Genomic DNA, 72,089 nt, shown 5'->3' on the forward strand with positions numbered 1-72,089 from the left:
ATCAAAATTAAAGAGGCCAGCTTGAGCATCCTTTGTAATCAAATGCTTTTCCCATTCCTCCTTAAAATAAATGTGCAGCCTGCACGAGGAGACCACCCGAAGAGTTTACAAGCCGTGACCTTGCAGTGAAATAGTTTTGTGGAAAAGCACAAATTGCAGGAACACACGGAGAAGAGTCGTGGATAAACTAGCCGATTATTTGAGGGGAGGAAGAGTAACTCGGCTTTGAGTCGGAGGGTTTAACTAGCGATAAGAAGGAAGGGGTGAGGTTCTCATTGCTGAGGCGCTGGGATCGCCACTCACTCTTGTTCAGCGGTGCGGGCCGCCCCGGGCCGGGCTGAGCACAGGCTGCGGCCCCGGCCGTGCCCCGACCCCTCTGCCCGGCCCTGACCCAGCAGCCGCCGCGGCGCCGCCCAAGTGGGGTTGGGACCAGTGGGGTCGGGCCGGCAGCGGAGCCAGGCGGGGCCTGCGAGCCCCGAGCTCGGCCAGAGGTGCCCTCTCTGAGTCACTGCCCGAGCCAGGCACCAAGCCAAAGGAGTTCTGCGTATCTTGGAGTGGGAGTACAGGAGGGGAGGGAAGGCCGTCCGAGGGGAAGTCACTCCGGGGAGGGCATGGCTGTTGCAAGGGAATGAATCTAGTGCAACTGGCAGTGCAACTGTGCCAGCTGGCGACAGCCAGCGAGGACCAACCAGGCAAATAAGGGCACCAAAATGAAGAGCCCAAGGCCGAGGGTGAAAATTTGGTCAGGAGTTACCTCAACAGAAGCCTGTTGTTTAAAAAAGGGCTATTTGAGAGCTGCTTTCAGGTCTTGACTTTGCCCTGTCGTTTACTCGATGCTCAAGGCAAGGTTTTTAAAGATAATTGCTTTTTATTGGACTAACTGCACTTCTTGGGAAAAACAACTAAGCTTTGGGGCAAATAAAACCTTCAGACTTGTGCAGCTGTGGAAAGGTGTAATGAGTACATAAATTACAGGATCTCCTCTCTGTGCTGCCAAACACGCTTGGTCTAGGACTTGAAAACTGTTGCTACGTAGGGAATATCCCTGGGGAGCAAGGTGAGGGAGTTCAAGAAATACAGGAGACTTACCGAGAGAGGTTTTGGCTCTGGACTGTCAGTGCAGTGAAAACAGGTCCTCATTCGCTATAACTGAAACAAAAGTAGAACTACTAAGAGAAGACAAAAAATTTATCTCCCTTTGGAAACATCCCAGAACTGTAGCTGGAAGAGCAGCAGGGTATGCTGTGAAAGAAACAGAATAGGAACATATTCCAAAATTCCAGGTAAGATAGTTTGCCTTTTTGCCAGCTAACCTAGGTCCAGGTGATCAGATCACAGCTACATTTCATTTAAGTTTTGTTCCTTTATGTTTGGACTGAAACGTCCATTTTACCTTGTGCTTCCTCCATTGCTTAAGCCTTTTCTTCTGCTTTATTTCTAAACAGAACACAGGATCAGAAAATATTTCATGGATGATGGAGTCTAGTTCCTTCCCTGCAGCAGTTAAATTGGTCATATAACCCCATTTGTAAATTTACCAAACTTTTATCTTAAAACGGGTTTGGGGTTTTTGCCCCCATATTCCTATTGGGAAGCTGTTGCAGTACTTTATGTCCGCAACAATTGGAAACTTTTTGAATATCTGTGATGAATTTTCATGGCAATTTTCTCAGATGGTTTCATGCTGTGGCAAAGTTCTACTTCAAGTATCTTTCCTTTCAGTGTTTCTCTTACTCTTCTTTATCCCCATTATAACTGGAGAGAAATAACAAACATTTTCACAGATTTTCTTTAAATAGCCTACATAATGTAATGAAATGAAGGTAACAAGCTAAATGAAATAGAGTAATAAACTAAATAAGATAAATCCTTTTTAGGGCAGGGTTTCATAGCTTCACCTCCCTTGTAGTATATAGTTTTGCTGCAACAGATTTTTATACTAGGTTTTTTATCTAATTATCTTTTCTAAACTATGAACTATCATCTGGCAATAGAAAATTCCTGTTATTAATTCCAAGTCTCCAACCATGCACTTTGTACACTCTAACCTCTTCTTCTTTCAGTAATTGAAGTTCAATGACCTGTATGATATTCCAGGCCTTTTCTAGTTTGACACTGCCTCTAGACTTTGTCATCAGTAAATGTCATAAGCACACTTATGCTGTACCAAAATTAACTATGATACTATCTGCTATTTTTAGTCTCCAAGCTAATCCTAGAAAATTCTGCTGGTAACTTCCCTCCAAACATACTCTTTCCTTTCAATGCAATATTTGTATTTGTGAAGATAGTAGAGTCAGTCCAGCACTGAGGAATTTGTGGTTTTCTTTATAATTTTGATCTGATTTCAGTTAATTTCCTTCCTCTAAATTATTATTTTCTCTCACAGTGGAACCTTTCTCCCATTGTGGGCTAATTTTTGATGGGCTAATGTAAAAATGGTTTAATAAGGTAAACTGGAAAAAAAAAGGAATTGTTTTTATGTGGTAGAAGGTGACTAGGTAGATTTCTCATAGTCTGTTTGACATAAAATGATTTTTTATCCTTCACTGTTTCAAATTTCCATTTATGTGACTATGTTAATTGTTCTTTCCCATGCTGTTTGTTTTTAAACCTTTCATAATATTAAAGTCATCTTAATAGAGTTGTAGTTTATTTAGCTACTTCCTCTCCTCTTCCATACTCCATTTGCTAATCTTTAGTAATATGTTGCAATATGTGCCTCATTCACTTAGCTAAGCCTCTGCTGTTCAGTTCACCATTTCAGGCAAAGGAACGGATTTTTAAAAAATGCTGTCATTACAAAAATAAGCCTTGTAAGGAGTAATGTGCTATTAGGAGCAGAACTGGGGTGCCTGAAGCAACAACTATACAGAACTCACTTGGCTGTGTGCCTCATGGTCAGCAAATTCACAGGAGTCGTATCTAAACTGAGGAATAGGAGGAGGAGCCTTGCTGTAACTCTATCTCACTTAATTGCTGAAATGACTGATTTTCCTAGTCTTTGTTACTAGAAGTCACTGTGATTTACCGTAGCAATTACTAATCAATTTGGTCTGAATAATTCTTCACTATCATATGCTATGTTCTTAAAAAGTAATACTTTTCTCAGTTGTTTATATTACCTTTACCTTCTCCAATATATTTCGTAATTAACATGTGATTTTTTTTTCCTGTATCTACACCAAAACAGGAAAGATGCGCAGTGTTCTGACTAACCAGCATTCTGGAGAATCTTGTCGGAATTTCCAAAGAGCACAAGTGAAAATGAAGGTTAGGGCATTCTCATCAGCTGTAGTACATATGGTACAAATCTTACTCCACAGCAGATACTTAAAATTAAATTTTTCTGTGTTGACAGACCACTGCAGAGCTCAGGCATCTAAAACTGCTATCCTGATATCTTTTATTTTAATGTGAACAGTAAAACTTTTCATTTAGATTCTTACAAGATATATCTCAAATTTATATAAACATGCTATTCTAGAATGAAACAGTAATTTCATTGTTTGCCTTATGCTGTAGAAAGGAATGAAAAAAGAACTGCAAAATTTTCAAGAAGGAATCTGAACGTCTGCTCCTTGCAGAGAGAACTGGATTTTTCTTTGTGATACCCACTGTAAATGATGCCACTTAGCATTCACAGTGATGACTCCAGAGAAATATGATTTTTGTTTAGTAAAGAAAGCATGTCAAGTTAGAATTTCTAAAAATCATGCGTTTAAATTTTGATCATTATCTCGTAATATGGAAGGCCTTAATATTTTCTCTTAGGTTCTGACTCTCTCATATGTTTGTCTGTCTTACTCTCTTGACACTATTGGTACAGAGCCTTAGCCATAGATCTGGAGATGTCGTCACTGAAGCCAGAGACTATGAAAAGGAAGCTCTCCTGGTCTGATGCTTTCTTTACTCAATAGTAGTATTCAAGGAGATGCAGTAGCTTATTCTGCATCTTTGAACACCATGTGTCCTGATGGTTGGTTTCTTTGGTTAATGTCCTGAAATGTAAATATGTTGGAGGTTGAACTATTCCCTTTTCTTTCAGTGGAATTTTCTCCCATTGTTATGCTAAGTAATTGTGGCTACACCTTGAAACGACAGATAATGTTCTCTTGTAGGGGGGTGGCTGGAGGGGGAGGGGGGGGAACCGGAAAAGGAAAGGTGGGACGGGGGGTCTGGAGCGGGGCTCTCTCTCTTGCTTGGCTCGTGGAGTGGGAAGACAACCTGGGCTCCGCTCTGGCATCTTCCCCTGCCATCCCAGCACTGAGATCCACGCTCCCTGCCTTTGGACATCGCTCTGCTGCTCTCCCAGCTCACCCTACTATCTCCGGACACTCTGCTGAGCACCACGACCGACACCGTGAGGGGGAGTCACTTTCCCATCCCCTCTCACCCCTGGGCCGCCGCCATCACCCAGCCCTCTTCAACTGCGCGGGACCTGCCCTGCCCCCACAGCACCGGTAACTGAGCGCAGGGAGACGGCCTGCGGCCAAAAGGGACTGGAGCTGAGCTAGACTGTTCTGTTCTGTTGCCAATTTTTATAGCTGTTGTTGTTTTCTGCCTTGTTAGATACCAGTAAAGAACTGTTATTCTTATCCCCATATCTCCTGCCTGAAGGCGTCTGAATTGGACCTAAAATAATTAAAAGGGAGGGGGGTTGCACTCTGCATCGCAGAAAAGGGGCTCCTGCCTTTCCTTAGACCATACCTGTCTTTCAAACCAAGACAAAATAGGAGGTCAGTGTGTACCATGTCTGCTATTTCAGGGACTATAGCTATTAAGATGGAAGAAGGAAGGCCTCTGCTTTGCTAGGCACCAAACAGATGGATCAAAATGGCCTGAAGCCTGTGGGTTTCCTCATTGCCAAAGAATGCATTTTGCTACAACGTTTCATTTTAAATCACAGTGAATCAAGGGCTTCCAATATGAAGGGAGAGATTACAGATTCTGAAGAGAGAACTGACTTGCATAGATATATCATGCAAGTTGCTATAAATGTTAGGTCTACAAAAGAGCCTTTCAAGCCAGTGGCCTGAAAATTATAGTCTTAGATGGAAAGGGTGAGGCTGAAGTGGAGAGTAAAGGACATTTTCCCAATCTGCCAAAATGTATAGACTCTGAGGAGCATGGATTCTGGAGGAGGGTGTGAGTTGCATTGTATGGAGACCATTGGTCTCATGTTTTACTTCAGTCAGAAGATGCATCACTGTGTCATCCTGGTACAAGTTGCTTGCTCTTTTTATTCTTTAGCTGTGAATCTTACGTGATATGAGGCCTTGGAAAACCACCTGCTGAAGCTCAACTACAATTTTCAGAGTAAATAACCTGAAAAGCTTGCATTGTTTAAAGTGCAGGGGAAAGTCTGTGAGAAGTTTGTGTTCTACATGTCGAACAAATTGTTCTTCTTAATGAAAGATTTGTCAGCCAACATTGTGGTTTGAACCCTCTCATGACACAGTGTCTGTAAAAAGAAATTACTGGTTTTATAGTTTGGTTTAATGCAAAGTTCAGGTTCTACACTTCCCTGATATACACAGACACAGAGATTGTTTAAAGACAGGTGTGTAAGTTGCTTATCTTTGCTTTTTCCTTTCTTCTCTTCTGTTTTTGACAGGTTAACTCATACCTCCTTAGTTATAACTTTGGGAAATTTCCCAAGAAACCTAAAAAATTCTCTGAGAAGAATGGGTTCTGTGAGCTAAAAAAGAGACATTAAACTCTACTTCTATGCTTTCAAATTATACAGGAAGATTATGAAGGTCATACTCATATTTCAGATCTGAATAAAATTTTATAGGCTGCTGTGTAAATGTACACAGAGTAGTTCTTATGTGGTTTCCCGTAATAGTTGCTCTAGGCTTTCATCTGGTGCAATTTCACTGAGTGCCATAATGAAAGGTTCCACAAAGGCCCCTCATTCATTTTTAGCTCTACCAATTCAAAACAGAAAAAAAAAAAAAATCAAGACAGAACAGCCAGTATGTAAACCAGACTCAGAAACAAGAACTTCTGCTGGTAAATCCCATCTCCTGACAATGGGGACTGGTCAATCTAACTCTGTTGAAAAGGTGTTTGTATAGACAAATATTTAGAATGCAGTGGAATAGAGATGGTTACTGGCACATTAGGCAAGGTGAATGTTGAGTAGCAGCAAGAAATGAATTAATTTTACAGGACAGGTCAGTTTAACCAGATCAAAGGGACTAAGCACAAAGGCTAAGGATCAAATGGAGCCTCTCCCACAGCAGGTAGCCAGCTTTGAAATCATGTTCTGGATGAAGTAAAAACTTTATAAGTAAGAACTTTACACCAAGCTAAGCAACTAAAATAAATGTGAGTTAAAACTAAGTCTAATGAGTTTGCTGGGAAGATACTATTCTTAAATAAAATAATTTTAATAAAGCAATAAAGATGCTCTAGAGGATAAAGGAAACCTTATCAAGCAAAATTAGAATGATTCAGTTAGAAGGAGCTTCATCTCTGTCTGAATCATATTTTTGGTTAATTGGAGAAGATTGAAATCATAAACTGTAACATAAACAAAAAATGTGTACTTCCTGTCATGATTCTTCCCCTGATCATTGCAAGTTACCTTTCTATGACAAAATTCTTCAAACCTTCCCCCCACCAACTCAAAAAAAAAAAAAAAAAGTTTGTTGAAATATGCATAAAGCAATCCTGTGTCAATCCTCCACCTTGTTCTAGTAAGATCATGCTCTCCACTCTGCTCTTCTGACCAGTTCCTACAGAGAAAGATTTTAAAGCTGCCATATCTCAAGGTGTAATTATTCAGGTAAGTTATTGAAATCAAAACTCTACATAGAAGCCTTTTGGCTTAGAACCTAACCAACTAATCCTCATGCTTCTGCCACTCTGTACAGTAGACTGAATTTACATAGCACTCTTATTAACTGCCAATTGAGATATATAGATGATATTTACACGTGGCAAGCTAAACCTCAATGTAACCATTTTTCCTAGTCAAAACAGCTATGGTATTTAATCATCAGTGAATATGTAAACACTGGAAGTGTTGAGATGATGTTTATGGAGCACTGATGTTTGTCTCTAAAATTAGCTCAGGAAGAACAATTTTCTTGAAAGGAGGACTGTATATGAATGTCTGTATTTCAAGTAATTTAAAACTGATCATACTGCTTTTATTCACAGACTAACAAGTTGTGAGGCTTTGTATAAAGGAAAATTTGGATATGAATACAGATATGATTCTGCCAGAGGTACACCTTGCTTTACAAATTCAAAGCTCTCTTTGTTTTCTACTTATTTAACTTCTTCCATTTTGCTTCCTATTCAAATGTTTTCTTTTTTTTTCAAATTACTGTGAGCTTTTTTTTTCATTCTCCTATAACATCTTGAAAAATTTTCCTGCAGCACAGTTTTCTAGAGAACAAAAGCACACTGTTGAAATACTCTTTTTCTTGCATGACTGTATTTTATATCATTAAAGCCAACTATGGGTAATAATATTAATATGATAAATTACTCACCAAAATAAATAAATCTCATAAGATTTCTCTAATTACTATTAAGCATTCTGTTGAACGTTACCGGAGTCCGTCGTGGGAATTAACTAGTAAGTGAATACATATTGAACTGTGGGTTTCAAAGGCCATATATAGACATAGCCATATATAGCCATATCTTTATGAAGATTTAGAAATGTGGAGCAAACTGCAGGCTCACCTGTCATGACCAAATGAGACACAATGTAACACAGGATTTCATCCTGCCACAAACCAGGTCAGTCTGTCCCTTGGACACTTACCAGATTATCTGTTTGCTGCCTGTCCACTCTCACTGGGCCTGGTACGTGTTAAGCTTCTGGAGTGAAGAGAGTCCAGATGCTTCATTTGTGTTCGTATTGTGAGGTACAAACTAGTGCTCACTCTGAAACTGAACATACAGTTCAACAACCTGACTCCCGTGCCTGTTGTTGGCTCTTCAGGGTTTTTATTGTTGTTGTTTAAGCCACACTTTCAAGAAGAATTTGACATTTGGGGCTATGTTTTATTGGGCATACATAGATGTGAAGGTAAAGACTTAGTGAGCTGCAAAAGAACTAAAATACGAACTCTCTTAATTATCTTAATTTACAAGAAAAAAAAAGGTGTAGGTTAGTTCTTAATATTGTTTAAGTTCTCAGCCCCTCTTCCAAAAGACTTTTTTATCTTAGTCATCACCTTAGGCAACCAGGTAATTTGTAGCTTAAATACCCCATCCTTTTCTCCTGCTGCAGACCAGAAAGGGTGCACTGTAAAACAAGTATCTCCTTGTATAAAAGATAATACTCAAAATGTTACAATCTTAGGCCAACTGCCCTTGGGATTCTGCTTCAAAATGCAGATATAAGAATGACATCTGGGCTTGCAATCAATGTTTTAAATTTGAGATAACACAATTGATAATCAGGTTACTCTAATCCTTGTAACAGTTACATGAGTACAAATGTGTTCCACATAGATACAGTATATTCAGTATATTCATAACAAATTTTAACAGTCATCCAACTTAGCTGATTGGATTCTATATTAAATGAACCATTTTATATTGGGAGGAAGCTTGATATGATTATAACTATTTAGGGCAGAAAGATATTACAACAAAGAAAGATTCATGATAAGGACACATGATTACAGTGCTCGTGAAGTAATGATTCATTTTTACTGAGACATTTTACACATAGAAATTTCAGAAAAACTTTCATGCCAGGTATATATCTTCCCTCCTAGTTTTTTGCCTCCTTTTCTTTCCATTCTTCACATGATAATGAAAGGACCTAGTTTTATTCTTCTCCTGCCCCAGTATATCCTGAATGCCTCCAAGGCATCATTCTTGGTGTTATATTCTTTTTCAGGATTTCTTCCCTCAATTCAAAATTTAAGCTTTTCTGAACAGCCAGGTACTAGCCTGGAGCTGTTAGCTGGTATTGATTAATGAAATGTCAGATTCTGGATGCAGTCCCATCTGGTCTACTCAATGAAGAGTTTGTCCAAGATATTTAAGTCTTTTTCAGATAGTAACAATAATCCCAGATATTTTTCCTCAGGTGTCTCTTGACATCTCATTTAGCTGTACAGTTAGGGAATACTAGTGACTCAAAAGATTACTCCAATGAGTTTTTAAAGTTGAAAAAGTTTGAAAGATGTCTATTTCCAAGATCTTTATAAAACTATATCTCCTTTATTTTACATTGTCTGTAGTCACAAGAGAGAATTTTTAAGGTGTTAGAGAGAAGTCAAGGTCACCAGACAAATGGGTCTAACCAAAACTGACTGTGCCCACAAAAAAGAACAGTTAAACTGTCAGCTCTTTTTTGTTGTTTTTCTTCTATTTCAATTTTGCAGCTCAGCATAGCAAATATTGTTCTTGGACATCAAAAGGAATAAAAGGAAATAAATTATTACTGTAGCATTTAGAGACTGATCTCCTGTTAGCCACTGGGCTAAAAGCCTCTTTAAAAGGGCGAAAACCTTCAGGTCTTTTTGATTTGATTAAGTGCACTAATCATCTGTTCGACTTGAGTCAGTGTGAGATCCGGGTACGAGCAGTTCACAAGCTGTTCCCTGTGTCACTCTGACCAAAGCCACAGTAAAGTCAGCCTGAGACCAGCACGGGCCCAAGGCACCAAGGTGAGAAACTGCTCCTTGGGAACCAAGTCAGCTCCTAGTTAACAAACCAGCTGTCAGGAAAATTAATCCACAAACACCAGAGGTTTATGTCCAAAAAGGAGACAGAGGAGTCCTTTTTGCTTTATTCGAATAAAGGGAGAGGCCATGGGACATTCCCCTGGGATCTCTCAAATTTTCGGAGGACGCAGCCTCCTTTTTATCCTATTTTCCCGGCCGCATGTCCCTCTCTCTTTCCCCATTGGCTTAGGTACTTGAGAGGCACAGACTTCCCGGAACGCCTGATACCTGAAATTCCCCTCTAATGTATAACCCTCCCTTTTAATTTTTAATTCTTATAGAATTCATAGTTTTCCCCCCGTTGCTTCTTTCATCTTTCGATATCCAATTTTATTTATCAGCAGCCCTACAGTTTGTTTGTAAAGGCAAATATCTCTTTCCATTCATCAATCAGTGGAATCCATCCCATTGTTTCTTTTATCTCTCAGTGCTAGCCTTATCTATAGGCTGATCCACAACTCATTTGTAAAGACAAATTTAACATTCCTCTCACAGCCAACCAACTGCTGCTGCTGCCACCTTAAACCAGAAGAGTCGATGCAGGAAGTGACCAGCTCTAGGGTCGAGGTATCACCAAGACAACACGCAGCAGCTCTTGGTATTGTATCCCACTGGGGATTGAAGCAGTTATTCTGGGAAAACACGAATTCTAAGTTCCTTAGAGATGACTCGAAGTATTTCAGTTAAAGGTGCTTCAGAGTTGCACATCTGACAAATAGTTCAGTGTTTTCAGCTTTTAGGAAAATGTAGTTTAACTAAATATTTTAGATTAGAGACAGGTTTTCTCTGCTCTTGAGATGCTATATTTAAGCACCTTTTTAACTGAATTAGAAATGTGTTTTCAGTCTCTGGTAACTTTGGCCCTTGGGTGTTCTCCACTTTTATAATTCTGTACTAGCAGATACCACCTAAAGCCAGAATAACTTTATTTAATGTATATGAAATAGTGATATTTTGAGTGTATAAGAGGTCTTTGGTTTCACAGCATTTTCCTCAAATTAAGCAGCTACAGTAAAAAGAATGATTATTAATATGCTACAGAAGGAGAAATTGAATGACAAGCCAAAAAACATTAGCCATGTAGTAATTTTGCAGACCTATTTAAAGCATTCATTTTTCAAGGATGTTTGGCATCTACATGGCTTCAGTAATTCTGTGTAGTCCTCCAAAACTTACATCAACAGGTCTGATACTGAACAACAAATACTGGAAGTATAATGTATAAATTACCTTTTTCCCTCCCAGTACACATTTCATGATCCTAGTCCTGTTTTCTAACATTTTTTTCTGGAAACCTTCAGTGTTTCACTTTTTCAGTAGTGATTAATAGAAAGCTACATTTCAAAGTTAATTGTTCTGCAGCAACTCACCAATCTGTCTTACAGTATCCACCAGCACAACACTTTTAACACTTTTCTACAGAATATTTTTCCCATCTTTTCAAGTTGTTGTGGGCAACATTCTACTTAAAAATTATCTTGGAACTTGCAACTCCATTTAGAAAAAAATTAGAACTTTAAATTACATGTATTTTTTTCAAAACTGATAAAGCCAACTAAAGCAACCTTCCTGAAAATTTCTTTAGAATAAATAATTCCTGGAGTAAATATCATTTAAATTCTCAGAATATGCCACGGTTGCATTGGCAATCAGATAGTGTGGCTCCTACAGCTCTTTCCAACAGCTGGATGTTCATATGATACACACCTCTAGTCAGCAGTCCAAAGGTCTTTTCAAGACAAGATATATATTTTTTGTCCTAAACATGTTATTCTTAGAAGGTGGATTTGCATGTTGAGAGGAATACATTATCGAAAAGCACTCTAATAGTTTACTTTCTATTTGCAACAAATCAAATGAAGAAGAAATTGTACTACAAATACTTCTGAGAAAGGGTCTTCTACATTAAAGAAAATTTGTTTGAATTCTAATGACAAAAGCTATCATTAAGTTAAATGTATGAAGTGAGTAGCAAACAAAGTAGAATACTTGTAGCTGGTGAGAAAGCAATTCAATAATAGAGAGAAATTAGAAATTACTTTGCAAATATTTATATACAATACATTTACTTAAATTGAAAGCCATCTACTCTTAGAAGGAACTTCCTGTTCAGCAGTTGTGATTTGGCAAAAACACATGTCCTGGGGACTTTATGTCCTGACATTGTTGACAGGCATGAAAGTCCTCTGTATGTTTTCATTCCTAAGAAAACAAACTTATAGCTCACATTCACTTTCATTCTCAGCTTGTGTCTCCTACTAGGATTATAGCTAAAAAGTGCTGGTCCTTCTTTGGCTTTAGGATAAGAACTGTTTCATATAACTTCTTTATCTTTTGCTCGTCTGATAGGAGCTGTAACTGCTCATTCTTCTTGTTGTCTTCCCTAAGCAACTTCTAATCTTCCTGCCTGATAACCTTCTTCTGTTCCACTCCTACTTCAGAGATCCCACCAGGTTTAGCTTATTTACAAATTTGCCACAAGACTTTTTGCCCCCACCTAATGTTGAACAAAGGCTTTAATAGGAATAGAGAAAACACCTTCAAAGTTATACTGTCTTTAGTTCTGCTTTACTAGAGGTCCCTCTGTCTAGAGTTTATCAGTTTTACTCCTGTTTAAATAAACAATGCACTTTTCCTATCTTGTGTCTGCCAAAGACAGGCTGACTATATACCTAAATTCAAAATAGACCAAGTCATATGGAAAAAAGACATCTGTCACACAGACAAATATTTTTAAAGTTTTGAACACTGGAATTAGGATTTTTTTGGTGTTAATTACCTAAATACACAGAGGAGCACAGAGGAAAGTATTCAGGTTTCTAAGTGTATGTCTAGTTCCCAATCAAATTCAATAGCACTTGTGAAAGTGTCAGCGGTGACATAGGGCTACCTAAAATCCCTGTGTACCTACAGAGCACACGTATAGTCATTTATCTTCAGAAATGTAGTGCTTATCTCTCTTGTAAAGTTAATTCTTTTTGTTGTTAATGACAAAGAACAAAATAAAATAAACCCCAAGTAAGAAAATCACCCAACAGAAAGCCTGAATTATTTCTTATTCATTGAATGACCTCTAGTGGTCATTCATCGCAGCTTTTACAGCAGTTGAAATGCCAACTCAGAACATGATGAGCATTTTTTGTGAAATACAGAGCATGAGAATAAATTTTCTTTCAAAAATGCATTATGAAATTTTTCTCTATCTCTGGCATTGTTAAAAGCATATTTTATTTCACTTTATACAGTGAGCCCTGGGAACTCTGCACGAGTTTTAAGCCAGAGTTCTAGCACCTGCATTGTCGCTTGCTGGTTTTGCTAGTCAGCGCCTCCCTCAATCTTTGAAATCTCCCTCAGCCTCTTTGAAATTTGTCAGACACACCCTTCTGTCGTCCAACACAGCCTTGAGTATATTCCGTTACCTTGATAACCTCTGTTGAGCTTCACTGTATTACCTGAAAAGGGCCACTATACTGCTGGCCAAAGTAGACCACTTAATTCTGAATACAGATGGCACTCAGAGTGATCTTATCTGTCTAAAGAACAAACTCAGCAAATGTAATACTTGCAGTATAATTGGGAAGAGAGCTCTAATCCTCAGTATTGTGGGACATGAAAAGAAGTCTGAGTTAAACATTATGCAATATGTCAGAAAACAAATGGTATTCTCATCACTCAGGGGTTTTATCAGCATTTTTGCTGATCTTTCTGTGGCTTCTTTAAACAGTTGGGCCGGATTTTTCTGCTGGACATGCATATCAGTAACGATATTAAATATTTTATTAAAAGCTTTTGTTAAAGACAGAAAATAGGTTCTGAGAAATATCTCCTCTTTTCTCGTCTTTCTCAACTATGGTTGTTATACAGGACTTCTTATATTTTATTTTGGATGTAAATGAGCATATCATATCTGCAACCTAAGCTACATTATAGGTGAAGTATCCGCATGATAATTTTGTTAATCTCAGGTAGTTTTCGATAGTTATCTTTTCTACTACACAAACCTGGTAACAGAGGAAGAACAGCACCTTCTACAGAAGACCAGTAAATAAGGAATTTATGGTTAAAAGCCTTTAGACACTGTTTCATAGTCCTACTTCCAGTATTGAGAGATACTTGAGAGGAACTTGAACAAAATGTTTAATCTGTTTAGAAGGCATTCTGAAATTCTTTCTTACTAGAATAGTGCCAAAAGAAGAACGATTTTTGTGAGAAATAGAGTTTGGAAACTATGCTGACAGAACAGTGATGAGCCTTTTTTATGTAGGCAGCATAATCTACATTGAAGAAGGGTTTTTTTCTCAAAAAAAGAAAAAAAGAGCAAAACTGTGGACAGCCTGTATGACTACCTGAGTTGTAGTGGTCTGGGTATTTTGAAAGTAAAAAGAAGAATAGATCTGTAGATGAGCATGAGATGTCATCACAATTTGATCAGGATGCTTACCAGAGGATCAATTCCAGTATTAAAGTAACTTCTCCCCTAATTTCTCATTCATTTTAAGTAAGTGATGACAGTAGGTAGATTCTAGAGAATGCTTCATTAATAATTTTTTTTCTTCCTAGAAATAAGAGGACATGCATCTTAAAAGTAATATTTATAGATAGGGTATTTCTTGCCTTGTATACGAAGTCATGTATAAGTAGATGGTCAGTCTTTAATCATTAAATCAAAGTATTAGAGAATACTTTGTCTACAGTCTGTAGTCAAGTCTAATTCAGACCTTCTTTTTATGTTAGAATTGATATCTAGAAGCTACTCAAAATATATTTTTCTAATATCCAATATTTTTGAACATCTAAAGCTTGATTTATTTCTGTTGAAACAGCTTGATTTATCTCTGTTTGGTGAAACACTGTAGTAAAAAGTATCAGACAATTATTTTTTTAGTATTATAATTAAATATTTTTTATTTGAAACGCTGTTTTTTCCACTGAAAATTTGCACATCTCTTTGGAATATAACCTAAGAAGAAATCTTTTTGTCTTGTTCTTAATATGATCGGCTGCTCAGATTTTACTGGAGATTGAAACTGTATGGCACCATGTGTCTCTCTCCTCAGTAATTTTAAATTATACACATTGGGACTCTTATTATATGTTTGGGATTGATTGATATTAGATAGTATAATTGCCTATGCAAATGCTAACTCAGCAGAAAATTATTTTCTGTGTGACTAGACCTATGCAGAATTGAAAGGATTTCCCTGAGTTGGTTTGGTCAGCATGTCTGTGTATGGTCTGGTCTGTCATGTCTGTGTGTACAATTTGCTCTGGGCTGAGAGTCCTTCTTCAGGGGTGTTACGTGCATGTAGAGTGCTTTGCCTAAAACTTCATCTGTGCTCACAGATTATTTTTTTTCCCAACCTTCATATCAAAATCCAATGTAGTTTTTTCAACTAGTCCCTGTCCTGGCTATGAAGATTCTAGTACTTCATTTTTAACAACTCAACTTTAATGTAATTTCCTTTTTTGAAGCTAAGCCCAAAATCAGTGGCTATTTTGGGTTTGTTGCTCCTGCAAGACATTAAATCCAAATTTATTATCATTATTTTATAGAGTAGCTCTTTGACAGAAGTATTCAGCATCAAAGTCAACTCAAGGATACTAAATCCTGGTGTTTTTTTCAGAGATTGAGTAGGTCTTCTTTTTGGGGGTTCAGACTAGCCAGAAATATAGCTCATGATCTTTTAGCTCAATTCTGCCTTCATTCTCTGAGCAGAATTTAAAATTTAGCAAGGGCTCAGCCTTAGCTCCATGGCCAGCTCTATTATTTCCATAGAGAGGGTTGCAAGAGCACTATCATGAGAACAGTTTTTGAATTCAGCTTGGATGAAGATTAAGAAATAGCAGAAATTCATATTGACCTGAATTTCACTAACTGCTCCCACAGAAATTTGCTTTTGAAATTCAGGAAATACTTGACTTGGATATCAAAATCAATCCATCATGGAAGATTTCAGGAAAGTGGAATTGGAACTTACCCCTTAATAGTCCTGAGAACTTACACATTACCTTACAGAGAATTCATAGGCAAAGAATTAATTCCCCAAATCTTTATATAAATGAGCATATATTTGCTTCCTATGTTTAAAGAAAGCTCTTTTCACCTCCCTCTTTAATAGTTTGAAGTTAAGACATTAAAGAGGCAAAATGTGTGGGCAGCAATGGATGGACTTACATGTCAAACTTCGGTACAATAAAATTACATTTCTATTTCCACTGAAACAGCTTTGACAAGAGCTGAAATGAAATGTGACCTATGCTTGTGACATTAACCTCTGTAAAATATGTAAAAGTTGGTCATTGTCGGATATATTGCGTTAGGAAGATCATTGCCAGCAGGTTGAGGGAGGTGATCCTGCCCCTCTATTCAGCCCTGGTGAGGCACATCTGAAGTTCTGTGTCCAGTTCTGGGCTCCTCAGGACAAGAGAGACATGGAGCTCCTGAAGCAGGTCCAGTGGAGAGCTATTACGTTGGTCAAAGGTCTGGAGCACCACTCTTATGAGGAGGAAAGGCTGAGGGAGCTGTGCCTGTTCAGTCTTGAGAAGACTCAAGAGAGGTCCTCCTCAGTCTTACCGGATCTGGAGGGAGGGTGCCAAGAGGATGGATCCAGGCTCTTCTCAGTGGTGTCAAACACTAGGACACAAGGCAACAGGCAGAAACTGATGCACAAGAAGTTCCACTTGAATATGAGCAACTTGGTCCATGAAATGTGTCCCTGCCCATCACAGGGGGCTTGGAAGTAGATGATCTTTAAGGTCCCTTCGAACCCAAGCCATTCTATGATTCTGATTCTATAAGGAAGAACTTCTTTACTGTGCAGGTGAACACTGAACAGATTGCCCAGAGAGGTTGTGGGGTCTCCTTACTGGAGATCAAGAAACATCTAGGTGCAATCCTGTGCCATGTGCTCCCTGCTTGAACAGGGAGGTTGGACCAGACGAGCCCACCAGTGGTCCCTTCCAGACTTACTTGTGATATTCCTCATCCAAGTGTGTGCCTTTACTATAATATTTTACTATTCTATATATATGCAGATGTATGTATACGTTATTTTAGAATGTTAGTGTAATCATAAAAGGTGATTTATTTTAGGAATTGCTGTTCAGAAATGCTTTTTTATTACCTCTAAGATTATGTAATCTGTCTGACCACTAGTGTCTACATTTGCAAACATACTTCACATTTCACTTGTATATAGTTCATTCATCAGGGTTTCTTCAACAGTTTCTGGAAGGCACCATGCAGCTCCTCACCTTCAGTCTGTTTGGGCAGTATTGTGTATATATGCTGATCAATACAACTGCATTTTCTTCTCTTGTGGTTTTTCAAACTGTAAATACCATTGCCTAAAACTTCACCAGTGCTAAACGCCTTGTTTTCTCAACCTTTAAATCATTTCTTTAGAAAGTATGTAGCAGAAAAGATCCTGTGATGGATAGAACTTCTTGCTGTCAAACAGCTGACCAAGGCTAAACTATCCAGACCATTAAGAAAATCCTCCCATGTGTGAGTATTACAGGGGAGCCAAATGGACCTGATCACTGGAAATCACTGCTGCGTAGTTAAGTGGGCTGCCTTTGTTTTTGGATATAACTTAGAACTCTTGTGAACTACTGTTTTCCCATTATTGTCTCTCAGAGTGCAGAATGAACAGTACTGACCTATACCTATGCAATAAGAATAAAGTAACAGTAGAATTTAAAAAAATAATGTGACCATAAACAACACGGAGAATTACTCTTAAGCCAGGTAAAACAATGTTGTGCAAAGCACACTAAACGAGCACACCCTAGCCATAACTGAATAGTCAGCAGGTGGAAGCTCTCAACTCACTGTTCCACAGCAGTGTGCTGGTTCTCTTTCCATAACTGGGAGTGCATTGCATGGGAGATTTTGCCCTGGCTTTGCCATTGTTTGTCATGATCAGACTACAGCCAGAAACCATCTGTTGAACAGTTACTTGCAGGGCAATGTGGTATAACGTTGAAGTCAAGCCTAAATAAATAGCTGCAATTTTAAAATTTCTTAAGTTACTTTGTATTAGTTCCATCAGACCTTCAAATTGCCTGAAAGCATTTCTAAGTATTTTTCTTGATTTCAGAGACATTATCTACTTTGCATAAGGATTTAATGCCTGCTTTCAAGCCAACACCTTCTTTGGAAGGATGCCTTTCTGATATAGCAGGAGTTGATCCATTGATCCACAAAGAAAGCCTTTTTATTTCCTGTTTAAACTGTCAGTGAGCAAATAAGTTCCAGACTTTGAATGGCTTTAAATGGTTTTTACAATAAATGCAACTCCTGTGATTACAGCACCATTTCCACCCATAATACTTAAGTGCTAAAATACTTCCTTTCTTGAACTATTGTAAATGGACTTATATTTATACAGTAAATGCCAGTAAATCCTGTTAGCATGGCATTGTCTCCACCTTAAGATTAGCACCCAACTGCTAAAGCAGTTCCGTTCTGGAACTAAGAACCTAAGAACTTCTGGTTCTAAATCCAGAGTAAGAGACACTTCCTAGAGAGCAGCACGGGATGAGCTTTGTTTGTTTGAGAAATTTTTGTCACGGAATAATGTGACAGCCACTTCGCACATTCCTCGTCCCGAGCTTTTCCCAAGGAGCGTAGCAGCCTCTCCTCTGTACATTAAGTGGAAAAGGTGGGGAGGACACGCTCAAGAGAGACCATCTCCGCTATGCCGGCCGAGGAACGCTGTAGTGCAGAGCGGGTGGGAAGGACACCACTGACGAGGCTGGAAAAGATCTCTGAGATTATCGAGCCCAACCTGTGACCGAACGCCACCTCGTCAACCACACCACGGTACAAGTGCCCCATGCAGTGCTTCCTTGAACACTTCCAGGGACCGTGACTCCATCCGCTCCCCGGGCAGCCCATTCTAGTGTCTCATCACCCCTACTGTGGAGAAATTCCTCCAAACGTCCAATCCACACCTCCCCTAGCGTAGCTTCAGGCTATCTCCTTTCGTCATAGTTTAGGACTATGCCCTCTTGAATGAAGTGAGCTGCGTTCGTGGGCGCAGGGCCGGGCCGCGAGGGGTGGCAGGGACAGGGGCAGGGGAAGGAACAAGGGCAGAGACAAGGAGAGGGACAGGGACACCGCCGGGCTCGGTAACAGAGCAGGAGGAGGAGGAGGAGGAGGAGGAGGAGGAGGCGGAGGAGGCGGAAGTGGCGGCCATTCCCCCCCCCCTCCCCCCGCGCGCGGCGCAGGCGCGTGGCGGGGCCGCCGTGCCTCCCTCTCCCCTCAGCCGCCTCCCTCCCCCCTCAGCCGCCTCCCTCCCTCCTTCCCTCCCTCCTTCCTGCCCTCCGTCCCTCCCTCCGGCTGCTGGGCCGCGGCTCCTCCCTGCACCACCTTTGGCCGAGTCGCGGCAGTGCGCAGACGGCAGCTCCTCGGCGGCAGCGGCTTCGTCCTCGCCGAGCATCAGTAGGGAAGGCGCGTCCTCCTCCCCTGCCTCCTCTTCTCGGTGCCCCCGCGGCCATGGAGCTGCCCGAGAGCCAGTGCAAGAAAGTCAAGCTGAGCAACAGGGTGCCGAGCTGGGTGAGTGGGCGGGCGGTGCGCTGGTGGGCAGGTGGGCGTGCGGGGGCCGAGGAGCGGGGAGGAAGAAGCGGCCGAGCGCCATGCTGATGTGGCAGTGGGCGGCAGCGGCAGCCGGCACGGGGGGCTCCTTGCGGCGCTCCCCGCCCGGGCCGGGAGCGATGCGGGGCGGGGGGCGCGGCGGCGCGAGCCCGGTCACGGAGCGGCAGCGCCGTGGCCCCGAGGGCAGCGCGGCCGGGGAGCCCCGCGGGGCGGCCCGGGGCGGCTGTGAGCAAGGAAGCCCCTCCGCGGAGGAGCCGGTGTCTGTAGGTTTCATCCCTGCCTCTTCCGCCTTGAGCCCTCGGCTTCCAGCTTTTTGGAAGAAGGAAGACTTAAGAATGCGATGTACAATGTAGCCATTCATAAACCGGGGTTGGCCAAAGACTGGGGTTCTTTGTATGGCGGGTGTTATGTGGAAAACTGTCGAGACAGAGCTTAAAAAAATCTAACCAAAGCCTTCATTCTTGTTCAGAAAGATGGGGGAAGATCAGTTTACAGCAAAGCCCAAAATGCAGCTATTTAGAAGAGACACTGCAGGCCTTTGAGAACATTTGATACCTCTGATGATGCAAGACAAGCGAAAAGAAATGAAAAAGAAAGTATTTCTTTCAATCAGTGCTGAGTTGAAACAGGCAAGACGTAAGATCCAGAAAACATTTGATACGGATGTAAGAGTGTAAATCAGTCTTTGAAGTCTTGGTGTGAGTAGTGCAGGCCACAGCTTTCCTGAACAAAGCAGCTGTTGCCTGAAAAATGGGGAAGTTGCTGTCATACTTCGGTAGATGTTGTGCCTGTCCAAGCCTCTTCCATTATGTACAAGCTCAAACTTGTTTATATAAGAGAGTAATTGGCAATTTACATTCTTTCAATTTCCACTAGGAAAAAGCGGAATCATCTGTTTAGAAGATAGTGAAATAGACTATGCCTGCGTGGGGTTAACAAAGCGAATGCAAAAGTTACTCTGTATCATTTCCTTAGTCACTAGCAAAGTCCAGATATATTTGTCCGAACCAGGGAAATTCAACAGACATTAAGTGTTTGTTGAGTTCAGTTGAGGTTGGCAGTCTTTTCTATGCTACGTGGCAAGCCGAGGAAGTCTTCCACTTCTTCCTTTTTCTTCGGAAGACCTTAACTGAAATGCTCTTTATAAACCAGTAAGCTTCACCAGGAACAAAAATGCTGCTGATTCACATGCTCCGCAGGCAAATGTTCTGTCACTTCTGGCTCTGCATCTGTTCAGCTGAGAGCAAAGTCAAAGCGACTTACCCTGATGGAATTGGCAGCCCCTAGGAGAGTAAGGCAGAGCCCTGTCTGTCAGAATTTCTCTGTGCTTTCAGTGCTATTCAAAATACACCTCTGCCTGTGGAAATGCCTCTGCCAAGCCCACCTCTGAGCACAGCAAATGGTTACTCTCCATTAACAGAGCACAGCATAGCCACAGACACTGCCATTAAGTGTGGAAAACATGGCTTGATAGGGAGACGTGTGGAACACTTTCTTTAGAGTGGCTTGGATTCCTAACACGACTGAGCTGTTGTGTCACTTTGCAGATGACTCCAAATGATAACTTGCTCCAATTCTTGTTTCTGAGACCATATTCAGTAGGGTAATTCTGCTTTCATTTTTTATCCTTCCCCTCTGATGCCAGCCAGTGAGTCCCCTCTAGCACTGATCAATGAGCTATCTCTGTCTTTGGTCATACTGGTACTGCAGCAGGTGGAAAGCAAAGACACACTCCTTAATAATATCTTTAGCACCGAATGTCACGTGTCCACAGGTACTGGAGAAGATTCTGGGTGGTTTCTGCTGCTGTGATCTTTCAAGTTGTCACAGCTTTAGAGCACCTGGCAAAGGGAGCTAGTCTGTGTCAATGGCAGGAGAGCATGCATTTGTCAGCTCAGGTGGTGCTTTATGAAGAGATGTGGAAGTGCCTTTTTGTGCTGGTATCACTGTGGCAAACTGCTTTCTGGTGGGCTGTTGTAAGGATCCACATAAGAATTCTTGATGTAGATGGGAGAAAATGTAGTGCCATAGGCTATGACAGAATATGGATTAAGAATTGTTAAGTTTTTAAAAGACTAAAATATATTATTGCTCAGATATAATTTCTGGGCTTACCCTTCCTTCCCAAGCACACTTGTCTGAATCAAAGCACAGATTTTCAAATCAGAATTTGAGAAAGTAACTAACAGAAGGTATTCCTGACAAATAGTTTTTAATCCTGAAATCTCATAAAAATATGTAGGTATAACCTATGTGGTAGCTGAATTTTTGTGTTGGAACCATGTCTGTTTTCTTTGCTTGTATTTGTATGTAGACAAAAAAAATGGGCACTGTTCCATGTGCTTGAGTTGCTGTTTGGCTATTGAGCAGAACACTTTGCAGGGAAAAAAAGAAAACTACCCTTTGGTTATCAGTGTTGAATACTAAATAAAAATGTGTTGTTATCAGGGAATTCCTAGTTTATAAGAGGCACATGGTGAGCAAGCTAACTAATGACCTAAAATGACTGGGATATGAGAAAGGCATTGGAAGTAAGAGTGCATTTCAGAAGGGAGGCTGCTTGTGTTGCTTTTGCTAGCTTATAGGAGTTCTTAGCTTGGGGAACCAACACTGTCATCTTAGAGCAGAAGGATATGAAAATAATCATAGTTTCTTCAGTGTACGTGGTTTATATGGAAATCATGTCTGTTTTCTGATACTTCCAGCCTCAAGCAGTCCCAAGTTGGTGCTTCTGCTTGGGGAATCTCAGCTTGCCATGGAAAGATTTACTTCCTTCCCCAGAGGTCTTGCTTTGTGAAAATTTAAAATTTGATACTGATCACATAAGTACAATATTTCATTGTTGCTTGGAAGTAAGGAAGAAGAAATTCAGCTTATGCTGGTGTACATGTCATCTGTCTGTTAACCATAAAACAATTAAACAATAATCTCTTATTTTGGCTGTCTTTTGATGTGGGCATTACAACTTGAGTTTGCTTTCTGTCGTCTGGATGCCTGTCTGTGTTCTTGCATCAAAGGTGTTTGGCACTGATAGTCTGATTTGGCTTTGGCAATAAAAAAGTTATAGATGTAACTGGGCAAAACATCAAGAAAAATAAGAAAAAAAAAGGTGTAATCTCAGAAGTCTGTACATAGAGAAGTTGACAGAGTTAGTATATCCTTTTGACCCCCATTATCTTTCTTTCTTTTGTTCCTGTGGTTCCAAGGTGTCTGTAGTGATTCATTTCCTTGGGTCAACTACCTGCAAAGCTAAAATTTACCTACATGACAGAGAAAGTAAACTGTGGAGTTATCCTTTCTTCTTTAGCTTTGCAGCTCCCCAGTGGGCATCTATGAAAGGATTTCTTTAGTACCCCTTTTTTACTTCAATACCAAGGTGTTTGCCTGTTAGAGCAATTTTGATTTCATGTGAGAAACTAACCAGCATAGTGGGAGAGAAGAAAAGAATATGCCAGCATTCTCAGCTGACATTACTGCTATAATGAAACACAGTTAACTGAAGCACTATTTCTGTTTAACGTGGTGAAGTAGGAGGCAAAATATCAAGATGAAATGTTTGTCTACATAACGCAGAAGCAGTGTTGCAGGGTGGAAGACATATTTTTGTGGGGATGTCAGAGTGGAAATATCCAATGGCTGTTAGAAAAGCAGATAAACGTTGGTGATTAATGCCCTTTTTTCATTAGCCCTTTTACAAAAATGTAGTGTGTCCTTTCAAGTGACTACTGTAGTGAATGTAATTAGGCTTAGAATTCTAAAACAGCTTTTTCAAAGAGTACTCGCTTATCTCATTGAATTTTTCTATTCTATGCTTTCTTATGTTTAATTTCTTTTAACATTGTTAATGTAAATCTCCAAGGTGAGTGATGCTTTGATATAGTGTAAAAGGAAATGGCTGTTCTTTATGTCTGGTATAATTTTGGTTGGTCATTTAATTTCATCAGTGGATAGTCATCAAAGTTTATGAATTGAATTTGAAGACTGACTAAATAGTTTAAGAGCACAAATACTATGTGCCAGTGAGTATTTTTTTCTGCCATATCAATATTTGTAGTAAGTGTGTATGTCAGGGACGGTAATTAAAAACCTGGATTTTTAATTCAGCTTTAGTTCAGCTATTTATGCTCAGTGATGTGGGCAAATCATATGGAAGCAAATTATTTAATAGGAAAGTGGACAAAAGTAGGGAAGTACCTTTTTTTTTTTTTCTTTTATTCAGCAACAGAGAATGACTTGCTAAATTATTAACTTTTTAGAGCACCTCTATGAAATTGTTTTCTATTGGAAGATAAGGGGTATTTGGGTACTGCTTTGCCCAGGATTAGTACTGAACTGTCCTGTTTGTGTATCTGTACACAGATACCACAGGTGGGGCAGCTGGTGCCTGGTTGGTGTGTTTTTGAGTGCATGCAGCCTCTTTGGACACTTTAACCTTTAGTCTTAGGTGCCTTCTTCTGAAGTACAGGTAGATTATTGTCCCCCTGCTCAGCTTGCTGGCTGCTCTACTGCACATATGTGGCTTGTGCTCTAGCATGGCCTTCTCCTTGCTGTGATTTCTCATCTCTGCTAAGTAGATATTAATACTTTTTTACATAAAAGTTGTGTCTTTTTCACGACTTTAAGAATCCCTCCAGCCTGCTTCCTCAGGGTTTAATGTGTTTTGTAAACCTAGCGTAATACCCCGATTAGTTTCATTGCTGCTTTCTTTGTTCTGGAAAAGAGAGGAAACTGATGTAATTTATGAAATGTGGACTGGAAGAGGTTTCCTTGAATGAGACATTTGACCTCCAATGTATGAGTTTGATAATAGACTCGCTGCCAGGGTTCAAAAGCAAAGTGTGTGTGGGTTTATGTCTTAATGTAAGAGAGCTTACTGAGACAGTGTCATGGGATTTGTGCTTTGAGATTACTGTTTATCCAGTGCCTGGTACCATACAGTACACCTGCAATTAATGAGAGAGAATGTAGCTGTTACTGTGTTTGTTTGAATGGCTGTGTACATTCATTATGCACTATATATTTTTAATTGAAGCACTTCGATTATTTTTGTTGGTTTTAATTCTGCAGTTTATGCATTTGCTCACTGAGATCTCCGATTTTATGTCGTGCATAATTGTTCTTACTATAAGAAGAAAGATTTTGATTTTTTGACTTTTTGACTTTTGGTTTTAGTCAACTATATTGCAATGACTTTTTGCACAAAACAGTTTTTGGGTTTTTTTTAAGAGATCAAGTATTTGAAGGTAGCATGATCAGCAAGGATAACTTCATTCTGTATGGGTATAACCTGTTTGTAGGTTGTGATTTATTCCTGGTTGATATTCAGTGTTCATCTAATTTTAGTTGCTGAACTGCCACCACTGAATTACAGAGTTACTGTATTTAAAATCTGAAGATAGGTTCTTACCTTAAGCTTCTGTTTCTTTTAACTATGAGCCCAGCTGTGTATAGAAGTGAGGACATACTGTTAGCATTGGAAACACATAATCACAGAATGATTATATGCAGGTGCTTTATTGAAGAGTTCTGGGAATCAGGGGTGCAGACCCAAATCTGACTCTGGCATGGATCCGAGATGAACATGTTTTTATACCCTTTTTGTTATATAACTATATATTAATTATTAAACCCATATTGTTCTATTGTATACTTTGATCTTATCCAAGTATGTATTCTTGTAATTTTCATTAGCCCCCCCCCCAAATATTCTTTCTCATGATTCTTGTTACGATTACATCGTTTCTCATGATTCTTATTACGATTAAACAATAATCATATTCAATTATCAAACAATCGTTACATTTTACAATCATATAATTTATCATATGATGATTACACAGGTGTAGCTTCACATGATCTAGAAAAAACAAAGCTCAATATTCGTTCCCAGGGCCTAGTTCCCTTTTCCAGGCCTACCAGACCCAATCTTCCTTTCCACCCCCCTGAATCTATTGTATGCAATTCCCATGATTTTTAGAAACATTTTAACCCTATGCTATCAATACAATCACACAACTTCATGATTTCCAAATAAGTTATAGATAAACCTTTGAATAGAATAGTGATGTAGCAGCAGTCCTTGAAGCCACAAATAGATACCATATTTTTGTTAATTCTACTTTGTGGTGTATCTCTCTGAAACTACTAACAGCTTTTTGCTAGTACACCATAGAGGAATATAGTCTCTACTTTCTTTTATATTAAATATACTGAGTGGTTTCTTTTTCAACTGGCACTGATACAGTGATAAAAAAGAAGGTAGTGCAATATGTTTGCAAGCAAGGGAAGCCAAAGCAGCATTACAGATACCACTAATTCTGCTCATCCCCTACGCCCTCCCCTCTTTTTTTAAAGTTTTCCTTTTTGTTTTATTGTTCATGCGTGGTCTGGCAATCTAAGGTCTTAATCTTTCACAAACAAAGTTCATATAGTCAGATACCATTAAGGTCTGAGATGATGCCAAGGCTGATCCTACTGTGGGCCCTCTCACTTTAGGTTGTAAAATGTGTTTGACAGCAGGGTCATCTTACTGAATATATTTGTAGAGCAGGTTATTATGATGATAAGTTTTAAGAAACTCAGCAACCAGCTTTATTTAATTAAAATTATATAAAAACCCCCCATATTTTAAAACAAATTCTTTAAAAAGATTTCCTTGAAATGATACTTTCTTTAAACATTTAGAATCTATGATAGAATCTATGATAACTATGTCTTGCCTGGAGACTGATGATACCATATGTAAAGGCACTTGCTTAACTGAAATTTGGAAGAGACATGCATAGTTTGCAATGAAAAGCCTCTTAGGAGTTAAAATGAGCCAAAGAGCTAGTGCCACCAAATTTGGCAGGCATGATTTAGCCAAGTTGGCTGTCACAAATCACCTCCTTTTTTTCCTGTGTGTCTTAGCATAGTCTCCAGCAGCTTCTGCTCCATGATCTTGGTGGGCAGAGAAGTGAGACTGAGTTTGGTGGGCAGAGAAGTGGGTTTGTAGTTGCCCCGGTCTTCCTTACTTTCCTCTTTAAAAATGGACTTATGTTCCTCCTTTTCCAACATCACCAGACTGCTGTGACTTTTCAAATATGATGGATCGTGGCTTAGCCATATCCTCTGGCAGTTTGTTCAGGGGCCGTGGATGTGTCTCATCAGGTCCCATGGACCTGTGCAGCATCAGGCTCTGTAGATGGACTCAAACCTGTTCTTCTCCTACTTTGGGCAATGGCTCTTCATTCTCCTGATTCCTCCATTTGCCTTTCATGACTTGGGTGGTGTGACTGGAGCACTTGTCAGTGAAGATTGAGGCAAAAAAAGTTGTTGACTGCCTCAGCCTTCTTTCTGCATGTCTCAGGTAACCATGTCTCCCTTTTCCACACAGAGAGAGCCTGCATTTTCCCTAGTCTTCCACCCTCTGTAGGATTCATTTTTGTGTTTGAGTTTGTCTGGGAGTTCCTTGTTTATCCATGCAGGTTTCCTGGCTATTTTTGCCTGACTTCCTCTTTGTTGGGGTGCATCACTCCTAAGCTTGGAGGAGATGGTCCTTGAATATTAACCAGTTTTCTTGGGCCCCTGTTCCATTCAGATCTTTATCCCATGGCGCTCTACCAAGCAGATCTCTAAAATTACTTGAATAGAAGTCAAGTCAAGCAGCTCTAGGAGTTCATCTGTCTTTTTTATAGTTGATTTTTCTTAAGAAAGTTTATTTGAAAGTAGTAGTTGATTAACCTGTCAGTCCCAAGATTCACTAAGTAGCACAAGGGGTGTGGTTGTCTATGGCTGACTGTTCTAATTTCCTGTGCCTCCTTGGATCCATGCTGGAGCTGGTGGAATGGGTATTGGTTTTACTTCCATTTTTCTGTCTCCAAGACCTTCTTTGTGCCTGTGGATGGATTTGTTTGCTTTGCCAACTCACCGTTTATCAAAGACTTCATTAACTTCTTCTTTTACAGGGAATGCAAAGGGCAACCAATGTTACCTACCAAGCTCATCATGTCAGCAGGAATAAGAGAGGCCAGGTGGTAGGAACAAGAAGTGGTTTTCGTGGATGCACAGTCTGGTTAACAGGTACAGCAGTGGATTTCTGAGGATCCTTTCGTTTTAGTTACTCCTTTGAAAAGCTACTTAGCTGTAGCTCTTTTTTGCATGCAAAGTTCAATGTTTGTGAAATCTAAGACCTTGATGCAATTTTATTACTATTTTTAGGTAGACCAGCAGGAAATTGCTTTGGGACATATAGTAACTTGAAAATGTATTTTGTTCAGTGCTCTGGGAGGGTTGTTTTTTTGGTACTGTCTGCTACTTAATTCTGGTTTTCTTTGTGTATGTTGCCTTTTTTTTCCCCTTTCTTTTAATTTTAACAAATTCTGTCTCTTTGTACTGTTCATTTTATCTATTTAGAAATGAAATGCAGCTTTTTTTTGTAAGAGTCTGTACTTCTGGATCTTTTCTGTAAAAGCCTCTTCTCTTTGGATTGTTCCTATCTCTTTGACATTTCCATAACATTTCAACATAAACCTGTGCCATTGGGCAGCAATTGCATGTTTAGGCAATACATTTTGGCAGTTATTTCTGAAATCAGCTTTGTGGGGTTTTTTTGTAAATAGAGGAGGTAAATACATTCTGGAAGACATTTTTTGTTTCGTAACAGTGAGGGAATTTTTTTTGTTCTGTCTTTCAAAGTTTTTGGAAGCTTTAAAATATTTCCTGGAAAGTTTTGGTTTTTTTTTTTTTCAGTTAAAACTGGAATTTTAAAAATAGCAAAATATGTCATTTAATTTGGCTTGTAAACCATTTAGAATGCTGTTGTATTGCAACATAAAAGATCCTCACAGAGTTTTAGAAACTTACTACATTTACACTAAGTAAAACTGATTTCCACTAGTGTTAGTAAATGTGTGTGAAATGTGAATCAGTCATTGATAACAAACTGCTGAGAGCCATTCCAAGCAGATTTGATACAGTGACTTGCTGTCATATATTTCTTTGGAAAAATAATGGAGCCCTTTCTCTCGCTGTTTCCATCACACACCTCCAGCCTCTTTCTCAATGCATGAATGATCTGGTGAGCTGCCTTTCTGTTTCTTTTGGTAATTCATTAATCTAATTTTGAAGAATGTCATGGTAAAAATGTTTTCTCAGTTATCTACATGGCAATGTTTTCTAGTCAATGTTCTTTTTAAACAAATGTAATCTTAATGCCCAATTTCCTTTTTTTTTTTTCAGGAAGGAGGGTGGTGGTGGTAAGATATCAAGAATGTGTGTGGGAAGCTAGGTTGTTGAAGGTGTTTGAACAGTAATGTGAAAGGGTGAAAATTACTGTAGGCATTGAAGTAAGCAATATTAACCATTCTAGAATCGTGCAAGCATGAGTTTCAAAATTCTTATAGCTATTAGAATAAAAGCTGAAATATTGGTACACTCCAAGATTCTCTCACTTTCTCAGCAATCATGGAGTGGCAGTGTATGGGAAGAGCTTTCAGGGATCACTTTTCATTTTTCAAAGTAACCTTTATTTGAGAGCTCTATTTTAATGAATGTTGACTTAGAGGGTCCTAGTAAAGAAAACTGAAGAACTCAGAAAAAATATGGAAAAAACATTGCTTTCATGTGTAAAATAATATGCAATTTTTAGAGTGTAAATTAAAGATTTGTCAGCTTGAAGAATGTTTTTAAATTCATTAATGTATAACCTTAACTTGTGCAATTAATTACATGTTGGAGACCAAATGATGTGTGAAAAGACAGAGTGTTTGAGTGAATAGCAAGCTAGATGTGGGGACAAAAATGGCAAGTCAAAGACTGCATCAGTGAGAAGTAAATGATGAAGTTGCTGAAATTTTCTTTTGGACTGCTGTGCTGTTATGGGGACGTACTTAATTGTTGCCAAAAGAAGACTGTTCTGTTTCCTGCCTTGTGTTCCTTCTCTTGCCTTGCACACACTGTACCTCTTGCCCAGCTCAACACTGAGCTGATTCAGCTTGGGAAATCATCAGTGAAGTTACCACAGCCTCCCCCCCACACACACAAAAGGGAGAAAAAGGGAAAAAAAACACCTGAGTGTGGGGGGGTGAGGTTAACAGACTGAGTTGGCTAATGGACACCAAAGGAAGCAATGCAATGACTCCTTTTCTTCAAGTTACCTCACAAACCGTCAAGGTTTCCTTTGCACTTCGTGGTTTTCTTAGGACACACTTCTTAGCATGGTCGCTTTTCCTTTGCCATAGATGTCTTGGAAGTAACACCAAGCTGCTGTTTTGTGTGGGGTTTTTTTTTTGTTTTGGCTTTCTCCATTCTCTGAAAGTTAGAATAAATATTAATCACCACTAATAAAAACATTTTTCTTCACCCAGTAGTGCTACATTTTTTTTTGTACTACCATTACCCTTTTTCTTTTCCCCCTCACTCTAAGGGTAATGTCAACTGATGAAGATCTGAGTTTGTGTTCCATTTACGAATTGACTTCTTGGTATAAGCAGAAGCATGTGCTCCAGATAAATTGAAATCTACTCTGAAAAAATTATTTAAATACATTTCCAACTGAAAGTGAACAGTGGACTTTTTAGGGTCAACATAGGTTTGTTGCCAAAGAATTCTAATTTAGACCAGAGTTTGATAGTATAATTTTCCTTGTTGCTAACATATTCCAGTAAGTGGAGCATCACCGTTTTTTGTGTCTTGAGCAAGTCAGTGGTGTCTAATTCAGTGCATCATCTCTATACGAAGCAGCAGAGCTTGTGGCCAAACGCTTACCTGCTTCAAATTGCACACTTTTCCCTTACTCTCTCTTTACCTATTACCTGTGTAAAAGCCACTTGTCTTCTATTCCAAGTAAGCTTATCCAAAAGGCATTGTTGCTGATGCCTGTCACTTTGGGATTTTCGTAATATACATGTACTACAGCTTGTCTTAACTTGTTGCTATGCTTATATATTTATATTATTATTGAATATTTTAGGTCTATCTGGTGCTGGGAAGACTACAGTGAGCATGGCACTGGAGGAGTATTTAGTATGCCATGGTATTCCATGTTACACATTGGATGGTGACAATATTCGCCAAGGCCTTAATAAGAATCTGGGTTTCACACCAGAAGATAGAGAAGAAAATGTGCGTCGTATTGCCGAAGTTGCTAAATTGTTTGCAGATGCTGGTTTGGTGTGCATTACTAGTTTCATCTCTCCTTATGCTCAGGTAAGTGGGAAAAACATCTAAATGAAATGTAGGGAAAAATGCAAAATATCGTTCAGAATCCTAGTTACAGAAATCCATTTCTGAACTTAGCCAGAATCAAATACTTATTTCATTTTTTTTGGTGACATTTGTGCTTTATGGAGATGATTACTCAAAACAGAAATATTAATTTTAAATATAACATGTTTACATTAGTTCTATAACTAGAACTATCCTTCAATCCATTAGAGAGAATTATTACTCTAGTATTACAAACAAACTCAAATGATGTTCCAAGAAAGATTATTAAAGTTGCAATATCTCGTTTGATCCATGTAGATTCCAGTACTTTATAAATATGAAGACTAGCTGTACACTTAACCTGAAGACTTAGGTAAATCACTTTTAAAAGCATTTTTTTCATTAGTGAATGAATGGTGAGAGCTTTATTTTTACCAAATGACTTAAGGGAAAAGTGTTTTAATTGCTTGTAGGTGCTATTTACTTCATTACATGTGTATACAACATGACATTAGATAATACTAAAAATTAGTGTAAATCCACCTTCACATTGTTGTGTGAAGACTGTTTTCATCCGTGTATAAGAACCTGGAGGGCAGAGACAAAAAGAATGTGTGAACACCCAAGTATCTTGAAGAATTACCCAGGGACTTTAAGCTTAGGTGTTTCACAGCATGAGAATGTGTTATTTCTTTGGTTAGAGTTCTTCTGATAATAATTTGGGGAACTCAAACCCTACAGTAAACAGAAGTCTTTAGATATGAGAAAAATAACTAATAAACAATGTTTAGTAAGAGAAGATTTTAGTGGATTTTGGAAGGCTTTTTTTGTTCTCTCAATGAAAGTCACCAATATTGTTCCAATGCTTGGCAAGCCATAAAAGTAATATGATAAAATAATGCAAATAATACAATATCTTGACTACTCAAGTCTTGTCAAATGAAGGAATGTAGGGAAAAACTGGTGCTTGGGAGAGAAGGGTGGTTATATCAAGAGCAGCAGGTAACACCTTCTCCCGGCTGTACTCAGCTGGGCAGATGGAATTCCTCAGACATATATGTATAGATATAGAAAACCCTGCACTCTATTGGCTGGGTTTGGCTGTGGGTTTTTCTTATAAATCAAGTTTAATGTAAAATATCTCACATCTTTCTGTCAGCTTTTACCATGTGATCTACTGTAGCCAAAGTGATGTAGCTTGCAGGGCATCAGTTAATCAAATCGCATTTCTATTTTCAATCTTTGAAAGTTTGTTTACATTGTGCTATCAGCTTCTTTAAAATGAACTTCAAAGGCAAAAACGAGTAAAAATATGTGGAGGTAAACTTTTAGGATTTTTCTTCTGTTTTCTTCCAGGATCGTAATAATGCCAGACGAATTCATGAAGGGGCAAGTTTACCTTTTTTTGAAGTATTTGTGGATGCTCCGTTGCATGTCTGTGAGCAGAGAGATGTTAAAGGACTCTATAAGAAAGCCAGGGCTGGAGAAATTAAAGGTGAACCTAGATGTATTTACATCCTTTCTGCATAAGTGAAACATTGGTGTAATTTGATTCCACATAAGTGGATGTGCTCAAGTCTGAGTTTATCATCCTTAAAAAGATCCTGTATTCAGGACAGGACTGAGAAGAAAATTGGAATTGACTTCTAACTCATAGAATTTACTAGTTAAGTGTGTAGGACAGCAAAAGGGTAAAAGTGGCTAACCACACACAAAAAACACAACAGAAAACACATAATGACTGAGGATTAGTCTTGTCTCCTTTGTGTGTCCATTGGCTAGTTAAAAAGAGCCTGATTCTTTCTAAGGTCTTTAAAGAACTGCATTAATAAAACTTGCTACTTTCTACCAAAAAGTAAAACGTGGCCACTGTCTACCTGTAGACCACTAAGAACACTTCTGAAGATACTAACTTTTAAATCTGTGTTCTATTCTAGTGCCCATGAACGTTATTTCCTATTCTCAGCATCGGGTCAAGGTTTAAGTATAACCTGCAATAAAGAAAGCTATGCAATCATTCATTGCAAGTATTGTTTCAAGTGCTGCTTTGCTCTGTGTTACATTACGGTTTGCAGAGGCTGATGATAGGTCTGTCATCAGATAGATAGTAGCAAAGCAGTTGTTTTAAAGTAATCACTTTCGGGGGTGGAGTTTGCAGATACTGTATGAATTCACCTTAATCAAACTGATCTAAAATTCAAGAAATCTAAGGCATTCTGTATGAGTGGTTCTTTGATACTTCTAGTACTACACAATATTTCATGCAACCACCAGGAATAAAGAAAGCTGAACTAAGATTTGTTCAAAATCGAAGTAAGATGTCTTGAGCTGACACTATAGAAAGATACAGTTCTGTACAGAATCCTTATTTGTGCCAATTTTGTGAACATCCTTAATATTTTGTTAATTTTGCAAGCCCCATAATGGAATTGTGTTCCTGAAGAAGTGGCAGTGAAGTAAACAGTGCCTGGGCAAGATGCAAGTGGGTGTAGCAGTGGCTATACCTTATGACCTATCTGATATATGGAGGATAAAAATGAAACAAACTTGCCAGTTTATAAGGAATGTCAGCAACTGTTATCTTCTTTTTCTCTGGAAATGGTAATGAGACACTTCCTTTGCCTCCTGTTCCCGCTCCTCCTGGAATCAGATCCTTTTAAAGTATACAGGTTTTGGAAAAGCAATTCTCTTTATCATATGGGATACTGCAGTAATTGATATTTTTCTTACATGAGGAACTAAACTACTGATTTTGAGGGTATTTAAATCCAAAGCGAAAAACTGGAGTTCTAATGTTTGCATTTGCACTTGTGGAGGATGCAAATGTTGAGTTATTGAAGCCCAGCTAGTATTCCTGACGCAGATCTGACTTGTAGCACTTCTACTCTTTGCCTTTGGGCTTGATTTTTCCTCCCGGTTTATGCATTGGTGGTTAGAATCTCCACAATTTCAAAGCAGATTGCAAGCTAAGTAAGCCAGAACAAGTGTCACTGGTAGCTTGTACAGTCTGTGACAGTTATTATAATAAACAAAGTCATCAATCTTACATTAGCAGTTATCTTGAGATGAGTATATTAACTAAACTAATGTAAAAGGTGTTGAAATTCCTTACTTTGGAGTACTGCTTGGTGATATTACTGTAAATTTACATATATACTGGATGTTCATAATGTTTTTTCATGTTTTAATAATTTTTTAAGAGCAACAATCAGCTGATCATGAAGGAAAGTGGATGCATGACTAACTCTAGGTTGATGTGCACAGTTCTCCTGCCAGTGCTCTTTTTTTTATTCACAGTAAAAATCAAATAGCTTCACCAACAAAAAGTGCTGTATATGTACTGCAGAATGCTGAAGTTTGATGCTGACAAAGAGTCTGATAAAGAAAAAAACTGCTGATTTCCCTAAGAATTCCTGTATTAAGGAAACTAAAAGTCCATGTTCTTGCCTGTTATGTTCATTTATATATAGAAAACTGTCTGTGAACAGCATTAAAATGAAGTCATCATTTGGAAGAAGTCACCTAATGTTTTTTGTTTTCTGTTCTGTAGGTTTTACTGGGATTGACTCTGAGTATGAAAAACCAGAAGCCCCAGAGCTTGTGCTGAAAACTGATTCCTGTGATGTGAATGATTGTATACAGCAAGTTGTGGAACTTCTTCAAGAGAGGGTGAGCAGAAATGGAGACATATCTTAGAAACTTTTTTTCCAAATATTTGTACCCGTAATCGTAATGTAAGTGCTGGGAAAAACAAAGACAGTTTTTGATACATAAAGGCTTATGCATCTTTCAATTCAAACTTTTAAACTTATCCTATTGTGTGTTTCCTTTTTAAGCCTCAACATTGCGCAGCATTTATCTCCAAGTGAAATAAGAGTTGGACAAGTGGAAAATTAATTAATATGAATAACTGGAAGGGAGAGGAGGCTGTCTCAGTTGTTACAGAACCAATAGTGAATGCTGATTTAAAAATGCTAGCAACCAACTTTTAAGAGTCTGTATTTTCACATTGCCTCTATAGTGTACAAATTAATATATACTGGGGATGTGAAGAGACAGGGGTGCAGTGATTTGATCTCACTTAAATAGGAGCTGCTGTACTTGTGTCTGCTTTCCCTTGTTTCCATTGTTTTTCTTGTACTAGTAAAACTGTTCCTGCAGTTGTGTAATGACCAGCTCAGAAAACTGATCTTGACACAGCTGAATTGAGTTTATGGCTCATAGCTTCTGAAAAGGTAGATCTCTTTCCTTGTTCATGCCTGTAATCTACACCATCCGTTTTGAAGTCTCTGGGCCTTCTCCTGTTGCCTGATAAGTGGATTTGGCTCATTACCCAATCTAAAAAACCTCACCCCCAGCAAACCCCACATGGAAAACAAAACAGATAAAAAAAACCCTAAACCCAACACTAAAAGTGAAGGTAGTGAAGAGATGGCTTTATCCTCTTGAAACCATACCCCCAGATTCCTCATGTGGAAGAAATTTGTTTCCTTACATTCTTATCTGTAGTCAGTGGGTAGTGGATGACATTCCAGACAACTATTTCTTTTTAATTGAGATACTCTTGCAGACAATAACTCATGTTTTTTTATATGAGTTGGATGTTTTGGAAATTTAGGGTATAGACAGTAGTTTGAGTAAAGCTCCACCAAGTGTTGAAGTTGATACAAGCAAAAGACCTCATCATGTAGCCAGCATGAGTTAATTTTAACCCTCTGTGTAAGTACAGGTCTGGAGAGATTTAGTCTCTTGTACTGAAATTTTCAAGAGAACTCCTCATGGATGACTGCTTGCTCAGGGTTGCTCAGGAGATAAGACAGGGAAGAAAACTGTAAGAGAATTCTAGATTTTTGCCCAAATCCCCATTTGCATATTTTTTGGGGGGAAGAAAATAGGAGAGCTGTGTAGAAGTCCTGCCTATGAGAGGTGGCAGTTCCTGACTGTGGGGGCCCTGTGCCTCCTGCTCAGAGCAATTCATAGCTGTAGAAACTTTTGTCACAAGTGCCAAGATAATGATCCGTGAAGGCTTGCACTGGTACACAGTGCTGCCTGCTGGCTCCTAGCCCAGTCAGCTTTGTTTAAGGCACATCTAGCAGTTTTTCCTTTTCTTTGAAGATAAGAGTATAACGAATGGCAAGACATCTCAGTGGTTGCTTAGTTCAATGAGAGACAACGAAATCAAGGTAAGGCTAAACAGGCACATCTTGTTTTAGACCATGTTAATGCAGTGTTATCTTGAGAATATAATTTCTGTAGATTTCCTGTATTTTGAACAAGAGGTCTTATAAGAAAGCTGAAACAGGACTTTTTATAAGGGCATTTAGGGAGAGGACAAGGCTTTAAACTGACAGAAGGTAGTTTAGATTAGGTATCATGAAGAAATTCATTACTGTGAGCCTGGTGAGACACTGGAACAGGTTGCCCAGAGAAGCTGTGGACTCCCCATCCCTGGAGGTGTTCAAGGGCAGGTTGGATGGGGCTTTGAGCAACCTGGTCTAGTGGAAGTTGTCCCTGCCCTTGGCAGGGAGGTTGGACCTAGATGATCCTTAAGGTTCCTGCCAACCCCAACCATTCTGTGCTTCTCTGATTCTATGAAATAAATTGTTTGGCATTATAAAAGCATTTGTCAGCATTAAGAGAACGGGTGCCTGTGCTGCAGAGAAGATGATCTGCATGCTCTACTGTAAATAACAAGAGCATATCCAGGAGCTCAAGAGAAGCAATTTTGCAATTTTATATGGCACTTGTAATATCTTTTCTGGATACATTGTCCAGGTTTGTGCCCTTCTCCTTCACCCAGAAGAAAACAGACATTGATGTGCTTCCGTGAGCTGAGCAGAAGGTCGCCAAGATGGTCAGAGGCTGGAGTATGTCACTCTACAAGGCGAGGCTGAGGGGGAAGTAGAATTTTGTTCAGCCTGGAGAAGAGAAGACTAACGGAGTTCTTGTGGCAGTTTCTGTCATCCAAGTGGGAGAACATAGGGAAGACTAATGAAGACTTTTCTTAGAGGTGTACAAGGGTAGGATGAGGAGCAGCACAAGAGATGAAATATGGGAGATTAAAATTATATATAGGGGCAAAAAACCTTTTCCTATAAAGATGGTCAGTTATTAGAACAATTTGCTTTGAGCATTTGTGGATGCTCTGTCTGCATGCTTGTCCACATTAAATGCTGGGTTGGCCAAGGTTCTGAGCAGCCTACTGTAGTGGGACCAGTTTTGGGCAGCAGGCTGGACTGGATGATCTCCAGAGGCAATCAGCATCAGCAAAGAACCCACCACTCCAGTGTGTGGAGGCACATTTCCATAATGCATCTAGTTTATTTTTTTTATTATTTTGCCATTTTGTATATGAATGCATTGAGAAATAATAAATATTGAGGAATATTCCGTAACTTGTCCTTTGGTAGAATTAAGCTTTCAGTAAAACTGATACCTTCGGTACCTACTAGATGGCTTGCTAGTCTAGCATTTTCCTGATTCCTAAAATTCATGCAGTTTAATGATGCATGGATTCCTTTTGTTGCTGGTTTTCTTGTTTTGTTGGTTTTTTTTTAATCTAAGTTGATGTTTTAAGTACCAGTTTCATGTGTGCAAGGGAGTCTAGGTTTACTAATCCTACAAGTTCTCTACATGTCAGACTCAGTTGCTGGAACTGTCTTCAAGCTGTTTACGTTTGTATGATGAAGTAGGTTGTTGACAGAAGCTGCATTGTGAAACCTTTGTTTTGCCCATTAGTGAGACACTATAACCAGGATAATACTTGAACAGATCTTTTTAATAGGCACGTTTATTTTAAGCTATTGATGGTTTGTGAAATTAGGACATCCTAGCCTGGTAATGAGCCAAGATCCAGAGGGAAATCTGTGAAGCAGAATAGTGTGCACTCCATCATTATAGTGTTGCTTACAGGAGGCAATACCTTCATTTGATGCTGGGCTTCTTGTGACAGGAGTCTGCTGCAGCTCTCCTGGGCTGTAATGCTGCTGCTCAGGCAGAGAAAACAAAAGGCTGATTTTGCCTAACTTACATTGTAATAAAATCTGCTTGCAAAATGATGTCTGATATGTAATGGACCAAGCTTTTCCTTATAAAACACCATTTCTAAGTGCTAGTTTAATTCATCTTGTTTTGATGTGTCTTTGAGGATACGAATTATGCAACAGCCAGTGAGAGTCATCACATCTTGTTACTCCCACAGTCCTTTTATCTCTCGCTTGTCAGCATTCTGGTGCCTTTGTTTTACTTTCCATGGAGGTAGTGCCTAAGATCTGATAAATACATTAAAATTCCTCAGCTAACACTGTGTTTTCTACAAGTATGCCTGTTTACTCTTGCCTGCATATACTGGAAAATTAAAGATAATTTATTTATTGTTGTAATGGGTCTATATATACTCTGCTCCAAGGGTGAGCTTTTTTCCTCCAAAAGTAAAGCCTTACAAAGGTTTCTCAAACACAGAAAAATGTGTTTTAAAAAGAACACTTGGCCTCTTTTCACTGATTTTTTTTGCTACTGAACATCACTGGAACACTTGACTGGATATTGACATATTACACCATCCTTTGTTGGAGAAGACTCTTTACACTTTTATCATGATGACCATCTCTTTTAATTATGGTTTTATCTTTGTGTTGGTCTCTGAACAAGTTTAAGGTCTTGAGCATTGTGGAGTGAGCATATCTTGTTTAATACACATGGAAGAATGCTGAAATTTTTTTTAAATAAAAAATTGATATGTTGGTTATAGAGCTTGATTTTGGTTCATTGCGTACATATGCACAGATGACATCACATTTAAATATTCTAAGAGTTAGTATATAGATAAAAATACTGATGTTATGTCATTAGCTGTAGGAAATACATTTAATTTGTACTTCTGTATTAATTTTCAATAGAGAAGGAGCTTTATTTATTTTACCTTAGAGTTACAATTTCTAATGTATCTTGTATAGTGAATGACCTAAATTCAAAAATGCTCAGTTTCTAAATCTTTAGTTTTTCAGCATGTGTAAAAGCATAGAGTCTGCCTTTCTACTATAGATACTGTAGGCATTAATAAGTCATAAAAACTTCACTCAATTCAATAGTTAAATATTTACTAGATAAATGTTATATGGGTTACTTAAGGTTTAGAAAAAATCTCTTGTTAGAATGTTTCACTTTAGCCAATCTGCTCGCTTGAGTAACTAGCAATATATCATAATCCTGGAACAGTGCTGGGTTTTAGATGAGTAATAATTGCATAATTAATAAACTCTTGCTATTGTGTAGTGCAACATTAAACTTTTACTTCTAAATGTGTGTTACATTAAGTTCTGTTTAATTCTTGTATACAGGACATTGTACCAGTGGATGCCTCTTACGAGGTGAAAGAGCTTTATGTGCCAGAAAATAAGCTACAGTTGGCCAAAACTGATGCTGAGTCTCTGCTAACCCTGGAAATAAATAAGGTATTGTGTGTTCAGCTGTCTCATTGCTGCAGTTGAGGGATGGTCTGATCTGTTGCTTAGTGTAAGTAGATGTAGTTGAAATACCTGGTTACAGAATACACCTTGATGTACTTGTTTCCTCTTCCCTTGAGCGAAAGCACAGCTTCTGTGGCTTCTTTGTTTATAAAGCCTGTTCTTGTCAAACCTGACCAAGTCTTAGTAATGCACATGCAGAAATAATGGGGACCACACACTAAGTCATAGTGTGATGAGTGCTAAGGAAGGAAATTATGTGTAAACTGATATCTCATACTAAAATAAGTACTAGTCCAGAGAGAATTTTACTTCTGGATTGTCTCACTAGTTCATGAAAAAAAAATTATTTCTCATTTGGTTAAAGATTAGACCTTTTAATATTTACACCCATAATTCTGATATTTTTTGTGGTAATTGTATGTGTTGCTATAATTTTTTTTCTTTAACATCTTTGGTATCTTGTTTTGCTAGATAAAGGCAAGTGGGATTCTCTAATTTTGTTAAGATTAACTATCAAGATTTACAAAATAAAATTTGTTGTTGTGTGTTTGTTGGTTTGGTTTTTTAAACAAATGGAAATTTGATCGAGTGTAGGGATTGGAAAATAGGCAAAAATATGAACAGTAAGGAACAAATGGTTCTTTTTTCCTTACTTGTAGAAACTTTGAATTATTTGTGATTAAAAACTGTAATACTGAGAAATCTTCCATTTGTACTGTCCTACATTTTAGAATTAAATCATGATCTATTATGGTTAATACCTGATGCCAGTAATTAAGCAGCAACTTTGATCTGCTCTAACTCTATTTCTTCATTTCTTTACAAGGTGGATATGCAGTGGGTACAAGTGCTAGCAGAAGGTTGGGCAACACCCCTGAATGGCTTTATGAGAGAGAGAGAATACCTCCAGTGCCTTCACTTTGACTGCCTCCTTGATGGTAGGGTAAAACATAGCATTTGGAAAACTGAGCAAACTAATCATACTTCTAAAATATTTTTGATGCTTTGCTTCTTAGTGGTGGCGTGTTAGCACATTATCAGGCTTGTGCACAACTTGAGGTCTGGGATAAAAAATAGAATATTTTAATAATCAATTTTAGATGTGATGGTTTTATTCTTTTTATACCTACCATCGTATTAGAATTTGAATATTTTGTCTTTTTGACTTTACAAAATTTTTTCAAATATCTTAATTTTTGAAAATAATTTAATTCTAAAATGCACATTTCTAATTTGTTTTGAAGAAATTGGTCTTAGAATTTGGAATTGCAATTTAATTGCTACTTAGCTGTGTGACCAAAAGATTTGTTTTATATTAGTGATGAAGGAAAGGACAACAAACTGACTTAAGTGCTGGGGCTGCTGCAAGTGTGAAATCAGAATTTGAGTATGAACAATTGTCGCATTTAATTGAATTACTATGAATTAGTAATTATCCTGGGGGATTTAAATGAATAAATTTTATTTTGCATTGCCAGTTGGCTAGGAACTTTGTTAAGATAGTGGTTAAGTCATAACATCCTCAGGTTTTGGAGTTTGATTGTGACCCTCTGTCATTTTTCATTTATTCCTCTTTGAAGGCTGTTTTACTCCAGCCTTTTTCCTATATTCATGCTTCTTTTTGCATTGCTCTTACCTTGCTAGAGACCAAATAGCACAACAAAAAGAAGTCACTTTTCTCTTAATTCTGTGATGTGATGTGACTTCTGTCATCCTTCTTATATTTCTTAACTCCCTTTTAGGGACCTTCTAGGTGCTATCCTAGACAACATAATGTCATCCTGTTACTTTGCAGTATAATTTTGGGCTGCTAGTTTTGTTCTTATTTCATTTGCCTTCTGTACATCCATCCAGGTGAAAAGTCCCCTGCAGATGACATGTAATGCATTCAGCTGCTAAAATAGCTTGTAGGTCCTAGTTCTGTCCTGTAATTTTCTGTAAATCAAGATTTTTATAAGGCATTTAAGACCTTGTATAGGTGAGTGTTTCAGCTATAAAAATATAGCAATTTTTAAACTTCTTTTGCTGTTTTGCGTATCTCATCTGTGCTACAAAATATATGAGTAATGAAAAATAGCAACTTATTGATGGAAACAATTTTTAGCTCTTAGCTTGAATAAAATCATGTTCCTCTAGATGTCCTTTTGCTGATTTCCTCTTTTTAGAGATCTACTACAGCACTTACACGTGTAAATTTTTTAGAAAAATATGATTGCCTTAAAGCTGGTTTGCTACTTGCAGCAGTGGCAACATTTAAATAAAAAAAAAAATCCTCAAAGTTTTCACCTTTCTTGGTATGTGAGTTCTGGGTCTTACAGCAGCAGTCATTTTGCAGGGCTTTGATTCTGAAGAGAGGGAAATGGTTTATTACCTGTAATGTATCTTGTCCTTTGGGCTTTAAAAACAGTGTTTATATTGACTGATTTCTAAGCTATGGAGATCAGTGCAGATGTATTGATAGTCTCTCTTTAAAGATTAAGTTTTCTGGAAAAGTCTCATCCTGACACTATGCTCATCTGTGATTTAACAGACTTGCTGCAATACCTTTCCTCAGTTTCTTATTTGTACAGTGGCTGAAGAAAAATGTAGAAGATGATAGATATTTATTGCTGGTCATGGACAAAATAATCTACAGGTTTGACATCTCTTCATACTTAGAAATATTTCTTTTAAAATGTTTTTTTTTTTTAAATTATACATTTTGAGGTGTCAAACCACTCTCTGTGATTGCTGCCAAATTCAACTTTTTGACCTAGCTGCTTTGAAAATAACTCTGGGCACCAAGACTGAACTTAGGAGAAGATGCACAGCATGCATTATATGTTTTGCATTATGAAACAAGGGGGATCTATTTTTCTCTTAAACTTTTCATCCAGCTTTATAATTTTTAATTTCCTAAGAAATTTAATTTCCTAATAAAAAATGTATTGCTTAAATAATAGCAAAATTAGCATTATTTTAGAGTCTTGGCAAATGCCAAAACCTCCATTAACTTTAAAGTGTCCATGACTTTTCTCCTGGAGGCCACCCAAAAGTTTTGCACTCGGGCATATGCTTATTAGAACCCAAGCCTTTGTAGAGACTGATGATATTTATTCTGCTGGGTTTCTCAAATCTCATCTTGTAGAAAAGAAAAACAGGACTTCAGCATCTGGCAGCGAAGTAGATGCTTAAAAATGAGGACCACACATAACCTTAATTCAGCTGCATTGGCTTAGCTTTAGAAGTAAAGTAGCTGGTAAACTTTCAGCTGAACAAACTATGCAAAATACTTGCCTGACTCCGCAGTTTTTTCCTGAAAGGTAAATGCTTGAATCTGAATACAGTTCTAAGTAAACAACAAAAGTCACCTTTTGAAATAGTTCAATTATGTGTGTTAACTACTTGGGTACATTTGCTTTGGGTCTGCTCCTATTGCATTGTTTTTTTCCTTAGGGGCCAAAAGTATGTCTACTGAAAATATAATTTCCTTTTTACTAGTTATCTACTCCAGTAGCAATCTTCTCTGATATTTTACATGACCTATTTTAAACTGTTACTTGTGTATTTCTGCTTTCTGTATAGATTCTTAAAAAAGATAATAATTCGAGTTTCCCAAAAAGTATTTTCCTCACAGTTTAAATATTTTTGTGAAGCTCTAATTACTTGCCGTTTTCAGTACTCTGTTCACTCTTTCTCAAACGTCAGTGTTTGCTCAATTTTATAGCACGTGTATCTTATGGAAGCACAAGTTCATTCTAAAAGTTGTTTGATCCCTTTTAAAATAAATGTTTCAACTATCTGTCATGTAATACACTTACAACCTTAAAGGTAATCTATTAATTAGGTAGATTTGGATAACAACATTGACGACTGTTACTAAGGATAAAGGGCTTTTTTATTTTTTTCCCTCTGCAGGGGGAGTTATTAACCTGTCAGTGCCTATAGTGCTAACAGCTACTCAAGAAGACAAAGAGAGGCTTGATGGGTGCACAGCGATTGCTCTGGTGTATGAAGGTCGCCGTGTTGCCATTCTCCGCAATCCCGAATTCTATGAGCACAGGAAAGAAGAACGCTGTGCTAGGCAGTGGGGAACCACATGCAAGGAACATCCCTATATCAAGGTGTGTGTTTAAAAGTTGAAGATTTAGTCTTATTTGCTGTACTGTTGTGGAGCTGCAAATTAAATGAAGTGCATGTCTATGATTGATATACTTCGACAAAAAAACTTTGAAAATTAATTAAAATATCTATGCAGAAACAAAGGGAATTTTTTTCTATGCAGCTGTTGAATAGTCTGTACTTAGTGTGAAAATCTAATATCAGTATGTACACATGAAATGAATTTAGAATGTACTGTAGAATCTGTGCTACAGAAAAGGGGACTTTGCCCTCCAGTGTGCCTAGGAAACACATCCCTCTGTGTCACCTGATGGATCATCAAAGCTCCTTAATTAGTGGATATATGCATTGTGAAGGATAGAAAACAACTTTTCTGCCTGCATGTGCTGCACGTGAGACCTACCTCTTTAGATGTTTTTCAAACAGGCCCTGTTCCTGCAGAGTTCATCATTTAACTCTCTGGGGAGTAATTTCCCATCCATTGTGTTCGTTATGTTTTACTATCTTGGCCTTATTTGTATGTGGTACTGGAATGTTCTAATTATAACATACTCATCACAATGCTGTGTTGGCTTATGCAAGCTGATGTGAATGTTGCATCTTAGCTCTGCAGAGCCAAAATGTGTTTATTTTCCCATATGTCTCTGAGATATTTTTGTTTACAGGTATGACATAAAATTAGGCAAAGAGAAATCAAACAAACCTCAAATTATTAGCTTGCTCTTGAAAAGTCAAGGCCTTTGAAATGCTGTAAAAGTATCTGTATGACTAACAGAGGATTTTCAAAGCCCTTGATGCGTTCTATGATGTTCAACATAAGATTATCACTTTGCTGAAAACTTTACACAGAACTAATAAATTCTAAGAAAATCTCATGCAGGCAAAATTTTAATGACTTCTTATGTAGAAGATAAGGAATTTATGTTCTTATGCCTGTATTAGACTGTATAGTAGTAACATGACAACACATGAATTTGGTGGCCCTTCTTAATTATTCAGAAATATTTGAGTACCTGAGAGATTCTGTAGTGCGGAGTTTTCTCATCTTCGTATCATTATCCCACCTTCCCTCCACCTTGGTAAGATGTCAAAGTCTGGCATTTTCTTCAAGAAGGGACTGGTTACTGTGGCATAGTTTAATTCCAGCAGATCAAAGGAAAATGAAATTGAAAAATTCATACCTAATACTTGCATCTTGACTTTTGGGTTTAATATGTAGTATCTTCTATTATATCAAGATTTATTGTCATTTCTAAATTACATAAGGCAAAAAAAGTTACCAGAAATGTGTATGAATCTTGAAAGTTTTTTGTGATTTTTATCTTCAAAATAAAATGTGTTATTAGAAATTAAAAATTTCAGAGTAATGTCTATTTGTAGAGTTTTTAGTAATGGCTATTTGTAGAGTATGTTAAGCAGCTTGCCGTAATTATTTTTTGATAAAGCATGAGGTGATATTTAAAGACATAAAAAGACGTGAAGTGACTGTCCAACATCTGTTACTTGGGTAAACTGCTACCATGAAACAAGTCCAAAAGCTGTTGTACTTCAAAGATTCTGATTTTATTTGTAAATTAAAGTGGGTGAGTAGTTAATCAGAATTGTTTTTTTGTTACTTTATTCCTGACGAGAATCTTGTAAACAACGCAGTTCTGCTGCAACAGCATTTGCTTTGACCAATAACTATAAAGCGTGCAACTTCATTGTATTGCTATATTGTAATTAAATTTTAAAATATGTACTAATAAAAGTACATGCTAATGTATACTAAATAAATTGTAATAGACAAGGCTTTCCAGACACTACCTTTGTTTGCCATGCAGTGTTGGTTAAGAATATCAGCTATTTGAATTTCTGTGTATTACCTCAATTTTGAAAGAAAAGCCTACTGAAGATTTGTTCATCTCTCCTGCATCATGATATAACATGACTGGACTATGCTCCAGTGATTTTTTTTCATTTTTTTAACACTGATGCTTGACTTATGACTGTCAAATAAAATTAACCTGAAGTGCATTCCTTGGTAAAGATGTGTCTGCATTGTAATGCTTTAGATACACAGGAGAAGCTGATAACTAATCCTGACATGGACTTTTCTTTCTTTTTGTAGATGGTTATGGAGCAAGGGAACTGGCTTGTGGGTGGAGATCTACAGGTCCTTGATCGTATTTATTGGAATGATGGACTTGATCAATACCGTCTCACTCCAGCTGAACTAAGGCAGAAATTCAAGAAAATGAATGCTGGTGAGTAAATTTTTCTTGCTTTCTTTCTTCCTGCATAGGCTTTTCCAAATGTCTGCTGCTACCACTGAGGAGGCATTGTTTCAAGGATGAAAATTTTGAATGCTCTGGTAGGTGGCATTCTTTGCTTTTAATAGTAATAATTTTTATGATCTCAGGCATTGCATTGCCTCAATACATAACAGAAGCTGGTAGTGCCTGAGGTTCTGAACTTTATCTTTCCATGCACTGTAGATATGTCAGTAATGCAAGAAAAGATAGTTAAAATGTGGTCACATGTGATTTAAAGATCATGTTTGGCCAAAACTACAGAGGTATGGTTAAATGCTGAGTTTTCATGCTCTGCTATTTTTAAGTCTGTTCCATGCTGCTTCTGGGGAACAAGGTTTATGAAAGTAGTGCAGGTAGGTTGGTGCCAAGTTTCTTTTCTGCATAAGAAATAAAACAGTTTTATTCACAAAAGTAGTTGTGTTAGGCAGATAAGTAAGAGGCTGAGGAATGTCATAAAGCAGAGAACAAACATGCTGCTTTCAGTGTGGCAGTGACTGGCAGGCAGCTTCACTTGTAAATGTAAGAAGAGAGATTAACATCAAGAACGCAAAACTCAGCTGGTCCTGAGCTCCTGTTGTTGTTCTGTGTGGTCAGTATATCCAGGAGGTGTAGGTCTGGCATACCAGTCTTTTGGCTCGTGCCTAAACAAACACACGTTTGAAGTCTGAAAAAACCCTACTCTCTAGGTTTCATATATTGGTTTATTTCATATTGGTATATGAATATAATTGGTATATTTCATATATAGGTTTCCATATTGGAAAACCTCTCAGTTACAGTGATTTTGCTGTCTTGCGGGATACTTTAGTTCATCTGAATTTGCAAGAGGGAGAAATCCTGATTGTGCCACGGTTTTTCATTGGAGAATTTGTAATACTCTGGAATAGCAGTTAGTCTTTCTTTGTTCTTACTGTGCCTAAAATCTGCTAAACTAAGGTGAAGGAAACTTAGTAAGGAGCATTAAATCCCCTTTTATTAGTTTTGTTACAAACAGGTCAACTTGTTCTCTTGATGTATTTAGCCTTTAAGACAAGTAGCATATTTTGATTTCCTCTTAGAATATAATACCCTTATGCAAATTAAAAATTGAAATAGAAGATTATAGCTCTTGGAGAAACCAGAGTAATTCTGTAGAAAATTCAGAAGTTAAGGCAGCTGATTTTTTTTCTTTGTATGTTTGTTTTTTTGATTAGTTTTGCTTATGAAGAGCAGTGATTTTGTAATAATTGAAAATTCTTTAATGACCTGTGAGTACTGCTATTATACTTGTTTAATGGACCCCAAAGGAAAGCACGTACTGAAGATTTTTCTGTGGCTGTACTACTCCTGATAAAAGAACTTGCTTTCCTTGTATCTTGTCTTGTTTTTTTACTGCACAGATGCTGTCTTTGCATTCCAGTTACGCAACCCGGTGCACAATGGGCACGCTCTTTTAATGCAGGATACTCATAAGCAGCTTCTGGAACGTGGCTACCGGCGCCCAGTTCTGCTCTTGCACCCCCTTGGAGGCTGGACAAAGGAGGATGATGTTCCTCTTATGTGGCGCATGAAGCAGCATGCTGCAGTACTGGAGGAGGGAATCCTGAATCCAGAAACAACAGTGGTAGCTATATTCCCTTCTCCCATGATGTATGCGGGACCAACTGAGGTAAATACATCAAGAGCTTGAAGTGAAAAAAAAGGAAATTTGATAGCGCACAAAAAAATTTTGTGCTGCATTTGATGTTTGTGTGTTGTGTGTTTTAATGGAGGGAGAGAGGATATTAATTTTCCTTGGGAAAGTAGATTGTCAAGTCTCTGTCACCAATCAGAACATTATCTACTGAAGAAACTTCTATATTGGACGATTTTACTGGAAATGGGAGAAAATATTGGGTTTATAGGTTCCTTTCTTTACAGTTCCAAGGATATGATAATAATTTAATCCTTCCTCCTTTTTTTTTACGGTCTTTTTCAGAAAGAACTATGAGATCTGTTAACATACCAAGTGATTGTCCTGAATGTTAAAATACTTAAGTTTTATGATTGTTAAGCAAAAAGTTTGTATGTTGGAGGGCTATTCACATATTAAGAAAAAAGAAGTCTGTTTATTTTTTGGCAAACTTAATTCGGAGAGAATTGTTTCAAGGCTTTTGTATGAAATAATAATTTGACAACACTTTATTTAGGAGCCAGGAGCCATCTTGGGATGGAGTCCCTAGAGGTTTTTGGGAGGCAGCAGAAAGAATAAATGTTCTCAGTTGAGGACAATTCCTCAAGGGGATATTGATTTTCCATCTCATTCCTTTTTTTTTTTCTTTTCCTTGTTTGCCTCCACATTGAATCACAGGAAGTTCAAGTTCTGACCAGGCTCTGAGGTTGACTCTGGGGTAGTTTTTTTGATTGCTAGGAGATCTTGCTAGTGAAGTTAAATTAGGCAGATGCCACTTATTTTCTGCTGGCCAGTTGGCTGGTCAAACAGAGCTTTCACTGCTTTTCAGTCCAGAGTAAAAACTGCAGTCCAGATCTAGCTGAGGCATGTGAGTTAGTTAATGTGGGAATCTTCTGCTGTTCTCCATAGGTCTTTTGTGAGAATTAACAGAAATCTACTTCATTCTTGTATGTGTGAGGAGGAAAAAAAATCCACATTCCTTATTCTGAACAGGATAAACCTTTTCTCCTTACCTATATGACATTTCCAGTGACCTCAGCGTACAGCCTGACAGTAATACTTGTTCAAGTAATAAAAGAGATTCTTTCTTTAAAAATTTTCCATGGGTTATTTAAAAATCATTATTTAAAAGTTTCTACAGCACAAGTTCTTTACAGGAGAACAAGCAGCTGGTAATATGGTTATTTACAGGGTGGATGTGTCCTTCCAGTCTGTAAAAATCCTAATGGACAAGTTTAATAAATATCAGTTTAGCGTTCTTTGTATTTTTAACATTCCTGATAAGTACTTTGGAAGAAAAGAAACAGTTCTGTAAGGCGAAGCAAATGCAATAAATTCACCTGCTTAGGAAAGTAAATCTATTACAAGCATTCATGTGCAGCGTGTACCTAGTTTAATGTGTCCTTTGGGTTTTCGTGCAGGCAACGTGTTAGTTCTGCCTTGAACACCATCCTTGCCACATGTACAAGATGAAAATGCTGAACATGGGTGGTTTTTTGTTCTGAATGTGTAGATAGTGCTGAAGTGATTTTCTGAGTACCTACTGTGCAGATAAAAGGCTGCAGTATGATTTAACTGTAAGTTTGATGGTGATAAACTTAGCTGATTCTTTATTATGTTGTGGCTCCATAGTAAAAATCACATCTGATTAAGGAAAACATGGTAGTTACAGAGTGCATGCCCATTTTGAGAGCTACAGTTCTGGAGCATTTTCTTCTGTTAATTGTTTTTCCTGTCTCTGTTGTAGGTTCAGTGGCACTGCAGATCACGGATGGTTGCAGGAGCTAACTTCTACATTGTAGGGCGAGATCCAGCAGGGATGCCACACCCTGACACTGGGAAAGATCTGTATGAACCAACCCATGGTGCCAAAGTGCTAACAATGGCTCCAGGCCTCAGAGCACTGGAAATAGTACCCTTCAGGATTGCAGCTTATAATAAAAAAAAGAAGTGCATGGATTATTATGACTCAAATCAGTAAGTTTGTATTTTCATTTTAAGAAAATTTTGAACAATAGTGGCCTCTTACCCCTGCCCACATGAAAAAAAATTGTTTATAATTAAATTCATATTGCTTAAATAAGGCAGTGTTTGGACATGATTTTAGATCAATGTGGCTTTTAGGCAAATGTAGCTTGATTTCAGCATGATTTGGTTCACAGTGCAACTACCTGATCTAATTTTAGCTGCCACGTGAAGGCTCCCCAGGTATTGGGGTTTCTCTGATTCTGGAACTAGTGACTCAGATTGGTAAATTCAGAGAAAGATATTACTATTTATTATAATGGCAAGATTGGTTTTCTGCTGCTTTGTCTTTCTAAATAAGCTTCTCAGGTGTGCATCAGATAGGAGGGAAGAGACACAAGTAAGAGTGTGCAGCATGGAGAAGAAAGTGGACAAGATAGGGTGACAGCTATTTATTTTCTCTGTTAGTAATAAAGCACAATGATGCCTTAAGAATATTGTGTCACAGGATTTTCAGCTGTTTTGGTATTTGTTTTTTTTAAATCCAATTACAGAACAGTTCATTTCACCTTCTGTATGCATATTTCAATGTTATTTTCCCCTTGTGTGGCATAGCAGTGTCCAAAACTTAATGTATGTGTTGCTCTGGTGATGATGACTGATGCTGGGAAAATGACTTGTCAATTTAATCCTGTTTATTCAGATTATTGAAATGTACTTTTGTTTTGCATCAAACCACAGTTGAAGTTGGTACTGAAATTCGAACTTCTCTGGGCAGCCTGTTCTGTGCCTCACCACCTTCACAGGAATGAATTTCTTCCTAATATCTAATCTAAACCTACATTCTTTCAGTTTAAAGTCGTTCCTCCTTCTCCTATCACTACAGGCCCTTGCAAAAATTTCCTCTCCAGCTCTCCTATAACTTCCTTGAGGAGCATGAAGGTGCTATAAGGTCTTTCTGGAGCCTTCTCTTCTACAGACTAAACAACTCCAACACTCAGCCTGTCTGCAGAGGAGGGGTGCTCCAGCTCAAATCAAATTTTTGCCCTCCTCTGGACTCACTCCATCAGATCCATGGACTTTCTATGTTGAGGTCCCAAGGTCTGAGTGCAGTACTCTAGTGGGCTCAAAGAGTGGAGTAGAGGGGAAGAATCACCTTCCTGGACCTGCTGGTCATGCTTCAATACAGAAAGATCAAAGTGAAGTAGTTTTATTGGTGTGTCAATTCTTAAAAAATTAGAATAGTAAGGGAGTAGCAACACTACAGGCCAAAATTCAGATTATTGATACTCTGATCATCAATACTGTACTCTCAGCAGGATAGATGTGATTTGAATCAAGACAAGTAAAATTATACCTCTGTCATTAGCCGTAGCAAATGATTAAAAAAAGACCAAAACAACTTTTTGAGATTTTTTAATGAAAAGCAGTAGGAGCAGATTTTGCCTCTTCCCAGAGACTGCATCATGTGCACCCTTTTATCCTTCCACTATGTCTGTGAGGCCTTTTTTCCCTGGTTCTATAACTGTCATGGAAAAAAGGCCGTGCTGCTACTAATGAGCACTTCTGCCCTGATGCTGTCAGGATGTAAGCCCATGTGTCCTGTCCTTCCCTGGATACTGTTTGTAGATGGTCTGGAGTGTGGTAGCAGTCCACTAGATGGCAATGCGGACACGTGCAGGCTCCCATTACTGTTCTTGCTTGCCAGACGGAACACTGTGGTAGGCTCCAGACAGAGTTAGAGCTTGGGTGGGTGCAGCTGGCTGCCTTTCAGAATAGTCTGTGTAATGCTCAAAATGTGGCAAACTCCTGGACCATGTGGTGTTTGACTCTGCAGAGAGGATGGCAGGGATGAGAGGATTGCCTGGAAACATGAGAGGATCAGTATTGGTGGAAGAGCCTTGGATGTGAAATAGGGATGTTTGTGGAAATGTTTCCTGAGCTCACTTGGTGAAAAACACCATTGCTGTGACTTGTTTTAGAAAAGGGTGATTTGGTATCTCTTGTACCCTTGTCAGTTTTTTGGGGCTTGGACACTTGACGGCCAGCCAGGCAATTTTAGAATTTACATCACTAACGAATGTGTGGAAGCTTATGGCAAGGGGATTTCCTTTGGACTGAGCTATAGCTAGCCATGTGTCTTAGCTGCTGGGTGTAGTAATTTTTTCCCCATGTGATCATCTCTTCTGTTCTTTCAGGCCTCCTGGACTCTTCTGTTTGGGAAGGTGCTTGTGAGAAACTGTAATAGACCCCATTGCTACCTTGAGTGTCTCTGTAATTTGGTAGAGTTGCACCCACACCTGGCTTGGCAGCAAAGACGCGCAGGGGTTATTGCAGTCGGGCTCTTTGCTGCTATTAGTGAAACACCTTTTGGCTTCTGGGGGAAAACCTAACATGAGGGTGGTGGTTGATGAATCTTTGGCTTGTGGTGAGAGGTTACTATAGGCTTAGTCCAGCTGCCAGAGGGATGTCTGAAAAGTTGTGGCTGCAGAATTAGCAGTGGCAGAGTTGTTTTTCTCAGCTTTTATGAGAAAGGTGTAACACTTTGTAAGACCTGGCTATGCCTGGGCTGCTCATAACCTTGCTGGCAAACCTGGAAACCACCAAAAAGCCTGTACTGGCCCTGCCTACAGATTAGTGCCAAAGGCCCTCACTTCTCTGGTGTGCTGTCTGTGATCCCAAGAGGTTATTGTCCTTAAGGTCTTCTGCTCCCAAAGGTGTCCACATAAGCGCAGTTTTGTGGAGTTCATATAGAAGTTCAGTTTGTTTCTGACTTCTGTAAGTACCCTCCAGAACAAGTGCTGCCCTTGGAGTTTTAGTTGACCCAGTACCTGCTTGGGACCAGTCTGGAGACTGTTGACTTGTTGTGTCAGGACCTCTTGCTTCTGGTTAACAGTGCTGAGCTGCTATGGGAGCTGAAGTCACCTGGCCCCATGTTAGTAAGGAAAGGCAGAAAAATCCTGGTGGCGTTCAGGATAACAGAGCATTATCTGTGAGGAAAGGAGGTAAGGAAAGACTGATGTAAATGCCTTTATAACAGCTCAAAGCAACTGTAGATGAAACATGATGCACAAAGCTTAACTTGTATAAATTGTTTAAATAAAGTTACCCTTTAGAATATGAACAACCAATGACTTGGAATTATATTCTATTTTACCTCATGAAGCCAGCACAATTTTTAATTTGTTTCTTGGACATCTTAGAACTAGTTCATGAAACTGAACTCCTGAAACATACTTTTGAAAAATAATTTGTCTGAAACTTAGATCTAGGAGAGTGATTTGAGGAATGCATTGAAAGTAATGTATAGCAGCACAGGTAGAGCTAATTTCTTTTTTTTTTTCCCCCTTTAGTATAAATGAAAATAATACAAATAAAACTGCCATTTTTACTGTTGCTCAAGTCAGATAGAAAGCCTAATGTAAGTTTCTGTGTGGGAAGCTTGAGCATTTCCACTTGCAAAGAATTCTGAATTAATGCATATAAAAGCTAGCATGGATATTACAGTCCTTCTCAAATTTTTTATACTTTTAGATTTCATAGAATTTTTGATCTATAATTGAATATATCCAAATGTGTTTTGGAAAAGTTTATAGGAAGAACTCTAGTTATAATTCAAAATTAAAGTCTGACCCGTAAGCAACTGGTAGAGTGAAGTGTAAAGAAAACAACCAAAGAACCAAGAAACCAACAAATAACACCACTACCCATCTACCTTCGCCCCAAAAAAAGCTTACCCAAAGCTGAAATTCCTTCAGAAAATCAATTAGTGTGTTTCTTCAGCCAAAAAGGCCTCACAAACAGTTACCACAGACAAGTGTAATTTGGGATTTAGGCTTAATAATAGAAGCTGGTTTTGTGAGCAGAGATTCCCAATTCTTTATGGAAGATCAATCCTATAAAAATGCAGCCACAGACCGCTGAGAAAAAACTCAATTAAGAAAGGAAATTAGTCTGGCAATTTAAAAAGCCACAGCAGTGTCTGGAATTAAATTTCCTGAAAGAAAACTAAAGAGAACATTTCAGCTAAAAGAAACCCATAAGTAAGGTGACTGGAGGAGATTGTTCACGCTGTCTGTAAAATGTGAATGAAGCATGGGTATCAGTGAAGAAGAGAGATTTTAACTTTATGGGTTTTTTTCCCCAGGACCTTTAATATGGTTGCCATTACTCCTTTAATACTATCAAATCATACTTATAGGAGAGCTGCTCCAACTAAATACATACTGTTCTCAAATTTGCTTTTTTAAGTGATAGTAAGAGGCTGAGATAAGCACACTCAACTATTCTCCTTAATTTACTTATGTGAAGTATGGTTTTTCATTAGTACATAATGGAGGATACACTGAAACACTACTTCAGGCTGGGAGACTTAAGTCCTCCTGCCAGTCAGAAAGGAATTAGGAAAGGATTTCCTTTGCATATGTTGATATTAATCAACATATTGTGTTCTAATTTCACAAACACTTTGTTCCTGGCTTGTTGGGATTTGAACCTAGCTGGCACTAGCTGGTTCATTCAGCATCACGGGGCATTCATTCCCAAGGCATAACATAGCTCCTGTAGGAGCTATGATGTAAGTCATGACTTGATGCTGCAAAGGCAAATTTAAATTCAGAGAAAGTCCTTTTAAAAAGGATTTAAGGTTAGAATTGGACCCCATATAAGGAGGCTGTGAAGTATCCTAGAAATTAGTCTGAAGTCTACTAGCTGAGTAGAATATCACAGTTATTTTGAAGACAGACCAGGATGAATAACTCATCTTATTGTTTTATTTCCCTGTTGTTCTATTTGCCTACAAAAAAAAAAAAAAAGGCAAAGCTATGAACGAATGGTCTTTACTTTTATCAAGAGTCTTGTATTTAAGAGTAATTGTTTAAGACCTTGAGATATTGCCCTCCACAGAGAACGGGAATTCCTAGAAGATGATTTGCACAGTGCGAAATACCTAAGAGGATGTCAGGGTTCTCAGGATTATGACTTTAGTGCTCCCAGATGAAAAGTCTACTATGTAATGTGTAGAAATAAAAATATTCTCTTCAGTTACTGTATTAATGCACTGTATTGACACCTCAGAGGTGCATCCCAGGAGGTTTCCTCTAGGCCTGTGGCAGTTGCTTCCTATTTGCAAACTAATGATGTCCTTGTTTTGTCACAGGAACTGTAAAGTCTCTGAAATCCCTGTCCTCCATAAGTAAGAAAATTTCACAGTGTATGTAGGTAGGATTTTTTCCACACTGTGAGTGTAGTAGAGGTCTAGGATGCTATGCCACAGAGAAAATACCAGTCCTCAAAGTGAAATGTTTCAGGATTGGCTTTCTGTTGACAAATTTTTGTTGTGGTTTTCTTTCTGCATTCTTTTTCTCTTTCTTTTTTGGGAATGCTTTTAATTGCAGTGGCACAAAGTATTGTGTTAGTACCAGTCAAACTCAATTGCAGTAAAAGGTCAAGTCAATATTACAAGTATTTAGTAGCATCCAGTGTGATTAGAAGAAAGCTGATTGCAGCAGCTACTGAGTAAAATTTTCAAAGGCACTTAAATGCTATACTCAGAAAAGGCTTGTATTAAGTTTCATTGATGGTCATTTCAAATCTGACAAGAATGGAATTTGAATGACTTGGGCATTTAAATTTTATAGGATCTTTAATGGTCAAATATTTCCCCCTCTCATGTTCCACTCAAATCCACCTTGTATGGACTAACTCTTTATATCCTCAGAATTCACTCTGAAATTACTTGGTGACTCCTTTTACTATATCCTTCTACTGAAGCAAATTACTCATACTGATATGCTTTATTTCAAAATGCTTGTGGGTCACATCACACCACAGTGCTCACAGTACTGATAAGGTTTTCATCCTTAGCAGGAATCTCAGTTTCTGAAATTTGATTGCAATTTGTAAATGCAGTAATTTTTAAAAAGGCAAAAAATACTGCCTTGTTGTGTATACATTGCCAAGTCACTTTTGCAATTACTAATTCAAGTAATTTTTTTTTATAGAGAAAAACCCTTTCACATTAGACCTTCAGGATAATGAGAGGACATCATTAATAGTTTTGTAATTTTTAGTAGTTTTTTGGAAACATTTCTACAAATATAATGAGATGCTGAATGTTTCTGAAATGATGCTCACTCACTTTTTTTTCTTTCATTTTTTATAATTTCTGTGGATCTTCTTAGCTTCATGTTATTCTCTTGGTATGTCTTCTTACCTGCTTTTTGTGCAGGTAACACAACTAGGGATAAGAAGCAGCTAAAGGAGTTGTATGTGTTACTGAAGCAAGCTTCTATGACATCTAAATGTACTGGTTTAGTAGCATTATTTCACTTGTAGGGTATGGGACGAAGTTGAGTGCTCTTCTGAAAACTTAAGAAACAAGGGGGAATAAAGCACCTTTTTTTAAATGCTTCAACTTTTGTGTGAGAGAGAAAACACACATGGAGAGACTTCATAGTACTTGCTTTACTCTTCCTGATCATCTGAAGACTTGGTATTTTTTTGACAAAATTAACCAGATTTATCACTTCCCCACATATATTTTATATAAATAGCTCTTTGCAAGGAACTCAAGTTACCTTCAGGCAGTGTTAGTGAGCAGCAGATACCTCTCTGCTAAGGAATAAAATTTTCAGATATAAATAGCAGTGCCAACTTTTTCTCCCATGGGGTTACATCAGGTTTAAATTTTCATTTTTATGTAATTTATATTTTGCAGGACTAAAGCACAGTAGGGTTTGGTTTTTGTTTTGTTTTGTTTTTTGCCTTGTGACACTTCAGGAACACACAGCCCCAAATTTAGAGCAACAAGAAAAGAGCATGTATGACAGTGCTGGTGTGTAAATGTATACAGTCCAAATAAAAAAGTTATGGGGCTAGTGTTGTTGTGAAAGGGAACTGTGGAATGCTTTCTGCATCTTGCTAACTTCCATACCCTACTGAGCATAGACCAGCACTTAGAGCCAAGTTCTGCCCTCTGATGTGCACACTTGGCTCCTGTTTCTGTCTAAGGCATGTGCATCTGAGATTAATACTTGGTTTTAATTTCAAACAGACAAGTAAAGAATGCGTAATGCATATATGTTGCAAATTGAGCAAATGGCATAAGTAAAATTGCATATTTAATTTAGAAATACATAACTCTTTTCCCTTGGAGCATTTGATAGAACTCTGGCATTCTTGTCTTGCTTTAACTGTTTCAGTTCTGTGAGGAGTAATTTAATTTGTGGAGCTTTTGCTGCTTATGACCACATACTTGAGAAGTAAATAATAATAATAATAATGATTCTTATGTTAACAATGGCAAACAATCCTGATCTGTGTTCAGTTTTGCATTTGTCCAACTGAATTTTGTTTTTTAGGGAAAAAACATCTTTAGGGGGAGGTATTTTTATTTTTCCATTGCTTTTCTCTTTATTTTGAACTGTGTATGCCACATTATTGATATGCATAATTATGTATACATGTGCTCAGTGTCTTGCAATGGCACAGCTACGAGACTTGCCTCTAGGTTCTGAGACTTTTACTTTTTCTGTTCTCCAAACAGTCCCTCACTAAGATGTTGAACAATTTTTTTTGCACATTGTCTAGTGGCACTGAAGTGACCTTCTTGAACCAGCATGGAAACATTCAACGAGCTCCTTAGGCTGGTTTCCTGCCCTGGCAAGGCAAGGTGTAAATCAGGATGGCTGCTGTTGCCTTGGCAGAGGCCTCAGACAGTAGGTAGAGTATATGGTTCTCCTTCCACAGGAGTTTATTTCCTCACAGAGAGCAGGCCAGGCTCATTGGAAGCACAGACTGAATTCAGTCCACAGGGGTTCACTTGCACCATGCTGCTAAAACCTCAGGAATTACCAAAGCTGAATATTACAGAGGTTGTATATTCTTGAGATTTACTGGCATTGCTGGCCTTGAAATGACAGCTGCTATACAGCATTATACTTCCAAGAAAAAAATGTATAAAGTATCAAGAAAGTAGAAGTAATGTGAGCAACTTTGCCTGCTTTTAAACTATGTTCTTTTCCCTCCCTTTCCTCCACCCCTACTCTCTCAGCCATGAAGACTTTGATTTTATATCGGGGACCCGCATGCGCAAGCTGGCTCGAGAAGGACAAAACCCACCGGAAGGCTTCATGGCTCCGAAGGCTTGGACTGTGCTGACAGAATACTACAAATCCTTGGAGAAGGCTTAGGCCTCTTATTAACTGCAGATCAACCTTTGACGCCTGATTTATTTACGAGAAAGGGACCACACAGTCACCATTCATGTTGCTTTGTTGTGGTGTCTGTCAGGAAGTTCTCTGAAAACAGACGCTTTCTTCCTAACTTAGCATCATTCTTTGCCTGCCCTTATGGGTTCTATTATGTCCTGGCACCTAACTAGCTGCTGGTTTTAATGTCTTCTCTTTTATTACAGTTAATATTCTTGCAGTAGGATTTTTAACTCTTGTATTTTTTTTTTTATATTTTACTGGCTCTGTCCTGAGTTCTGCAGCGGTTAAATAGATGCAGCTTCTTCATATGTTATTTAAGGTGCTGGGTAGTGTCTGGTTTTAGTAGTTTGTAGGAGAAAATGTAACAGTTAATCCCTTAACTGTGGATAGATTATCTATAAATCAAAAAAGGAAAGAATGTTTCAAAACATCTGTAAAAGTGTCTTCATCTTTATCTCATCATTATCATCTCCAGAAGCACTTAAAATTCTGACTATATGTAATCAAAAAGTAGGGGGTTTTTTATGTTGCATAATTAAAATTTTGCTTTCTTTGTTTAATTTTGGAGTGTATTGAGTTGTACGGTGATTCTCTTCTGTGGACCTGTAAAGATGGCCAAGTAATGAATAAAAGAAAATATCTAGTTTTCACCTTTAATTGTTAACAAATTCACATATTGTTTTTGTATATGCTTGCTGCCATTGGGGTCAGTAGGGTATATTTTATTTCATTTGATGTAACTTGCCAGTTTTTGATTCCAGATATACTTAATCTGCCTACTACAACATTTTTAAAAGCATGATAGCCCAAACTTAATTTCATGTTTAATTATTGCAAGAAAAATAAAGCAAATCCTTAGATTTTGGCATTTCCTGTGGTAAAAATGCTTAGTTCAGATATTAATTTTCTGTGTATTTTACAAGTTCTCCAAAAAGTAATTTTCTTGTGAGTCAGCTTTGTTTGCTCTTCAAAAATCCTGAAAATAAGAAATGGAAAGTAAAACACCTCTTTCAGTGTAGAAAAGACACCAATAGGTTAGTGCTATTTAAAGTAATCAGTGGAACAGTTAAAACCTTTCTTAGCTAGAAACTACCTCATATCCTTGCCACAGAAATGTATTTTTTCTCATTAAACAGTGTATATAGGAAGAACCAGCTCAAATTGTTGTTAGAATGTTGATACTGGATGAAGCATGTGTTCATCTAGATTTTTTGGAGGCCAAGAAGTTGTGATGAGGGGATCTGTGTAATGAATGGGATGAATGCTACTTGCAGTCTTTATTTACGTGTTCACAGCAGCATTTAAGACAAATTCTTTGAGACTAACCTTTTCCTTCTCTGTCTCTGAAGAGATGTAGGATGTATTTTTTAGGGGAATTCTTTCCTCTGATAGACAGTAAGGTGGAATTGGGAAAAAACCAAGAGGCTTGTTTATTAGCAAACCACAACAATTGCTTGAGACAAGCTTATTTCTTCAGAATCACTGAATAGATTTACTTCAAATTTGGCTCTTTTTTACTTTGTGTCAATATATAGGATGTATAAAATCCAGAAGAAAGAGTCCCTTCATCTATGTGCAGCTGTTCATGCAAAACTTCACGTTTAACCATGAAGATGAACTAGAGTTGTCGGCTGCTAAAATGGGATTTTTTTACCCGCTATGGTTGTACAGGATATTTCATGGCAATTATCCTGTACTTTTTGTAGTTTCGAGATGATTATTCTCTTCCAGAGAATCATTCTGATGTATTGGGCATGTGATCTATGAAAGTAGTAACTCTCTTGATCTAAATGGCTGATACAAACACAGTCAGTTTTTCGAATTACAAGATGAAGAAGGTAGGTGGAGATTACCCTAATTCCTAGGGTTAAATAAATAGTACAAAATTACTGCATCTCTTAGGTGAACTAATTCCTGCAGTACCCATGAGCAACTTAAGAAAATGGAAGCTTTTTCTAAAGGAACTCAGGGTTGAGAATTCATTTTTTCCTTTGGGAGTTTTTATGCCTTGTTTTTGACTAACATGAATATTCAGGGTAATTTTCACATTAGGATCTGCAGGTTGTGCTATAAAAATACTAGATAAATGCTGAGGATGCTGACTTTTCTCTGATATTTTCTTTCAGTAAGGAATCTGAGCACTAGCAGCTCAGTAGTGCATCAGAGATGCAAAATGGAGAATGCAGACTAGGTCCCAGGTTGTTTTTCAGATACAGTTTGGAGTTAATCAAGCTTCTACATCTGGAATAATGCAGTAGAAATCAGGAAGGGAAGGAAATGAGAGGCTGTCCTGGCATAATGGTTGTGGAAATAGACAAGGCTGACACAACCTGTGTAGCCAATACTGTAATTTGCCTGAATTTGAACCTCTCTTGGATTTCACATTTCCTTAATTTTAAAAAGTTTCATGAGTGGATCATTCAAAGCATTAAACTTACTGTCTTTCCATGCTAGAAAAAGAGTAAGAATTAGTTTGATCATCCTAAACAAATAGATTATTTTCCCTTCCCAACAGTTTAAAGATGCTAACATTTCCCTGTAAATGTTGACAGCTTCAAAAAGTGTGTGTGTGTGTATGACTTTCAGGATTTCTTTTATCTCTAGTCATGAACCTTAAAGTTATCATGCTGCGGATTGTAGGAGAATGGAAAAAAACCCTCTCATCTCTGCTTCCATGTGAGTCAGAAGATCTGTTAGTTCATCTATGGCACCATCTCCAAACACAGGGAAAGGTAAAACTAATCTTTCATTTAATATGGGAGAATTGAAAGGGAAAAAAGAAGATAGAAACTGGATCTTCATCTGACTTTGCATGTATGTCTATAGGAATGACAGCTACTGTGATGTTAAAACGTTTGTAAGATATGTGTAGAGATGGTATTGTACTCAAACCTGAGGTAGAATCCCTTCACCATCACCCGGAAAAAGCCACGGACTTCAGCCTGAAGTGAGTTGGCCAAATTAAACACTGCAATGAAAGCAACTGATAGCTCAGAATAAGTATTTTGCTTGTCTTTTTGGTCTTTGAAACTTGCTTGCCAAAATTCTTCATTTAAATGCTATTAAAGGGAAGGGTGAGTGATTTCATTTTTTTTCATGCTTGGTTTTTTTTTTGGAACTGAAGCTAGACTGCTAAGGGGAAATTTAAAGCCTTCAATGGCCAATTTGATGGATATGAGAGTTCCTTGACAGCAGCCAAACAAGGTAAACATGTTATTTAAAGGGTGACTGTGCAGAGATTTCTGCTCATTTATGTGGTTTTTACCTTGAAGAAAGGCCGAGGGCTGGAATACCGACGCCTCTTTTAAATTAGCTTTTTCATTCACAAAAAACTTTTTGATTATGAATATAGCTGGATTTCTACTAGGCTTTTGAAGTGCCCGTTTAAGATGTTTCTTTATTTCTCCTGCAAGCTATGTATCTGTTCTTGTGGAATTAATTTTTTTTACCTGTATCCCTTTTCATTATTTAGTCTTTATTAAAATCACTTTTTTCTTCTCTATGGAGGTTATATTTGCTCATGAGCCAGAATCATGCATTCAGTATTTCCAGAACTGCTTGCCCTAGAAACCTCATCTTGTTATAATTTGGAAGTTGAGGGGGAAAGGCAGCTACACTGAAAGCTGGAAAACACAGCTTTAAAGTCACATCTGGAATTCTCAGACTGTTAGTGGCTCCAACTTTGAACAGAGAGTACAGAGATTTTATATGCCATAAAACTCAAGTAGCTTTGGATCTAGTATAAGAGTAGTCACCCGACCATCATGTTAAAATCCATCTACACAGTGCTTTGAAGAGTGATACCTGTCTATATATAAAATGAGGAAAAAAGTATAAGTTTCAGTATAAACTTTAGTGGGCTGGAAATAATGCCCAAATCTTTCTTTTATCCTCTAGAAGCAAAGGAGGAGCTTTTTCTGTGTTCTTTCCTGTGGAGTCGTGTTCATCACTCTAAATTTCATCATATGAGAAGAATACAAATATTTTGGCCATATTCATTATTTTCAACTCATAACAGCAGTTATGGTGCATATAAAATATCTTTCAGTCCAAGCTGGGAGTTTTTATATTTAGCTGAGCACCTGCAGATCTCCCAGCTTTCTTCCCAGATGTCTTGTGCCTGAATTGTTGTGGTCTAAATCAATTATTTTTGTAATAATTGTTAGTAAAGTTTATTGCAACAATTGTGATATGAGAGATACCAGTGTACATGTGTTAATGTTCCCTGAACATCGTCAATACATTTTATTTATTATAGAACATGACAGTTTTTTCAGGACAAGCCTACTCTTAATATGGAAACATTTCTCTGATTTCAACAGTGCTCCTTAGAAAATGAGATATTATTTGAGCTTTTGTTTTATTAATTTGATTTCATCAACAGCTTTCTCAAAAACTTAAGTGGAAACAGAAGTAACTCCTTTACCCTTAAAGACTGGGTTCAAATGGGATGCCTGCTGTAGAATGGAAAACTGTAGTTGATTAGTCAAGGGAAGGTTATTTGCAGGATTGCTCATGTGTTATTGTGCTCTGCCTTGTTTATAGTTCATCTACGACCTGTGTAAAACAATATTTTAATGATTTGATCCAATTGTTTCCAGACAATGAAGACAATTATGAGACTAGTTCATGTTTAACTTTCCACTAGGAAAAAGTTTAGTGTTACTGCATCCTAGTTTAAATATAAACTGTCTGAAGGATAGAGTGTTTGTAGTTATATGAGCAAGTATTTCCTATCATGCTATGTGACAGCAGAGTAATAAACATACCATCAGAGCCAACATCATAAGTACAGCGCAAAATGCTATTATTGACACTTCTTCATTAGAGACAGTTATTTATAACTCCTTTGTTCCTAGTTTCTTCAAGGAAAAGTACTGCTTCTTTCTGAAAGCAGAAAATATGTATTCCTTACTTGGTAGTTAGAAACACTCTGAATAGCAGTGATTCTTTGTAGTTTTTCTGATTTTCTGTGAGTATTTTTGAATACATGGACACTTCTGAGCTCTACCACGAAATGGATTTGCGAAGAACATTTTAGTTTTAAAGTTTTTCTTTGTAAGTATTCTTAGCTATTTTGCTTTTTGTAGTTTGATAAAGAGAACTTGTCTTCTAAACATCAATCTCATGTAGAGATCAGTGAATTTTCATCAACTATTAAAACAACTCTAACTCTTTCCTTTTTCGTGTTAGCCCTTGTTTCAGGGATTCATTTGTGTCGTGAGGATTTCTTGTCAAATACTTTATGGGCTGGAGAAAAGTGTTTTTAAAGATGGTGATTTGGTGTTGGAGAATTCCAGGATAACCTTATTCAAGCACTGACAATAAAAACCCACGTCTTGTAATATGTGGTTTAACCCCAGCTGGCAACTAAGCCCCACACAGCTGCTCACTCACTCTCCCCATGTCTGGATAGGGGAGAGAATCAGAAGGGTAAAAGTGAGAAAATTCATGTGTTGAGATAAAGACAGTTTAATAGCTAAAGCAAAAGTTACACACACAAGCAAAGGAAACAAGGAATGCATTCACTGCTCCTTATGGGTAGGCAGGTGTTCAGTCCTCCCCAGGAAAGCAGGACTCCATCCTGTGTAATGGGTTCTTGGGAAGAAAAACGCCATTGCTGTGAATGTAAACCCCCTTTCTTTTTCTTCCCTCAGCTTTTTATGCTAAGCATGCTGCCATATGGTATGGGATATTCCTTGGATCTGTTGGAGTCAGCTGTCCAGGCTGTGTCTGCTCACAGCTTCTTTTGTACCTGCAACCTACCTGCTGGTGGGGTGAAAGCCAACAGCACAACTTCAAAAGAATATGGTGACCTTTCTATAATCACAATTAAGGTTAAAAGCAAATTTTAAGCTGCATATTCTGCCTAAAACATGTTCACATTTTTAATATGCTTGAAAAATTAAACATAAAAGTACTGATTTATGCAAGTGTCCCTTGATAGGGGACTAATGTGTTTTCTCTCTCTTATTCAACCATTTGCATTGTCTTCAGTTTGAGAACTTGCTGAATGAGAATTGGCAAAGAACTGAAAAATTCTGGTCAATCTAGACCAATCCTGCACTAGACTGTTTCAAACAAGCAAATTTATGTTTTCATCTAGACATAAGTAATTGACTTTTTCCACCTGTAAGCAATAATTCTTCATTTGAGATTTTCCTATATAATCATGTAAATAATGAAAAAAAGTTCAGCCTCTCTATGCACTCCTGGTTTGATTATTATCCTACATATGTGACCTTGAAGCTAGTGCTAATGAAGTAGGTTCTTTTCCATGTTGACTTTCTGACTTTAACTCTGGAAGACGTGCTTGGTGTTCATCAGTGTGAATTTGAAGAAAGATATGTCTGCCTGTGGAGAAATGTATTTGACTGTATTGAGAGCCTCCTGAGCTTCTCTCTTTCAGTCTGCAACAAAATGTTGGACTACATAAAGTAGACTACATTTTGACAGAAAAGGAGTAAGCCAGTATTTTTTAAAGATGTGGCACAATTGGGTTTTCCAAAGAAACAGACTTATCTTAAGAAGCCAAATAAAGACCAAAATGCAGCTTACATAATGATCAGTACAAATTAAAGAAGGTCTGCTCACTAAATCCCAGAGTTTTGTGACTGTGTATACTCCCTAGGGAGACTACCGCTAATGTCAAGAATTCCATCATTGAAGAGGATTTTTTGCAATATGACTTTATTATGCATCTCATGATTCCTGTGGAATTTTCAATGTCTGCTCCATTTCTGCATGCAGTTTTAACAAAATGCCATACATTCACACAATAATCTAACAGTGTACATTCTCCACTTGAATCCTTTTCTTTTTTCATCAGATACCATCATTGTTTCAGGCTGAACATTTTCTTGGCTCAGTTGTTCCAAGGGAAGCATTGCAGTTTAAAAGGGAACTCATGCAGTTTGCAGTTTCATCAGTCAGCTGTGCAAAGTGAGAGGAAGAACTGGAGAGTGTTCTCTGACTGGAGTTTCTGATGTTGGTCAGAGTCAATATAAAACGAGCACACAGTCTTGTCCTTTTGTGTTTGTTTTGTTTGCTGACTATTACAGATGTGTAGGGGGGTTTAGTTTGTTTGGCGGGTTTTATTTGTTTTAGTAAACGTTAGTTAGCCTGTCATCTTTTAATGGTAGTCTGTGAACCTTTCTGTAAAGTGCAGCTGACAAGTTTTAAACCATTGCTCTACAAGAAGGGTTAATGAGTTTTCATTAATTTTGTCTATGTAAAATTGCAGAGTACAGATATATCCAAGTAAACAAGAATTTAAAAAAAGGGAAAAAAAATATTACAAATTGAGTAGGCAGTAGTTGAAGGGTTAGTATGTTTGTAAAGAGAAACTGAGACCCTGAACTCTGGGACTGGATATCTCGTATCTACCTACTGAGTTGGATCCAAAGCAATTTGTCTGGTAGAATGTTCATCTAGAATAGTCTTGTTCACACAATATTTTGAGCCTTGTCTGTGTAAGAAGAAATTTCTTTAGAAAAGCAAGCACTGTCTGCGTCTTGGTTTGAAAGACAGGTATGGTCTAAGGAAAGGCAGGAGCCCCTTTTCTGCGATGCAGAGTGCAACCCCCCTCCCTTTTAATTATTTTAGGTCCAATTCAGACGCCTTCAGGCAGGACATATGGGGATAAGAATAACAGTTCTTTACTAGTATCTAACAAGGCAGAAAACAACAACAGGTATAAAAATTGGCAACAGAACAGTCTAGCTCAGCTCCAGTCCCTTTTGGCCGCAGGCCGTCTCCCTGTGCTGTTACCGGTGCTGTGGGGGCAGGGCAGGTCCCGCGCAGTTGAAGAGGGGCTGGAGTGATGGCGGCCGCGGCCCAGGGGTGAGAGGGGATGGGAAAGTGACTCCCCCCCTCACGGTGTCGGTCGTGGTGCTCAGCAGAGTGTCCGGAGGTAGTAGGGTGAGCTGGGAGAGCAGCAGAGCGATGTCCAAAGGCAGGGAGCGTGGATCTCAGTGCTGGGATGGCAGGGGAAGATGCCAGAGCGGAGCCCAGGTTGTCTTCCCACTCCACGAGCCAAGCGAGAGAGAGAGCCCCGCTCCAGACCCCCCGTCCCACCTTTCCTTTTCCGGTTCCCCCCCCTCCCCCTCCAGCCACCCCCCTACGAGAGAACATTATCTGTCGTTTCAAGGTGTAGCCACAATTACTTAGCATAACAATGGGAGAAAATTCCACTGAAAGAAAAGGGAATAATTCAACCTCCAACAGTCTGCCATGTGGTTGTGCCTTAATCTTGGCTGCTTTGAGATTATTGGTCTTGGACCTGATGGTCTTGGCCTTTCACATTTTGGGTTTACCTAGCTACCACTGTGGGGCTCCAGGAGCTGGTTCTCTTTGGGCTCAACTGCTTCCTAACTGTGGCAGTTGCTGAGTCTCTCTCATAGCCAGAATTTTTGCGTTTCCTGAGCATGCTTTGCTATTTTTATTGTTTCTGGAGCATGTTTTTGTGGTCTGTGGTTTTGGGCATGCAGCTTCCCCCTCTCCCTCATCGTATATGTGGATCTGAAAACAAGATACTGTAGTATAAACCAAAATGTCCTAATTCACCATCTCTCTCTGCTTCTGCTGCTGCTTTTTATGTCACAGCTTCCTGTCAACAACCTACTTGCTGAGAAACAGTGAATGCACACAATATCCAGCAATAGCTCAAATATTGGTGTGCTACCAATGCTGTTTAAGTTACAAATACAAAATTTACAGTGCCATAGGAGCTACTGTAAAAAAAGGTATTTCCCTCCCAAACGATCCCAGTACACCTTCTTCACAGGGGCTGTGAAGGTTGGAAGATTTAGCTCCAGATATCCTGGGATATTTCTGTGTTTGGCAGATATACTGCTCTTTTGGTGTGGCTACACAGTAAAGACAGTTTCAATACTTATGACTGCTCTAATTCCATCACTTCTAGCTCTAGTTATAAAAGATTCTGTCTGTGAAACTCCAAGTGCAAGGCACGGATGAAGCCTGCTTAAAGAACATGAGCCAGATCTGGAAGCAGAACACTGCATTTATTTGTAGCTTTTTTTATTCTTGCCATGTTACATTCCTTTTGTTGGTACAACAATCAGAATTGTTTCTTCTCAAAAATAAGGAAACACAGTACAAGGTCAAGTGACATGGAAGCAGTTGAACTGAAGAAAGTGAGGAGCTCTGAATTACCTTTTTCTCTTAAGCTCTCTAAATAATTCATCATCTTTTGACCCCATCTCTTCACTGTTCTATATTTTGTTCTCTCTAATACTTCTCTGATGAGCAACACAGATCAAAGAGATTAAACCTTGTTTGTTACTAATCTGACATAAAGGCCGTGATTCCTCAGTATTTCAAGGTAAATTGATAAATAATCATGGTATGCAGTATGACATAATTAAGCTGCATCTAGTAGTACTTAATTTGCAACACCCTCTATGGTACTAATGGGGAATGGTACTAACCTGGGGAATAGTAAAAAAGACTTTATTTTTTACAAGCTTCATTGGAAACAAAGAGCAAAAGAGAAGCGTGCTCTTTTCCAAGTAGAAACATGCCAATCCTGCAGTGAGTGCAGGAGATGGGAGAACATAAAAATTTCAAATCAATACAGACAAAATACTAAAGGAATTTAATGTTTTCACTGATATTGGTCTTAATCAGCTTTCTTTATTAGAGATGACTGCATAAAAGCTGAAAGACTAAGCTTGTTCAAAGAACTGAGTATCACCATTTTTTTTAACTGATTTTCAGTAATCCAAGGGCTACTAAATTTGTTTTTAATTAATAGCACTTTTAAATTATAGGAGCATGGAAACGTGCACTTGTAAAGTAGTAAGTTTCTTAATGTTTCAGATTTTTCCTTTGTCTCTGGTACCATGACTGTTTTCAACCCAGCCAGAAAATATAATACTTAATCTGCACATTGATGGTTATTACACATGAGCATGTCTCTGGGCTCTGTCCGAGCCTCTCTGAGGGCTGTTGACCTTGCCCTAATTAGAAGATGTCATTCCCAATGGGCTAACAGCAGATCTGCCCTTAACACTCATGCTCTGGGATTAATTTAATGGGTGCAGGGCAAAATGCCACATAGGTTTCTTTGAAAACAGGCTACTATGGGAACAGCTGTTTAAGCATGTTCTTGCCTTGGTAGACTTTCAAGCCATTTGGACTTTCATTCTGTGGCAGTCAGTGCTGGCAGAAGCCCTCTTATGTTCAGAGGTGAATCTTGTCCCTGGAAAAGTAATTTTGTAAGTGCAAAGAAAGGGCATTGTGGTTTCACTGCAGGAGTCACTGCTTGATCTTTTCTGATACTGCTGAACAGGCCTTACTACCTTGTGTGTTAGACTGACTTAACTGGAAGATTAGAATATTGTTGAAAACTTAGTGGTTGCTGAGGGATTTTTTTTCCCTTTTCTTAGTTAGTAAAATTGAACATTCTCTGTAAATACATGTGGAAGAATAAAAATATTCCCTTTGTAGAGTTCTGCTGAATAAGCAGGACTGTATCAGTCTTCCCCAAAATTAAATACCATCCAGACCTGGTGTTCATATGTGACATACTTATTTGCATTTGCTCTGATCTTTTGCCCAAATAAAAAAGCAAAAACTGAATGGGATTTAATTACAGGCTTATTTAAGCTTCGTTTTATGGAGACAGTCATGAAGTGTCATATTTATCTGAGTAGAACTTTTGAAACATGGTCGTTTTACTCTCCATTTTATCTTCTGAAGAAGGAGATATCTGATATGTGCTTTTTTTGTGTTTCATTTCCTTCTGACAGAAGCATACATTTAGTGTAATGACATTAGGGTACTTCTGTCATAAAGAAAATTGTGAATTAAATTAATAACTTTTTTCTCATTGTAAGTCATAAGCAAAACAAATTTTTAGGGAATGTAGTTTTATAGGGTTCTATTTCATCAGAGCATGAGGGGGATAATATTAGACTAGATTCATCTTTCGAAAGTTTGATAGAGATTTTCATTGCTTCTCAGAAGAACTTGTCCAATCTAACGTCTGTCAATTTTGGTTTATTGCTTTCTCTGGATTTCTATTATATTATAGTTATCACCCATGAACCAAACTATTTTACTTGTGGCTTAACTATTTCAATTAACATTACTACTAGACATAAATATTCACTTTTAAAAGCAATTCATTTTTCAAACTAAGTTTACATTATTTTTTTAAGATCTACTCAGTATGGTGAAATCATGTTACTAGATTAGTTTTATCGTAATTTATGCTCAAGAGGTGAGTTTGTTTCTCAGTTTGATGCTTTTTGGCTTGCAGAAATAGTTCTGTAGATTTCTAGTGTTAAGCATGATTTAGTAAGAATCACCTCCTGAGGAATACAAGAGAACCTTCTCTTACAATCAAAGCTCTGCCTGTAATTTTTTTATATGAAGTGACAATTGAATGGCATTTTTTTTTCTTCAAGGTTGTTCCCATTCAAGGAATACCAAGGTATTTTTAAGTGTTTGTGTATCCATGTAGAGAGATGGAGAGAGAGAGAGGGGAAAAGAGAGAAAGTGTCTTAACCACAACATATGTTTCTCTGGAGATTCATCTGTTTTCTTCAGTGACAAAGCCACTTGATTATCCCTGTTGGGATTGCAGGCTAATACAGCTATGGAAGAACAAGCTGGATGCCATATTGCTTAATCAGCCAAGTGGTTGGTTAGTCTAGTTATTTATTTTGTGCAGAGGACAGATGCCATAGCCTCTGGCAGAAACAATATAACATGAATTTTCAGATCCTGTCATTCTTTGCTAACAGCTGGGAAAAAGATATTTGCTAGGCAAGTAAGCTTGGAATATTGCAAACCAGTAGTATGAAAATCAGTGAAGAAGGGCAAATAGTGTCTTATCCAGGGTTGGAATGTTTCTTGGATATTAAGGAATTATGCAGAATATTATTTTAAGCACTTTCATTTCAGTTGTCAAAGTTACCTTGACAAACCTCCTAGGCCTCTTAATATGGCCACTAGAAAACAAAGCCAACATTTGACACATAAGGGAAAATTTTTAGAATTCAACATAGCATTATCCCAGCTCAGGGAAGCACACTCAATGTGGATTTGCAATTGTTTGTTTCAACTTCATGGTGCATGTACAATTACACAGAGAGAATAGATATAGATAATATCACTAAGGAAACTTTCCTGCTAAGCCTAAGTAAGAAACTGTCACCATTATTAGGTTATATTTTTGTTAAGAATTTCATAAAGGCTTCAAGCAAAACTCTTAGCACTTTTTCCTTTTCTACAAAGAATAGAAGAATCCTGGTTTGAATTAGCTTAATATTCACTGAGGGTATAGTGAGGAAAATGTATACGGTTAACTTCCATTTAATCACTTGTTATAATTCAGTTTGGTGTCATTTAAAGAGAGTAATTCTAGTCTATAGCACAGAGGAGTTCTGCAGGAATTTATCCACTGAAAGTGTTGTCAAGCATTGGAATAGCTGTGCAGGGAAGTGGTGGAATCACCATTCCTGGAAGTGTTTGATAAACAACAGGACATGGTACAGTTTAGTTGACATGGTGGTGTTCAGTAAAAAGTTGGACTTGATGATTTTGGACATCTTTTCCAGCCTTAACGATCAGATGATTCTCTAATTGACTTTTCTAGTAGGTGTAACTTTGTCCCATGCTTTGAAATAGAAAATCTTGAAGACATTATTTCCCAGATGATACAAGGGTTTTCTCCGTGTCTATTTTTTAAATTAAGTTGCAGCTCGAATGCTCAAGATTTCATAGAGCTGGATTGTCCTTTTCTCCTATGCTAGACATTATGTTGGCTATATTAATGAGAAATGTTTTATACCTGGAAGCAGTAGTAAAGGAGGAAATGGGAAACTGATATGAAAGAAAACCCATCAATATATGTGCTTTTGATTACAACCCCCCCCAACCTGTTCTATTGTTACATAATATACATGTCATTAATTGAAAATAATCTATTAATTGAAATGGAAGATCATAAGGTAAAGAAAAGTCATGTAGAATAGTCTGTAAGCTTTTGAAAAAGAAATCAATATAGTTTCCAGGAATTAGTTTATCTTAGGATCCCACTAGTACCTCTGAATAAACCCATCCATGATTTTTTCATCACCTTTTTTTGTTATTCTTCTGTCAAACACATTTGCCTCTCTAATTTGATCTTTTTGTTCTGATGTGCTCCTAAGAGTCTGTGTTCAGGACTATTGTGGTTAAGAGGTACAAAACTTTTTATTTTGTGCAAACTTAGTATGAGCCGAAGTAAAGCACTCTGGACATGATTATGTGCTAGCATTTAATGTCCTTGACTCTATTTAATACTTTAGATGTGCTTTGAATACACTATTTTTGCAGCTACCTCATCTGTTTTAATTTTTCTCTATGTGTTAAACTTTGGTAGTAGATAATCTCAAAGTGAACCTTATTTGTTCAGCAGTGATGGCAACAGAACATTTTTGGAACTGAAGTGTAGCATGACGAATGGTTGTTAGAAGGGAGTCTATGCTTTCTTATCTTTAAGAGCAATGGCAAAATCTACCCCTGGACAGAAGTTTCTGCTCACCACTTGAGCAGAAAATACACACTGATGGAAGTGGGAGTTGCTCTTCTTACTTCATGGGAGCGTTACAAACAGGCACTTCTGGATTTGGCTCAGAAACTTGTAGTGATGTGAGTCCTTGAAGGTTCAAGTGGAGAATAGGCCTTTTAGCCTGGCCTTTGAATAAGAGATTCATATATTCTGGGTATATGGATTATCCTACATAAAAGGTCTTCATCAGTTTTTACCATATGGTTAAAACATATATTCATATTTTTGCTGTTACATCCAGGCACTGTGAGGCAGCTGGTATTAATGAATAAAAATAGCCGGCAAAATCCTGGCATGTGGTTGCTAGAAGGAACAATTTATAGCCAAGGGTCTTTTAGATTACTAGAAAGGAGAAAAAAGGAACAACCCCAAAACACATGACCTCTGAAAGTATGTATGAACTCTAAGTTTCATCTGCATTTTGGCCACCTGTATTGCTCAAGGCAACAGAATATGGAACTGATTAAAAGATATTAATTCTATTTCTATTGCTAAAAATTATAGGGAAGGCAATTGAGGAGTATAGTGTTTTGGGTTTCTTTTTTAAACACCATTTCTCTAGTTTGTCTTTTAGCTGATATTAGTATCAAGACACTTGTAGCTTCATGAAGAGCTTGGGAGAGAAATTTCTCAGAATAAATTAAATATAACTTACAAGGTAGGCCTTGGAAGGTGGTCTTACTGTAATGCAAAACTATGAGTTCTAGTAATTTATTTCATAGACCTGGTTTAGATTTTTTGCCTTCTGAAAAGTAAAGCTGACCTTCCTTCTCCACAGAGCAATGACAAAATGCAAGATTCTTACATTTCAGAAAATGACTCTTTGGTAGTACTTAGCATTTCATAATTGATAGCTACCAAGCAAAGGAGAGAAAAATACAAAAAAAAATCAAAGTAAGATCAAAATAAATTTAAAACTGGCAAACATTTTATGGAATTATATTTTAAATGCTCCATAATTCATTTAATTAGTTCAAAAAGAAACAGAGTAGTGCCCGGATTATGTTAAAGCTGGGAAGGAACAGAGATCCTGATCTAGAGAGAAACACAGCACCAGCAATGTTCAAAATTGGTCAAAGAAATTTAAATGAGAAATAGGAATGTATTTTTGTAGTTAGCATGATTATGAGTTGAAACAGTATTTGGAGATCTGATGGTTTCTTTTCCTCTTGTTTCATAAAAAGGCCACAAGCCTTTGAAAAGTGCTTTAGGCAAAACAAGTCTCAATGCAGGAGAATCCAGGTGAAATACTGTAGGCATGAGGAGGAGCTATACAATGGCATAGAGCTGATCCACAGGAAGGACTCTACAGAAAAT

General features: G+C 38.0%; 1 protein-coding gene and 1 long non-coding RNA gene across 2 annotated transcripts; both read left to right on the forward strand.

Moving 5' to 3' along the window:
• The first annotated feature begins 594 nt into the window (after positions 1-594).
• LOC148224004 (uncharacterized) lies at positions 595-4,119 on the forward strand. Its single transcript, XR_015803566.1, has 3 exons — positions 595-1,283; positions 3,194-3,273; positions 3,830-4,119. It is a non-coding gene; the product is annotated as an uncharacterized LOC148224004 (long non-coding RNA).
• Positions 4,120-18,941: 14,822 nt separating this feature from the next.
• Positions 18,942-58,058, forward strand: PAPSS1 (3'-phosphoadenosine 5'-phosphosulfate synthase 1). Its single transcript, XM_014878338.2, has 12 exons — positions 18,942-19,272; positions 27,258-27,372; positions 30,263-30,498; positions 31,855-31,993; positions 34,049-34,167; positions 38,838-38,951; positions 39,793-39,904; positions 42,864-43,069; positions 45,178-45,313; positions 46,741-47,009; positions 48,760-48,989; positions 57,031-58,058. Exons 1-12 carry the CDS (start codon positions 19,213-19,215, stop codon positions 57,167-57,169), a joined length of 1,875 nt encoding a protein of 624 aa, XP_014733824.1. The 5' UTR covers positions 18,942-19,212; the 3' UTR covers positions 57,170-58,058.
• The last annotated feature ends 14,031 nt before the right edge of the window (positions 58,059-72,089 follow it).

This window comes from Sturnus vulgaris, chromosome 4, assembly GCF_052056855.1.
Source record: "Sturnus vulgaris isolate bStuVul1 chromosome 4, bStuVul1.hap1, whole genome shotgun sequence".
NCBI lineage: Eukaryota > Metazoa > Chordata > Aves > Passeriformes > Sturnidae > Sturnus > Sturnus vulgaris.

What these genes read in the sequence shown, in the direction of transcription:
- PAPSS1 (XM_014878338.2), top strand. Translation starts at nt 19,213, where the DNA reads ATGGAGCTGCCCGAGAGCCAGTGCAAGAAAGTCAAGCTGAGCAACAGG. An exon ending in TCATCTCTCCTTATGCTCAG is followed by an intron (nt 30,499 to 31,854) that starts GTAAGTGGGAAA and finishes GTTTTCTTCCAG; the next exon opens with GATCGTAATAATGCCAGACG. An exon ending in AGGAACATCCCTATATCAAG is followed by an intron (nt 43,070 to 45,177) that starts GTGTGTGTTTAA and finishes TTCTTTTTGTAG; the next exon opens with ATGGTTATGGAGCAAGGGAA.